Source organism: Saccostrea echinata, unplaced genomic scaffold, assembly GCF_033153115.1.
Source record: "Saccostrea echinata isolate AGI-Se365-2 ecotype Australia unplaced genomic scaffold, CSIRO_AGI_Sech_v1 ptg000044l, whole genome shotgun sequence".
Lineage (NCBI taxonomy): Eukaryota > Metazoa > Mollusca > Bivalvia > Ostreida > Ostreidae > Saccostrea > Saccostrea echinata.
This window is the reverse complement of record NW_026889793.1, coordinates 1,249,580-1,321,668: the sequence shown is the minus strand read 5'-3', so window position 1 is coordinate 1,321,668 and position 72,089 is coordinate 1,249,580. Positions and strand designations below refer to the sequence as shown.

Sequence of the window (72,089 nt, the reverse complement as noted above, 5' to 3'; positions counted from 1 at the left end):
TTTATAAAAGAAAGACGACTTTTTAGTATGCGACTGCAGTTATTACAAATCAGCTATGAACAGAGTCGTCGCCAAGTTTCTGGAAATAGGAGAGGGGATTCCCTCTTCTTGGCCATTTTTACCGGTTCTGGTGCTTTTTCAAGTCATTTTTGGACAATTAAACAAAATGTAGTGGTGTGACCTCAGTCAGAAGAGTAATGAATATATTTATTTTATTTATTTTTATTTCAGATATACATGTAATCAGTATTTTCAAGTTTTTTTGTTTTTTTAAAAATAAGAGGTGTGATGCAATCGCACCCAATGACGTTGAATTAAATAAGATATAACTTACAGCCTATTCAGATATAGAACAATAGTTTTTTTGTTGTAAAAATCTAGACAAAATTTTCTTTTGAATAGAGTATCAAGGAACCTCTAAACAATGCACACTAAAGATCGACTTTTAAATCAGTGATAAATTTATCCGTGATCAGCCCTAGGATCTTCAATAAAATACATGTAAAGTCATTCTCAGTTTTTTATTTATGCTAAGCGCCTTGGTTTATGACATCCCAGATCAGAAAAGAAATTAGTGATCCAACAATTTCTTTTGTTCGGTAGAAACGTTTTACAATTTGTCAATTTCTCTCTACATATCTTAGTTGAAAAATCATTCAAATTAGTTTTATTTGACTTCTACTACTTTAGTTCTGTAAAGAAATATATCTTTCTATAAATGAAAGTAAAATATGAAACCATGCTGCTCCGCTGAATGAGATGTTTATGATTATAAAGTGTGTGTTTTATTTTTTGGACTGTGTGCTTTGTTTTTGTTTGTTTGATTTGTTTTGTTTACTTTTTAAAAAAGATAAATTTTAACAGTGGTCTACTTCTCACACACATCAATATACCATTTGGGGCATTAGTATACCGTAGCTGCTGGTGAGTGACTTTTTTCTTCAGCTTAAACCGTGATGGAACGATGAATCTTTTAGGATTCCAATCATGATGCTGAAGATCAGGACTGCAAGCAATCTTTGGAAGAAACATTTTTATTTTGTTGAATTGAGTGAAACAATGCGCCAGAAATATGATTTTGCATTTACCCAACATCTTGATCATCTTCATTGCAATGCGATGACAGCAGAAGATATGTATGTAATAGAGAATAGCAATTTCAGTTGGGGGGGGGGGCAAACATTTTCAGTTGGGAGGGGGCACTACCAAACATACAATCCTTGACAAGCCAGAGAGAGAGAGAGAGAGAGAGAGAGAGAGAGAGAGTCATTAGACGTAATTATTGAAGGCACATCCATAAAAAGCTTTGTTTTCTGTAGTACTGTATACTATATATTGGGAGCCCCCTCCTCCCCCCCCCCCTCCTTGTACACACCCCGGTTCCTTCGGGTATGTAAAAACAGAAACAAGTGACAACAGTCCACACTTAATGCGGAGTTCGAAAGTAGATTCATACAACAACCAGTTGACTGAAAAACTTATTAATAAGGAGAAAAGGTCATACTGTTAATAAGATTATTCAAATGCAGACAATACAATTGTCTACATAATCATACATTGTTTTGTTTTTCTCTCATTACCAAAAGAAAAAACAAAACAAAACAAAAAAAAAAAAAAAAAAAAAAAAAAAAAAAAAAAAGAAACCACCACCATAAAAAATTTATAGCGATACCGTTTTCATCAGTTCATCAATCAAAGAGGAACAACTCTAAAATCTCTAAAAATGTAGAAGATGCATGTATGTTTCTCTCCCCTTTGTTGAGTTATTCCTCCTGTTTTTCGAACAATTACTAGTAGTGCCTACATTTTTTTCACGAATACACAGATATACATTTACTGTGAGTTATATAGTTATTTGTTAAAAATCAAAAGGACCGTTGCAAAATAAAAGAAATTAACTACATGTACACGTTTAATTTGCTAGTGTTTTCTATAATAAATAATGTCATACGTTTTCCTCTTTATCAGAAACGACACCATACTTCAGTTAATTATCTACATTGTATCAAAAGTAAAGGAGAAAATATGCCATGAGAATGTAAATTCTGCATCTAAATTGTCTTTTATTTATATCAGCATAAAGAATATTCTTGAATTCATTTGCATTTGCGTGATCAATCGATTGTTTGTATCTTTTGTGTCCCTTGCAAGATTAGACATATTTCACTCATAAAACACCATACTATGTATTTCATATTTAACAGTATTATATAATGTGGTAATTAAATGCATTGGCGTATCGAACAGTATGGAGAGCCCGGGGTTTTTAACCCCTACCATTTTTTTCTCAGGGACATTTTTGTATAGATTTCGAATATTAGATGTTTTATATTCCATTTAGTATTTGATTAGAAAAACAAGTATTCTATTTAACAGAAAACCTAACAACACACACATACAAACAAAACGCATATCATTTTGATTATAGGATACAATCTACTATGGATCGTAGACACCCCCCTCCCCCCTTTTTTTTTACTTTGCTTGATCTGGTTCTGTAATACAGATTTTTTTGTGTTTGGAAAACACAAAGGAGTAGAAAGTATATGTCATTTGTTAACATCGATAGCCACTATTTAAAACGAGTCACAAACTATACTCGGGTATTTGGATCTCTCACTCTTAACTTTAATTTAACTTTAATTGAAAAGAAAAATATTTTGTAACCCCCTCCCCAATGTGTATAATATCCTACAATGTAAAGCTAGGACTTTCATTGAAGATTTTTAAACTGATAATACATGATAACATGAAAAAGGCATCAGTAATTTCAAAAAGCATGTTTCATATAATTATGCTGCAAAGGATAAGTAAATGTTTAAAGCAATATTCGCTACAACTTTGATATTGGAAACTTTTGTTGCAAAATTGTAATTAATTATTTCAATGACAGAAAAAATTTTTATAATAAGATTCTGTTGTTCATATTTGCAATGGAAGAACTATTTATAAACTTTGATTGAAGCAAAATTACATTATTGACGTCCTGTACAATATTGATTTCTATTATAATACTATACATTCCATTGTACAGAAATGTTTCTTCTGAAACAATTTAATACTTTATTGTAGTCTTATTGATCATAAAGGTTTAAATTACATACAAATTTATCATAATAACACATTTTAAGAGCAAAATAAAATTCTCAAAAATTCAGCTCATAACGCTTTAAATTCAAGTTTTTGGTCTTAGTCGTAAGTTCTTTTGTAAAACGGGCCCCTGGCTTTCAAGAAATTTCAACAAATAAGTGGTACAATTAAGGACAAAGTATAGTGAAACTTAGTGTACCTCCAGATCGATCATAAATATCACACTATTCAATGTACATTATTTCAGAACCTATCAGAAGCAAATGTTGATTTTCCTTTTGATCTAGATAAAGCAGCTGTAAGGAACTCTTATGCAGATTTTATTAAAGAATATATCTCTGAACTACTTTCATATCTCACTTTAAATGGCACTCTGCAGCTGGATACAATTTACAGCAAAATTAAAGAAAACTTAGGTACTGTAGACACAATTAAATGTCTGATTTGTGGCAAATTATGGGAAAAAAGTAAAGTGTGATCTTTGTAAAATTAATATGTGTGCATCTGAGAAATACATGTACAATTATATATACATGTATATATATAAAGAATTTATAAAATATCAGGGTTACATAACTCCCAATTTAAAATACAGCAGTTTATGAAAAGTTGTGCTAACCATCACCTTTCATTTGACCATCTCGAGAAATTCAGAGAAGCTCTTTGGTTGGAATTTTTAAGACCGTTTGTTTCACAATTAGAAACGAAAAATCCCTCGTTCATTATGAAAATTTCACTAAATGGATTGAGTCTCAAAATGATAAATTTCTGTCCTTTATGGTAAACACAATTATGTCCTACATCGATGCTGATTTTATGTTTCGCCAAGGTGTTAGGTTTAATAATTTAAATCTTATTCAAACAGCACGATCCATCTTTTCAGAGGTTTGGATTGCCAGAAGATACACTAAACATCACATTATCATTTTGTTTGAACAAATTCAAAGAATAGTATTGCCATCAGCCCTTACATTTTTTTTTTACAAAAACATGGATCGTTTTCGAAAATCTGCAGGAGAGATGCCCACCAAGGGTTAGATTTTGTATTGGAGGAGTATAACAAATCGGTGATTTCGGGCGCTGCTTCATTTGACAAATGGGAGAAGGTTATCATCAATGTTGATCACTTGTCGGAATCAAAGTCTGTATTATTCTTTTAGTAACTTAAAAAGCTAATTCCTGTCCTAAAATGCTAACCTCTTTCCATCAAGAGCGAGATGCTTTTCGGTTAATTATCAGATCCCGAAATTTTTTTTATTTGGAAATAATAATAATACAATTTGTTTTCAGATAGATCTTCATCTAACATGCAACTTGCACAATCATTTTATGACATCAGTATTCCTTCCATCGTACACAGGAAAAACTTAACTGAAACCGTAAAAAGATCGGTTATCCACATTATAGGAAATATGAATCTGTTACAAAACTTCAAAAGACAGAAAACGAATCAGGTTATTTGAATTTTGATAAAATGAAAACTAAAACTGAAATTTGAAACGAAATTGAATCTCTGTATTTAATCCGATTATTTTAGAAAGTGAAAGGTCTTCTTTTCAACTCCAATACTCAAAAATAAAAATAATGGTACGAAAGAACTTTTACATCTCCTTCTTCATTCAATTCGTATCGAATATGCATCATTTGAAGTCGAGGCAATGGAGGATAAACAACTACCTTGATATACTGTTTGTCATGCACTTAGATTTAAAAACACTCTAATCGATGGAATAATTTGATTCATTTTTTATGTGTGGATTCAATTTTTTTTTTTTTTTTTTCATTTTTTTTTTTTTTTTTTTTTTTTTTTTTTTTTTTTTTTTTTTTACAAAAAATGAAAATCCACGTATTCGTAAATGTGTCAAAATTCTGTTTTCTTCTGATTGGACAGAAAAACTTCTCATGTGTTTAGGAAATACATTGATGACAACTTGCAGTTACCGTTCTTGACTTCCATATTTTGAAATCGTCCAGATCTGTAAAAACAATTCTATTTTGGGCAATTCAGAATAAGTATATTTTGACTTGGACAGTAGATAACTTGTTGCTTTATTTCTGGAAATGCTTTGAACTTTTGATAAACCTGGTACACGTTGGAGAATGTCCAAACGTTTTTATTCCACAGAACATGTTTCGACTGAAAGCCATCGGGTTTGTCCAAACTTCATTGTTCAGTAAGTTGTATGATCTGTATGGTAAGGGGATATCCTGTTTGATATTAAGTCAAACCTTGAGGATTTACCTCAGTAAAGCCATATTAAACAGAGAATTGACAGTCCGTACAGAGGAAATCAGTATCATATCTAGCACTGCGTTAGATTATAGCTTTTTTTTACAGAATTTACATTTGAAGATTATGTTTTTAGTATGAAGGAGTTCTATTTTTTCATGAAACAAATTGAGAGGGTTAAAAGAGGAAGACTGACACAATATAAGATAGCCATATTACAAGTTATGGCATCAATGGTGTTACGGCACACTTCCATCTTGATAGAGGACAGTATATGTCCGAATAGAAATCGTAATAAGTTGTATTACAAAGAGGCTACTAAAATATATACATTTCTAAAACTGTCATGTTCATTTGGTTACGTGTCAGACATTCTGTATTTTGCTATGTATTTGTACAGAACATTTAGATATGAACATTCGCTCAATTGTTTACATACAGCACAGAACAGAATGTCATTGCCATATTTTATATACATGTATCATGCTGAAGTAAATGGAGATGTGTAAAGACAGCACATGTTTGGGGTATCTTTGGGTCACAAATTAAGAAACACAAAAGTGGCAATTGTTGTGTTAAAGAGCGAGTACACTAACATTGATGAACTTGTATTAGAGCAGAGGATGGGTGAGAAGATTTTGATACTCTTTATTATATATCCCACCTCTAGTAATGTTACACATGTTGTTAATACTGAGTTATCACAGACAAGGTGACACAGTCAGATCTCGGCAATATCTACGGGATCTACACACTCTGATATATGGTGGTATATTTCTGCTCCCTACATGCAAGATAAAGGAGGGGTTCTTGTCTGGTTTCTGACTAGATGAAATATTCAAAGTATATTTGCTTATATGTTTTATATATTTAGATGTAAGAGATTTAAAAGATCATATCCCCCCCCCCCATCACTATTGTACAACTTTAAATAGAAATGGTAAACTGCGTTTGAAATCTAGCAGGGACTATATTTTTGGCGGAATGGCGGCGTATGAAAATATCTTCTTTTCTGCCTCTCAAAATAATTATAGAACAATGAATTTAGTTATAATTTTTACACAATCAAAGACTTGGAGAAAATTTTTAAATGTAAGTTATATTAATAATAAGGGACTAAAGTTTTAAAATATATCAAATAAATATGATTTTCCAAACAAACTACAATTATGTTAGCTTTTAAAAGCGTCCAATCTAAGTTCAGATTTGAGCCAAAAATCCGTAAAAAGTGTTTTTTCTCTCTTAGTAAACGGTCAAAACTTTTTGCTTTTATATCATTTTGTATCTTTATGTGACAACTTTACCATATGTGAAAATAAGAAAAATTTAAATATAGGAAGCATATAAAAATAACTTAAATATCTTAAAATTTTAAGAAAAATAGAGAAAATTCGGATTTGCCAATATCCATTTTAGTTAAATTATTAATGTCAATTTGATAATATCATCTTATAGACCCTATATGGTAATATCTCTTTATGCAAAAAGAAAAACATTTAATTTATTGAAATAGAAGTAGGCAACAGTAATTTTTTATTCTTAATGTCCAGGGAAAAGGTACTGACCTTGACCTGACCTTGCCTCTAATATAAAACGGTCAAATTTAATCTTACTGATACCATCACTTAGTGATATTGTCTTCTTGATTCTGTGAAAATTTCATTGATTTTTAAATATAAGAAATAAGTGTTCTTTTGAGAAGAATCCCTCCTTAACATGCAACATAATTATGTAGACATGCGACTTATTTATGTCAACATGCAAAATATTCATATTGACATGCAAGATACCAATCTCTTTAGAGAATCTAATTTAAATGTTGGTAAATTTACTTACTCAGTTACTGACGCCATTATATGACATGATACAAGCAAGATGTAACAGAATTCTTTTGACATGTGACTTATTTATGTTAACATGCGAGATAACTACGTAGACATGTGACTTATTTATGTCAACATGCAAGATAATTCTGTAGGCATGCAACTTACTTATGCCAACATGCAAAATAACTATGTTAACATGCGAATTAATTACTTATTATGTCAACATGCAATATATATTGTCGAGATATATATGTTGACATGCAACTTATTAATCTTGCATGTTGACATGAATATCTTGCATGATAAAATATAACTTGCATGTTGACATAAATAAGTTGCATGTTGACATAAATAAGTCGCATGTTGACATAAATTAATTGCATACTAACATAATCATCTTGCATGTTAAAATACAATGTATACTCGCATGTTGACATAATAAGTCGCATGTTGACATAAATAAGTCGCATGATAACATAATTATCTTGCACGTTGACATAAATAAATTGCATGTCTACATAATTATGTTGCATGTTGACATAAATAAGTTGCATGTTAACATAATTATCTTGCATGTTGACATAAATAAGTCGCATGTCAACATAATTATGTTGCATCTTGCTTGTATTTTGTCGTATACCAGCGTTAGTAAGTACTTCAGCATTATTAAAATTAGATTCTCTAAAAAGATTGGTAACTTGCATGTCAACATAGTTATTATGCATGTAGACATAATTATCTTGCATGTTGACACACTTTTCTCGCATTTTAACATAATTTATCTTGCATGTAAGGGGCAGAAATATGCCACCATACTGATGTTCTATGATAAAGGGATTTATATATCCACTGAGTTAAGAGACATTTCTTGGCAAATATTTGGATTTGCCAACAAATCTGTGGAGATGAATTTGGGTTTCTAGAGGCTTATCAACTTTCGTTACAGCAAGAACCATATCACAAGATTCAGGAAGCGACAATTTTAAGAATGAACACACCTCAACATGAGGTGATATAATCTATTTCTATGTCAGTGTAACTGTTTATATATCATATTTAATTTTTCAGAAAAACACTGTGTAATTTTCCATTTATATACATTATTTCTATCTTCTGTTGCTTACATTGTTAAAGGTGCTTGGACACAGATTTGAAGTAAATATTTTCTCAAAGTTTCGGTATAATATCATGACTTATATGTTGCAATAGCATTTCACATAGAAATAAAATAAAAAACTTATTTTACCTGGAAATTATTGAAACTACAAATTTCGGGACGCGTTTGATTGACACATCTATGCACTTTCACAAAGTAAACTTTATCCTTAATACTTAAGAAAAGTAGAAATTTTGTTGTGCATTAATTATATAATAGTGTTGTACTTTGCATGCATTATGCCTCAATAGTAGTCAGGGTTTGACACATGGTGCACGAGCCGGAGGCGAGTGCACTATGTGTCAAACCCTGACTACTATTGAGGCATAGTGCATGCAAAGTACAACACTATTGTTATTATTATGCTGACTGTTGTATAAAAACGACAATATTTTCTCCATTTCCAATGTTTCATCACCTCTTACATTCATGTTAGTACACCCCTATTATGACGTCACGTTGTGCTACATGTACGTCATAATCTTTTTTCTTTAATTTTGAATGTTCCATGTACAGATAGTTTCAGAGAATTTTAGCTGAGTGAAGGGTAAAAAATTGCAAGATACTATTTTATAAAAATTATTTTCTTTATTTTTTTTTCTTTTAGTGTAAAATATATGAAACTAAGTTTATATATATTATAATACAGTGCTATAGATAACGGCATCTGTGGCGTTATCGGTAGCGCGTCGGACTGACAATCTCGGGGTCGTGAGTTCGATCCCCGGTGTGGGAAGCATAATAATGAAAAAAATATTAAACTATAATCCAGAAAATAAAGAGTACAAAAAGTGAGAAAGCAAAACCAACTCACCAGTATGAAAGTAGGTAACAATGATAGCATAGTGGTGTATGCTACCTGTCCATGACGACGAGGAGTCGATGTTTTCGTTCGATCTTCGCTGGCACGTTTAGTATTATTTTCAAACAAACAATCTAGTCATTTATCAGTTTGATTTAATTTAATACTGATTATGTTAGAATCATAAAATAAAGGTAAATTTTGATTCGGATGCAATCAAAAGCATTTACCTGCGTACCTAAACTTATATACATTTCTTGTTCCCCTATAATTTGAATGCTGGTTATCAATCATATGGTATGTTACATATTTTATTGTAAGTTTTAGGACGTTAATGGTAGCTTAACAACAAAACTTTTTGATAAACGTGATGACTTCAACTTTTCTATCGTCAACTTTCTTTATCTATGTAGCAAAATACCCTTATTACCTTCATATGTAGTTTATATCTCCCAGTTCATTGATACACAAGAGCATGCTCTACGTACGAACAATTTCTAATTAAGAGGCAAGCTATTGACAAACAAGTTGTTGAAACAAGGATATCAACAGTCTCGTCTGAAGTCAACATTCCACAAATTCTATTTTCGATACAATGATCTTGTCAGCAAATACAATCTATCATTATGTCTCATGCTGACCGAAGTTTTTCATACTAATTGTTAGACTATTATCTTTACACTGAATTATATACGGATTTCTCCATTTGCCCGATTATGACAAGAAGCACGCGACATGCGTACTCCTCCCTTGCACCTGATCCCATCTCTGATGCTTTTAGAGGTCTGTGTTTGCTCCGCCTCCAATTTGTACTGATTTAATAAACTTTTGAGCTTGATTAGTGTCGCTATCTCCATATTTCATCCACTAATGTCCCTATGGCTTATTAATATTCTTTATCCATATGACATCTAGTTTAATATAATAATGAATACATAAATGTCCCTACAGTTTTGCAAATGTACAAATGTAATGATTTATACACATATTTCCTTATTGTATTGTGATAATTTATACAGGCAATGTTCCCTGTATTGTGTAGTGATAATTCAAACGCACATGTCCTAGATTGATAAACGTTCCACTCTTATGTAAGATATGTATATACTTTAAATTATAAAACATTTAAGTGCCTATAGAGACAGCGACCCTAATCACTGATGAGAACGGTTGTATTTAGTGAAAAAAAGCACAGAAGAGATTATTTAGTATTCTTTTTCTTTTTAAAATCCCCGCTTAGATTCAATAAATCAAGTACTGGTGTGTGAATTTTATTCATGTCCCCGTTTGTGCTGTAAAAAGTACTTGGCTTAAAACGTAAGATATCAATATATTTTCATTATATTTGTCATTAGGGTTATATGATAACTAGTATTTTTGGTCAAAAGTCAATGAAGTAATGAAAATAAAGAAGTTCCCACGTGCACCTTAGCACATTCTTAAACCCCTGTACCCGTTTGGCACGCTTCACATGTGTGTGTGGTGGTGGCCGTAGTGGTGATGGGTTTGTAAGACGACTTGGTACATCATAGCAAGACGATACATCAGCGATGTCTCAATTGTTCATATCTATACAGTACTTAATAAAAGAATACAAATGATTGCCTCACGCCATTTCAGGGTTTTTGCCTATTAGGTTATCCCATGTAAGTTCGTTTTAATTTGTACGATACATTTTGAGTATGATAATCCATCAAAGTGTGATGTGAATAGGACCTAAACCTTATTTACAAATCTTCTACCATAATAAGGAAATTGAATGGTCCTTCAAGTGGAAATGTATAATTGCTTATTTACAAATCTTAAGTCACACGGAATGGGAATTTCCATCAGAGACAGATATTTCATCATACAGGTTTGTCTATTTTATTACCAAATACACTTTTCATATTAAATTTTTGATTAACATACGTGTAATGGTTGACTTTTCTAGCATTCATAGCATTTAACATGTTTAATCCCCCCACCCCCCACACAAAATGATCTTTTGGGAGATTTATTTTTTTTATTATTAACAGTACAATGTTTCCTAAATCATTTCGACGTCCAGACACTTCTAGAGCCGCAAAGCCGTAACGTTCTATAAACGTATTAAAACGTATATAAAATTTCGGGTTCATATATAGCCAAGGGTGTTTTCCTGGAGGACAACCGCAACGTAATAAACCGGATTCTAAAAAGAATTTTTTTTCCCACATCAACAGCGTAAAACATGTAATTTATTTCATTTCACTATATATTCCATATAAACTTTTCATAATTATACGCATTAGTACGGATATTCTAGAGTCGATACCCGATAGGTATTTTTTATAAATGATAACGTTTAAAGTGACACTGTGACGGACAAACGGGAAAATTGACAACAGTAGAATTTTTGCATGACACATGCAAATTTTGTTCAGTTCTTGAAGATATTAGGTTTCAGAAAATTACAGATTTTAGAACCTAAAAAATCTAATTTAATGGAGAAAAATAAAAGTAAAAATAATCTTTGTATAACCCATCACAAAAATATTGCTTCACTTCTTCCTCTTTAATGTACGCATGCGCTGAAAAGTTGAAGAATTTACCATGGTTTCAATTCCATAGATATAAATGTCGGATGACTGATAATTTTGATACAATCTTCAAAAAAGATGATCATAACTTATTCCTTACTTCTGCTTGCCCCAATTCAATGTTGTTTACAAGTTGCACGCTAAAAATAAAGGACGCGTGACCTTGACATTGTTGACATTGACGATAAAAACAAAGCAATAGATACAACATTTTTTTTCCGGCACTTATATTATGCAGTTTTTTATGCCCCGCCATGAATATGGCCGGGGCATATAGTGTTTGTCATGTCCGTCTTCCGTCCTTCCGTCCTTCTGTCCTTCCGTCCTTCCGTCCTTCCGTCTGTCCTTCCGTCACACTTTGCGTTTAGCTCTGTTCAAAGCTCAGTTTCAAAGAAACTATCCAAGATATTTTTATCAAACTTCATATGCTGATAGATATTGATGAGGGCTATGCAACTGCATCAACATTTTTTGACCTTGACCTTTCCTTTGACCTTGACCTCACTTTTCTTAAATTAGTGTTTAGCTCAGTTTTAAAGATACCATTCAAGATAGTGTAATGAAACTTCATATGTTGATACCTACTGACGTAAGCTATTCAACTGCATCAACATTTTTTGACCTTGACCTTTCTTTTGACCTTGACCTCACTTTTCTTAAATTAGTGTTTAGCTCAGTTTTAAAGATACCATTCAAGAAAGTGTAATCAAACTTCATATGTTGATACATACTGATGTAAGCTATTCAACTGCATCAACATTTTTTGACCTTGACCTTACTTTTGACCTTGACCTCACTTTTCTTAAATTGGTGTTTAGCTCAGTTTTAAAGATACCATTCAAGATAGTGTAATCAAACTTCATATGTTGATACATACTGATGTATGCTATTCAATTGCATCAACATTTTTTTGACCTTGACCTTTCTTTTGACCTTGACCTCACTTTCCTTAAATTAGTGTTAAGCTCAGGTTTAATGAAACCATTCAAGATATTTTAACAAACTTCATATCCTGATACATACTGATGTAACCTTTTCAACTGCATCAACATTTTTTGACCTTGACCTTTCCTCTGACCTTGACCTCACTTTTCTTAAATTAGTGTCAAACTTCATATGGTGATACATACCGATAAGAGCTATTCAACTGCAACAATATATTTTGACCTTGACCTTTTCTTTGACCTTGACCTCACTTTTCTTAAATTAGTGTTTAGCTCATTTTTAAAGAAACCATTCATAATATTTTCATCAAACTTCATATGCTTATACATACTGATGTAACCTTTTCAACTGCATCAACATTTTTTGACCTTGACCTTTCCTCTGACCTTGACCTCACTTTTCTTAAATTAGTGTCAAACTTCATATGCTGATACATACCGATGAGAGCTATTCAACTGCATCAATGTTTTTTGACCTTTACCTTTCCTTTGACCTTGACCTCACTTTTCTCAATTTGTGTTAAAATGTTGCATTACTAATATACCCTCGGCGGGGCATTCATGTCCTATGGACATATTTCTAGTTTTTCTTGCTTTACAGTGCAGTTGAGTTGTCAAAACTTCGCTATATTCATATTTCACAGAAACCTTTTGTTTTGTGATACACTTTTCTTAAAAGAAACACATGGTTTTGACTCATTATGCAACTTTAAGTACACTACGGTGTAGAAATGAAAAGTCATGAAAAACGGCTCTAACGTATTTCTTACGTAATAATCACATTTCAATTATTGTTTAAATTACGTTTCAGTACGCTTATGAAAAGTTGTAAAAAACAGCTCTAAGGTATTTAAGCGCAGTATTCTTGCGTAATATTCTCTCTTGATAAAGTGTACGTAATACATCCATGGAACATTATGTTTGAATAGATTGAAGTTGTTTAGCATAGCTTAGTGTGTTACATGAGGGATCGAGATTCAAAGAAAAAAAAAAAAAAAAAAAAAAAAGAAAATAAAGAAAAAAAAAAAAGAAAAAAAAGATAAACATACTTGTTATCAAAAAGGTTTTTTTTGATTTTGCAATATGCTGTTTTTCTAATTATTTGCAAAATATCGATTATGCAATTTTCAATGTACGAGGGTTTTCCATAAAGTTTGTGGACAAATGCTAAAATTGTCTTAATAAATACCGCACTGCCAAACGTGTACGTATTTTAAAAAGAAATTTAAACCATGTAAATCTGTACTTTTTTAAATAAGCATGGCGTCCATATAAATTTGCGAGAAAAATCAATTGATTTTTCAATTATTATTTTTTTTTTATAATTATTAAAACGTTATTGAATAGTAAGATTTTGTGCAAAATCTCTGGCCAGTCTACGGTAAAACACCTTTGGCTGTATAACAGTGGAATTTTATATACGTTTTATTACGTTGAAGATGTCTTCCAGGAAATCACCCTTGGCTATTTGAACCCGGTTTTTATATACGATTTATTACGTAACTGCCGTCAAAAGGATATTACTCTTGAACAAGAGCAAGAGCTACAAAATTTATTTATAGAAAAAGATTTTAATAATGTTTGGGAAGAAGAATAAGCATATAATGTGTACGTTTATCATAAGAAGTCCTTCTCAGATTGACATTTATTACTTATGGCGGCCTCAATTAATGAAAAAAAAGCCCTTTAAAAATATTCAGTTAACATTGATATTTTATTTAATACGTATTAACAAGTAAACAAAAGATAAAAGAATGTTTGCGTTTCAGATTTCTGCTATTAAACAAATTTATGATAAATCGGAATGCATCATATACCTCGACTCTCAGAAGCGATTTACGTAGGACTGTGTCGTAAAGTAGGGAGCCCTACAGAAGTGATATTCAGGAGGGAAAAGATGGACACTGAGGAAATGGTGAGTAAACCTGTGTACATCATGCGGGGATTTGACAGAATGACGAGTGGGAGTAGACGTGAGGGATTCAGACTACCTACTTCTGATATAGATTTCATGCATTGGTATACAGACCACAAGGTTATATGCGATCTCTCACAGATCAGTTTCTACCATATCCCACAGCACAGCGTGATTCTGATGGAGTGTGAGGGTTTACCACCAGGATTTACCAGACTCAATCTAATGACTCAATCAACTAGTCCAGAAATCAGATCCTCCTGTATAATGAGCAATAACGAAGTTTATATATCTAGTACATTGTTTCGCGAGAACCATTTGCATTTAATCTGGTCCCAATGTCACGGCTGGGCCTCTCCTTTCCTCCATGGACCTTGTTCTACGATTGTCGTACAACAAGAAAACGAAGTAGACAATGCATACTGTTTGCAGTCACAGCACTGGCCGATAGGAGCTCTACCATGGATACAAAGATGTCGACAACAAGGTTGGCCATCCGAAAATGTTGTATCGGATATATTAAACGGAGGATTCCATGTTGTTCCCATCGGTAGCACACCTGAAAATGGAGATGAATGGAGAATCTCATTCTCGCTAGCAGAACAAAAACTTGTTTATTCAATGAATCATTGTCAGTTTTTGTGCTATGGTCTCTTTAAAATTTTCCTTAAAGAGGTAATTAATTTTCAGAACGTTACACCAGTACTTTCTTCATATTTCATAAAAACATGTCTATTTTGGGCAATTCAGAATAAGAATGTTTTGACTTGGACACCAGCAAACTTGTTGTCTTGTTTCTGGGAATGCTTTAAACTTTTGATATACTGGGTACATATTGGAGAGTGTCCAAACTTTTTTATTCCTCAGAACAATATGTTTCGACTGAAAGTCATTGGTTTTGTCCAATCTTCATTGTTCAATAACTTATATGATTTGTATTGTAAGGGGATATCCTGTCTGCTATTAAGTCAAACCTTGAGACCTTACCTTTGTAACGCCCTATTAAACAGAGAATTGACAGTCCGTACAGAGGAAAGCAGTATTATATCAAGCACTGAGTTAGATAGTAGCTTTTTTAACGACTTTGACTTGAACGGGTGTATTTTTTGTATTGAGGAGTTCTACGTTTACATGAAACAGATAGAGAGTTTTATGAGCGGAACGTTGACAAAATATAAGGTTGCTGTATTACAAAATATGACATCAGTGGTGTTACGGGCCACTACCAACTTGATACAGAGATTTACATATCCGAATAAACATTGTAATAAGATGTATTACAGAGCATCTGCTAAAGCAAATGTATTGCTGAAGCTGTCATGTTCATTAGGTTTCGTGTCAGACATTCTGTATTTTGCTATGTACTTGTACAGAACATGTAGATATGAACATTCACTCAATTGTTTATATACAGCACAGAGTAGCATACAATTGGCTTATAATATACATACTGCTGCAGTTAATGAAGATGTGTACAGACACTACATGTTTGGAATATCATTGCATAACAAATTAAAAATTCAAGTAGTATGTACAAGGTTACTCTGTGTGTACACTTACATTGATGAACTTGTATTAGAGCAGAATATAAGTAAAAGGAATACCAAATTTTATTTAGATATCCCACCCCTAGTAATGTTTCACATGTTGTTAATACTGAGTTACCACAAACTTGGTGACACAGTCAGATCTCGGCAATATCTACGGGAGCTACAGACTCTGATGTTCTATGATGATGGGGCTTATATACCCATTTGTCTAAGAGATATATCATGGCAAATAATTGGAATTTGCCAACAAATCTGTGGGGATGTCTTTGGGTCTATAGAGGCTTATCAGAATTCGTTACAGCAAAAACCATATCACAAGATTCAGGAAGCGACAATGTTAAGAATGAACACACTTTTACATGAGGTGATGTAATTTATTTCTATGTCAGCTTAATAGTTTTTAGATCATATATTTAAGAAAGACACTATAATTTTCAATTTATATTCTTTTTTTTTGTTCTGTCTTCAGTTGCTTACATTGTTAATATTTGCATGCTCTTATATATATATATATAGACTGTTTAACTTGTCTCATGATGATATACAAGATGTAAAATGAAAAGACGCTTCAGCGTCAAGACTCCAAAGTGGGGATAAGTAAAACGGTTTATAAATATGTATAGCGCTAACAACAGATGTGACCGGTCGACAGGGAATGTTAACTCCTCCTATAGGCGCCTAATCCCACATTTGTTTTCAGGGTCCGTGATTTATGAATCTGTACTGTTTGTTTGTTTGTTTGTGTGTTGTTTAACGTTCCTCTCTAGAATTTTTCACTCATATGGAGTCGCCACCAGTTGTCGGTGGAGAGATGCAAATTTTGATCTATACTCATCACTCAGGGCCATTGAGCAGTGAGGGATCGTTTTCGTGCTAACACCTACTGCGACACGGGACCTCTGTTTATACGGTCTCATTTGAAGGACCGGTCTCCACGTCCCACAGTGTATTGTTTGTAGATTTTGTTGATATTGATCACTGCACATGTTCCTCATCTTCACCGTTTTAATTTTTAAGAAACCTTCTTCTTTACGTATGTTTATCTAGCATTCAAACTGATTGCATGATTGTTATGAGCACTCAACCTTGTATCTACATCGTAAAAAAATCATGATCATCGTATTATTCATTTGTTAAGGACTTTTACTTAGAAAACAGAATTGTGATGAGTATAAGTGGATATTTTTTATCAAAATGAATTGACTTTGTATCAATAACGTACATGTACATGTAATTAGAGGCCCATTTTTAAGAGGTATACTAATATCTAATATCAACAGTTACATTTTTAAGAACAGCGCTGCCGAAATATGACCTAAAAATTGCCGACTCGGTGCTAAACAATAAACAATCAATCAATATTAGTAGATATATTTATTTTTGAAGCAATTAACTGTGAATCAGTGGGTCGTCTGACTTTTAAGTGTCATAAAAATTTGTACATACACCGGAGGTGGGTAGGAGGGCTTTTCTTGAAAATAGAGCTTTGCTGAAAATGTAGTATGCACTTGTCCCTTGTGACGGTTCAGATTGTCATTCTGTACATATTGCCGTTGGTGACAACTTGCATCTTCCCTCACTGCATATATTGTTGTTCATTGACGCATATTCTCTACAGCTGAAAAACAAATGTGTACATTTTTACATCGGCAGCAATATGTTCCTACCCTCACTGCACATATTGTCGTCCAACAGTTATGGCTTACCTAAGGAATGTTTACTTTTTGTTTTTTAAATGTTATTGATGTGTAAATAATACAAAATTGTTTAGTATTCATGAAACGCACAAGTGAAATAATGTATTCAACACAATTTAAATTCAGTCGTTCAGTAAAACAAGAAGGAAATGTGAATAAAACAATATGGATGATTGAAATGACGATTTTATGAAATTGCATGTTCACTAAAATATAGATTAATCGATTTGAACGCATAATTGTCCTTTTCAAGCTTCAATAAAGCAGTTTCAATAAAATGCTTAATTTTAAAATTCATCAGTAAGACTGTGAAGATGGAGAATTGTGGAATTAAGTACAAAAAATAACGAGACCTATGAGAAAAATTGCTATAATTGCTCTCTCTCTCCCGAGTAAAACATAATAAAAAATGTTCTGAGGACAAAGGGTGTAAACATTCGCAGCACATAGTGTCAATGTACATAAAATAGCGCATTCAAAATTTTGCGCAATCTTCCTCCTTAACTGTAAAGAGCAAATACAATGAACGAGGGCGCTTTTGATTAGGATTTGGCAGGATTCTGGGCGCGCTTATTAAGTGAACGTATCATAGATGTAACACATGATATTTTAGCATTCTGGTGATAATTTGGTTTCTTGTGATATACGAGGGGCGTTCAATAAATAATGACATCAATGTTACATCACATCAGCGGTGAAGAGCTTCAAATTTAGACCTTTACTCAGCACTCAGGGCCATTCAGCAGTGAGGATCTTTGTCGTACGAACGGCTACCGTGACAGGGAGCTTCGGTTTTTAAGGTGGCATCCAAAGAACCCTCAACTCTCACTTCAAAGAATCGAGCACTTAGGGAAAGAACAGTTGTACCTATTTTTTATCGACTTGGGTCAGTCGCGGCCGTGTTTCGAACACACGACCTTCCGATCACGGAGTTAGCGCTCTTCCGAGTGAGCTACCCTGATGGTTTGAAAAGATTTCCTTCGAAATGCTCTCCTCTGACAGACACACATAATGTCAATCGTTTTATCTATGCTTTGAATGCATTCATTTAATGTTTTCTGGGCATGGAATTCATGAACTGATATATGGCAGAACCCAAAGCACTCCTTAAATCATATCTTCTTCCCGGCAAGTTTTTTTTTTTAATTGGGGAAAAGATAACAAGACATAGGGAGACAATTCTGGTAAGAAGGGAGATAACGGTAAAACGTGAAACTTCTTTTTTCCAGAAATGATCTTACGACCTAGGATTCATGTGCTGGGGAGTTGTCATGAAGAAGTCGAATGTAACGGATTCCAGACTTCGGTCTTTCTTTTCGTAATGTTTCTTAACTTTCTTCGGCACATAATATTTATATACGTGTCCAGTAATTGATCAGCCTATTGGAATAGCAACCTGAACTACAGGACCTTCTTTGTTAAAGAAAATTGCGTATAAAACTCTTTTTTGTACTTTCATATCTTTTTGCGATAACAGGGCGTTTTGCCTTTTTAGTTAACCATATCATACAAGTATTATCCATTTTTCTCTGAGGTTTAAGATGATGTATCTATATTTCATCATTTAAAGAAATTCCGTAGACATTTCAAGACGCAAGCATTTTTATTTTTCTGTTAAAAGATGCCGTATCCAGAGCTCACTAACCTTTAGGAGGCCAAGTATTTCTTTAAAATTGTAAAAAAAAAAAAAAAACTGTCCCCGATGAAATATTTTCTAAATTTGCTAACTGTTTAATAGTCAATCGACCATCAATATGGACGATTTTGGTTTCCTTTGCAAGTATTGCATCAGTCGAAGCCGTTCCAGGTCGTAGCTTATCATCAACGTCTGTTTGTTAATTTTTGAATCGGCTCAAATATCTGTAAACTTGTCTTAATGACGTGCACATGTTACCATGCACATCACATAATTTTTTGAAAATGTCGAGTCTTTTTCCAGTCTGACACATGCTTTGATGTAGCTTCTAATTTTAGTCTTATTGGAAGATGACTTACCATTCATGTTTTCATAAAGTGTCTCGAATAGGGGTTATATGCCAGCTTCTCAATGGAGTATTCGATGATGAAACCTGGTAAGGTAAACGGCCATTAATAGATTTTGAACTAAATCATGAGCGAAAAAATCTTCAATTGAACCCAGTTTTTATGGAATCTGATTGAGGCATTATTTATTGAGTGCCCCTCGTAGGAAAAGAATTTTTTTCCGATATTTGTCTTGATATTTTAAAATATGCTTAAAATACGCTTAGATGAGTTATTTAGTACAAAATTCTATATTTTTTGACTCAAATTTAGAAAAAAAAAATGCTATCCCTGGGCTATCGCTCCACTATTTTAAAACGTTATTTGTCAGGAATTTCACTCTAAGAAACGAACGAACATTTGTAAAAAATGGAGAGAAGACTCAGACCATAAAAACTTAATCCCCCCCCCTCCAAAAAAAAAATCAAATTGTGTAATTGCTTTGCTTCATTGTCGTTTCAAAACCCAGTAACAGTATAAAGCGGTGATAGCACAGTGTTGTACGGTACCTGTCAATGACAACGAGGAGTCGATATGTTTTGGTGCGATCATCGGGGACGTGTATTATTATTTTCAAACAAACAATCTACTCATTTGTCAGCTTGATTTTATTTGACACTTATTATTTTTTAGAATTTTAAAATAAAGTAAAATTTTGATTCGGTGGCAATGAAAAGTAATTACATGTTTTCCGATCCACTAGGAATATACACATTTGCTTTTAGCCTATTACTTGAATGTTTTTCATTAATTAAGTGATATATTAATATGTTACTGTAAGTGTTAAGACTATTACACATAATATTTCACTTTTGACAATGTACTAGTATTTCAACGTAAGGTAACATTTCCCTTTCTTCTTAGCTGTCGTATAGTCTCCCAACCAAGTCGTCTTCTTAACTTGGACATTTATACTATGAATGATTCGTACATTTGGTTCCTGCAGATTACAAGGCAAATGTGTCCATCTTTTTAGCATATAATTTTTAAAAAGAACATGAAGAAGTCAATTATCATGTATTAACGTGTACATGTTTGGCAGACAAGAAGCACCGTAGAGGGTGCTTAATATAATTACTGATAAATAAGTACGTATTTTCGCCGATGACAGTATGCACCGATATGTAAGGTATATTTTGTCGTTATTCTGCTGTGAAAGAGAAAAGCTCGCCTGGGCACATATTGACGCCGGTATCAATAAATGCGTACCTGTGGACGACAATATGTTCAGGGAGGGTAGGTCCATATAAAGATGAAATGAACAGATGCACAGGATTGATTAAAACAAGCGTGAGATAGAGTGAAATAAAATAATATGAAAGGTTTGAAATGATTTCAAACCCAATTTTCCATTAATCGCTGAGTACACAATGCGTTTTAACACCGATATGACCGCGGCTCGCTGATCTTCGCGGCCAAGTGTGAACGTGGATTGGGTTACACAATTTTAAGCACAAAGGGACAGAGCTGAATGTAAACTGTGTGCTGTAAGAAGGCGTGCATTATTGTATGCTGAAAAGTATTATTTTATGTATATTGTTTATTTAATATTAAATAGAACAATAAATGAAGAAACAAGAGAATGATAGTAAAATTAAATGTATATCACTTTACAGAAGTATTAAGACTTCCATCACTAATTGCAATTATTTGCCGTAGCACCTTTTTCAATCACAAAAAAAGAAAACAATAACATGGGATAGAGAAATTTTTTTTTTTAAATTGTATGGTTGCGTCGACAATACACAGGCCAATGAAAGCGATTAAAATTCGAAATGATTTTATGTACTTGAGTTTGGAATTAAGATTTAATCAAAGATGAAATGAAGTAATCTTAAAGATTCGATATAAATAAAAAGCATGATTCTCCATTTATCGTTGTTTATACACAATGGATTTAAATCGTGATCTCAGATGTTTGTTCTGTTTATGACCGCAGGTGGCTGGTACACTGGTGACCTCGGCAACGTTGGTTCACGGGTTGGGTTACATAACTGTAAACATCGAGGTGAACACGGAAAACGTACATTGCGTACAGTTAATGATCGTTAATTATTCGATGCTTAAAGTTTAAAGGTACTTATAGTTTGTTGTAATAATAAACGAAGGAAGATACATTTAACGTTTATTTTTTTTTGAAGACCTGTTAACTTTAAAACTTAAATTAAAAAAGAAAAGAAAAAAGAAACACTATTGTTTTAAATAATTTATTAGTGAACCACAAAGCACGTTTGAAACCTTACTAAGAGGAAAATTAGCATTAAATACAACCCAGTCCCCGTCATTGAAGGAAAATGGACTTGTTTGAAGAGCCGCTAGATTTTCTTTGTTTTAAAAGTTCTATAGATATTTTGGACGTCATATCGCTTACAAGTGGAGATTGAAAAAAAAATTATGAAGTCAAGATTTAATTATCTTCTCTCAATTATTTTTTTGAAATAAAATTACCAACACTAATCAGTGTCTTGATTTTTTAAATAGAGGTATGCAAAGCGACTATTTACGCGGTACATGAAAGCGTTTGACGCGTGACCAGGCAATTGTTTTCAAAACATGCAAACTCAGATTATCAGGTAGCACAGGTAGCTGGCCTGTCAATCAAATCAGAAGCTATTGTTTTTTTTAATGATTGACAGGCGGTATATAATTGATCTTGAATCAGGTAGATTTTAGAGGCGTTAACATAAAATTGGGTGTTTAAATGAATAAAATGTTTTAGGGATGGGTATCGCCAAAAATTTCGTATCGCGATATATCATGATTTTTTCCCAGAATATCAAGATAATATTATGATATTTTTACAAGCAATTTTTAAAATGATTTTAAATGAATATCCTTAATTTTTTCTCTAAATATGCGTAAAAAACTTCCTTTTTTCATTTTTATTTACATAATATAAAACATGTTTGTATGCTAGGATGCTTTTCTTTTACCGTTTTCAACATTTTGTAATTGTAATTTGTAATTGTAATTTGAAAGTTTAAACAAGTAAATGAATAATTTTCTGGACTTAATAATTGTGTACCTAAATACAGGTATTTTAATTTCCGTATCACGCAATCAAAAATCACGATATACCGGTATACCAATAAAATCGCACATCCCTACAATGTTTTCCTTAAGAGCCGAGAATGTCAATCGGATTGTTTGTTTAGGTGCGTATACATGTAGGTGAGGGCTTGTATAGAATTCCAAGGGAAATCCACAACCTATTTTGATTTAAACCAATAATCATACGTGACATTTTTTATTCGCGAATCGTTAAATAAATGAAAAACAAGGTCTGCAACGATTAATATCCGTGACAAAGCTTTCCTATTTATAAAATTTTTAAGGTCTTTCATTTTATCTCTAAAACTCCAAAAAAATGTAACGATTCCATGTGTTCATTGGAGTGATCAATTGAGCGTCGAAGTGTGTACTGTTAGTTTCTTTGGGTGGCTGGGGGGGGGGGGGGGTACCAGTTTTCGCTTCATTTGATTTCCGGAATTTTATATTGCATTTGCAATTAATAATTTCATTTCTAACATTTTTTTTTTCATTCCGGATTTTTTTGGACTATATTTCCAGCAATTTAATGTTAACAAAAAAGATGGAATTAAAATTTTAATGGGATATAAATGGTGAAGGACTGAAAATTTATACATGTACAATGTACAACGTACATGGTACTTACGACCTTTGGACAGTAAGGGATGAAATTGTAAATACGGAGAAAATGATCAATATTCAAGCTCAAAAGACCATTCATACAACACAAATCAGGATCAGTGCAAACACGGACCTTTTAAAATCAGAGGTGGAATCAGGTGCCACGGATCCTTTTCATGCCAGTACCTACCCCGACACGAGACCTAATTTAATTTAATATGTCTTTCAAAGACATAATAAAAAATAATTTTTGATACCACTGCTTCTTTTATAGATGCAAATTATTAAATTTTAGGGGCCGGCCCCTTTTGAATGATATCAAATGAAAGATCTTGCAATTATGCACAACTTTTATTCTACATGTTTTAACAAAATATTAGTTATATAAGATATAAAGGAAAATATGTTTGCATTTAAATTTTGACCCCTCTCTAGCACCATTTTGAATGCAAAAATCAGAAAAAAAAAAACAATGTGCACAATTACAATGTTTCTACTTTTCAAATTCAATAGTATTTGAGCTCCAGCTTTTACAGTCTCGGAGCCTTTGTCTGAAACCAAAGCCACTAAAATTTGAATAAAAGGGGAATAACTCGTAAGCAGATGAGAATGTTTGAAATGTGTTGAATAACTTTGAAAGAGCTTGGAAACTACACAATCTCTGTAAATTTGAACAAATTCCGTTCTGAAATGTGGAAGATATGAAGCTTCAAAGTTATCGTCTAGGAAAAAAAGAATAATAAGAATAATCTTAATCATCAGAATCAGTAGAAGGTCTTCCGTTGGAAACGGAAGACCTTAATAATCTTAATCAGAAACAGTAGAAGGTCTTCCGTTGGAAACGGAGGACCTTAAATACTGTCTGAAAATTTCAGCTTATTGTGCCCATTATTTTTCGAGAAAAACGCTTTGTCCACGATTTTACCGGACAACCATCGTAAAACAACCAGTTTCGGAATTTTCTCAACATAGTCAACCTTAACTGTTTTGCAATTTGAGATTCATTATATTTATATATTTATATGTATGGTAGGTCAAAAGTGTTCGAGTAATGATTGTACGGTGTCCCATTTGTGTCTGTTAGTATGTCCTCTGTTCTGTAATATTTGTAATAAAGTGTAAAGTAAAGGTATAGTATATTGTAGTAAAGCATCTTTATGCTATTTGTACACCATATGTACATGTGTATGCACTGTATAACTTAAAATGTGTAAAGTGTATGTCTATCTTGACATTATATAGTGCATGGGTAAGGTCCTACCCAGTGCAGGTCCTAATCCTGTGTGTTAGATGTCCCGACACAAGACACGGTCACATCCAGAGTCTTGGGCGCAAGACGTATACCTTTTGTGTGTAGGTAGGCTTCCACGGCAGTAGGACAGGAGGATATATTTCAATACCAGTCCTGAGACCAATCGTATCGTAATAAAGGACAGCCGTCATTGACGAGTTGAACATCTTGGGCGCATGCGTGGATAAGTAATGTCGGACCTCAAATTTGGCTCCATAATTTTGATAAATATTCAGTAATTATGGGTGGAACATGATTAGAATGATGAGTAAAGACGAATTAAAGAATGCCGAAAGCCAAGAAGAAGAAAGAAACAAAGAAACGGAAGAATTCAGATGGTAACATTACTGGTGAAAGCGAGGAAAAGATTCATGTAAGTCACTCATCCGTGATTATACCAAGAAAAACAAATAGTGTACCAGCAATAGCTCCCACAATGGAATATAGTGTTTGTAATAACTTAATGTCGATTCAACAGTCCACACCAAGCTATCAGGGCTATCAAGGAACCCCAATTTATTACGTATTCTCCTCATGGGCCACAGGGACACCACGGGCAATTTGTCGGTTGTATCTCCCCAACTACAAATAAAATGGGAAATGTAGGTCACAACTCGGCTAGTGTGCGGGGACCAGCATAGGGTAATATGCAAGACGGTATGAAAACCCTTATGGAGAAATTAGAGACAATGGACCAAAAGTTAGATAAGCTTAGTATAATTGAGAACAGGCTAGATGATCTAGAAAAAATGTGCAAACTATTAACGTTGAGATAGACTGTGTGAAAGAAATGAAAGTCAAGGTCAACGATCTAGAAAACAGACTGACCTTCATAGGTAAACTACACGAGGAATGTCAACAAGAGGTAAATGTTATCAAAAAGTCAGTTAAATAGATTCCAGCGTTGAAAACAGAAGTCAATGAATTAAGAGAACTTAACTTAGATTTACAAATGAGGTCTATGAGGGACAACTTGGTTTTTGACGGAATAAAAGAAGAAGCTGAAGAAAACACAGAAGAAGTAATTGAAGCCTTCATAAAAATGAACTAGAAATTATGTCAGACATTGGTTTCCACCGTGTCCATAGAATTGGTAAAAAATCATTATTAAACAACGACCAATTGTTGCGAAATTTCTTCTTTTCAAAGATCTAGAATGCGTCAGAAACGCCGCTCCAAACAAGCTACGAAATAAACCATATGGAGTAAATGAGCAATTCCCCAGAGAAATTACAAAAAGAATGAAGCAACTGTACCCATATTACAAGGAAGCCAAAAAAAAAAATTAAAAAAAAAATAAATAAATAAATAAAATAAAAAAAAAATGAAGAAAGGCCAAACTTGTGATGGATGAATTAATTATAGACGGGAAAAGAGTGGAAATTGATTAAATACCAGCCAAAGTTATGGTAGATGGGAAACGAGTAGAAGCAGAAGAAATTACAGCCTTTATCAGGAAAGTGGGCAATAATACAGAATTTCAAATGGAAGGTAAAAAACAGAATGTCAACCTATGGAAGAACACCACGATACAGAACTCAATCAAATTTTAATGTTGTGTCATCGCCACCACAGCCAATGGAGGGGTTAACCAGAGAAAACGGGCAAGCAAACTTTAACGTTTTTCCACTGGTACGTTCGGCAACGGAAAGTCTTATTGAAGGAAACGGCTATTAGGATTACCATGGAGAGCAGTCTTCAATCCATCCGGGAACCATAGCAAGCAAGAATATCTCTCTCGAAGGAAAAGAAACTTAAAATAATAAGTCTAAGTGTGTGTGCGCTTACTTCAAAATTACAGGAAGAAGAATTTACAAATTTTATCAATGAAAATGATATCATATTTCTGTCTGAAACAAAAACAGATAGTGCAGATTTAATTAATTTAGAAAATTATACAGCTTTTAGTAGACACAGACCTCTGTTATCATTTCGACAATCAAGCGGATTAGTTATGTCCAAAATAATTATGTACCTAATATATCTATTATTGAAAATGAATGTGACCAAATCTTATGGCTGAAAATTAATGGAAATTTATTGGGAATGGATAAACATGTTGTAATTGGAAATGTTTATGTATCCCCCTGTAATTCACGTTTTTCATCAATTACAATTTTTGAGGAAATTGAAAAAGAAGCGAAAATGAATGTAACTGTGTATGCATATTAGGTGATTTTAATAGTAGACTTTCCAACGAGAAGGACTCTATTTCTTTCACTGAAAATGATTTAGCTGTATTAGAGAGAGACATAATACTTGAAGAAAGTCAAGATGTGTTTATTTTAGAAAAGTATGGTTTTTTCAATAGAAAGGAAATCAAAAGATAAAACAATTAATCAATATGAAAGAAAGCTTATTGATGTATGTAAAAACTGTAATTGTTATATCTTGAATGGTAGAACAAAAGGACATATTAATGGAGAATTAACTTGCAAGCAGACCAGTGTTGTAGATTATTGTATAGTCAGCACAAATTTCTTAAAGTATGTACAAGATATGCAGGTATTACCATTTTCATCTTTTTTTTTTTTATCTGATATTCATAGCCCTATTTTCTTATGTCTATCATTCGGAAATAATTTTTGTTCAAGCAATAGTTCACCATATGAAGAACAAGATTTTGAAATCGTAAGAAAAGGAACAATGAAGGCTTATCTTATAAAAATTCCGTAGATTTAAAGCCAGATAAAATTTTAAAATTAGAATGTGAACTAGAAAATTGTAAAACAGAAAATAAAACACAGGAATTTATCGATTTAATAGTTAGTCAAGCCTGTGAAATCTTAGTGGAAAGTGCTAGAAAAACCTTTGGTACACAAAGAGTTGTGAAAGAAAGAAACACTGTATTTTTAAGAAACCATGGTTTACAGCTGAATATAATATTGCAAGGCAAAACTATAGAAGAGCAAAAGGATGTATAAAAATATTGAAGTTGTATATTTGAAAGTAATTTATATGAACTTGAAAAAAAGTACAAACGTAAACTTAAGTGTGCAAGGAATAAACACAGATTGGAAATGACAAAGAAATTGAATTTTTTACGCACAAGAAATCCTAAAAACATTGGAAAATTCTGAATACTAATAAGAGTAAACCAAAATGTAATGCTGATATTCAGGATCTATTAAATTTTTACAAGTAATGTGGTAATTGAACTTCAGATAATGAAAATCATTATGTATTAACAGAGGAAGAACTTCAAATGCTCTCAAATGTAGAATTAAATCATGTTATAAATCAACCTTTTACATATGAAGAGGTATCTAAATGTATACGTATGCTTAAATATAATTTTTTGCGAAGATCGAGTATTTAATGAATATATTAAAAATACCACAGAAAACTTAACTATATGTATTATTATTTAACCAAATCTTTGAGTCAGGTATATTCCCATCACAATGGTTGGTTGGTAATATGATACCCATATATAAAAATAAGGGTGGTAGTACGGATCCAAAGAATTATAGACCAATTACCTTAATTAGTTGTCTGGGTAAATTGTTTACTTCTGCTTTGAATGAAAGATAAAGTACATATACAGAAAAAATTCTCTTATACTGAAAAATCAAGCTGGCTTCTGCAAATATTTTTCCGCTCAGAATCATATATATTCTTTGTATTCTATAACAGAAATTTACAAATCATTGAAGAAGAAATTAAATTGTGCATTTATTGACTTTGAAAAAGCTTTTGATTCTGTCTGGCATATAGACTTATGGAACAAGATCTTGATGAATAATATAGATGGAAAGTGTTTTAGAATAAATATGTACAAAAATATCAAGTCCAAAGTATTTTGTAATAGACAAAGTTCTGATTTTTTTCCCTTGTAAGACAGGTTGAAAACTTGTCATCTATTCTGTTTTCACTGTATGTCAATGATTAAGAAGAATTTCCTGTTGCAAATGATGTCAATGGTTTAACAACATTGTCAGAGAAAATGGATAAGATATTAGCTTATATGTGAAACTGTATGTCTTGTTATATGCAGATGATACAATTTTGCTCTCGGGAGACCAATATGATTTTCAACATCGATTAGATATTTTTTCAAAATATTGTGAAAATGGCATTTAAAGGTGAATATTAACAAAACTAAAATTGTTATTTTTGGTAGAGGTAAAATGAATCACAATATAGTTTTTAGATATAATGAAGTACCATTGGAAATTGTTAGTGAATACAGATATCTTGGTGTTACATTATGTAAAAGTGCGTCAGTAAATATTAATACAAAAGAGTTGTATGACAAAGCAACAAGAGCAATGTATGGAGCAATTAGTAAATGTAGAAGATACAATTTATATAAGAAATGTAAGCTTGACCTCTTCGATAAAGTTGTTAAACCAATTTTGTTATACACTTGTGAAATATGGGGTTTTAATAATTCTTTGTTAATTGAAAAACTACGTCTTAAATTTTGTACACATATCTTAAATGTGAAGTCATCTACCCCAAATATAATGGTATATGGTGCACTGGTAAGATAGCCATTGTTTATTAATATTAAGGTTAGAATGATTACTTTTTGGGCTAAGTTGATTGCATCAAACAATTCAAAGGTATCTTCAAAACTTCAAAACTTCTGACACTAAATATGAACAAAAACGAAACACCATGGTGCAAATTTGTACAACAAATTTTAAATGAATGTGGTTTATCATATCATATATTTGGAAATGTAATACGGTTAATGTCAAACGGTTAAAAAATAAAGTATATCATACTTTTATAAATCAATTTAAACAATCATGGTATAGTGAAATGTCCAATTCACCAAAAGGACTTTTAAAATAACATGTTATTTAAGAGTACATTATCCTTTGAGAAATGTTTTGATATTTTACCATTGACATTTTTGAGAATTTTTTGTAAATTTAGAACTGGTAACGCTAGGCTCCCTATTGAAACAGGGAGATAGCACGGTATTCCTAGAGAATCAAGACTCTGTAATCTATGTAATTGTAAAGAAATTGGTGTTGAGTTTCATTATTTGTTCAATTGTACTGATGACATGTTAAAACAAGCAAGGTCATTATATTTATATTTTTATTATACTGTGAAACCGAATGTATATAAATTTGAGAATTTGTTTAAAATCACAAAAAAGAAATAGTTGATAAAAGTTTGTAAATTTATACAAAAGATTATCGAGAGAGTTCGCTCTCCTGGTTAAATTTTTTTCCCCACGCAATATGCATTGTCATCTGTATTTGTATTAATTTTTGTTCTCTACAACTGTACCAAGTTTTATGAGAATAAAGGTATTGTCATTGTCACTGTCATTGATATTTACCCAAATTAATCCAGTTTATGTTGTATATTTTTGTTTATTAAATGTAAATGATTTAAATTTTGAAAGATGTTCTGTTGTAAATAACCAATTAAAAGGGAATTTGGATCAACATCCTGCACGCTTGGTCATTAACATGATACGTTTTAAACATCCGAGACAGAGACGAAATGGATGTAGATTATTTCATTTTCTGTGGTATGACCCATACTAATTAAAAAAAAATTAACTTGTTTTTATTTACCTGGCATGTGAAAAAATTCGACGCGCTGGAATGTACAAGGAACTCAGATGTTTTACCTGTGTAATGAACATTATTTAAGAATTCCAACCTGGGCAGATTTAAGTAGACCGTAAAACAATTTGAAAAAGCAATTTGAAATGTCAACAATGTCATCAATTTTCATGTTGAAACACTCCTACTTTTTTCGCAGTACAAACTGTCGTCATAGTATTCTTGATAAATTATTCATGTAAACGATCACATATATAGAAGAAAACGTCATCTTTAGTTTACATACATGTAGTTACATTCTATTGATAACATCTTATATATACAAAGGATGCCATTCGTCTGACGCTTTCTATTTCTTCAATTGTAGAATCTATCTGTCTCATTGATGTTTTTAAATATAACCACTGATTGAGATTTAAATGAATTCCTTCTACTGTTGCATTACGTCCTTTAAAACGTTGAATATCTATAGACAATTGTTTTTTTTTATCACAAATAAGCACAAACATGTCCTCGCTCAGTGGCAATTTATTGTTGTAGGGACGCGATAGTAGTACTGCTGTTAAATTTTCGCTCTTCCATTGATTGCAATTACGGATTTCCAGTACCTTTGCTATATTTCTTCCCTCTCGTTTCTCCTCCAGAATAACACTGTTAACGGATAAGAGTGTCATCATAGCAATTATCGTACTATAAATAATCACCGCTTCGATGAACTCTGTCAGACTGATTTAATTCCTTTTCACATTCCGTAACCATCAGATTGCTAATCGCTGAACTAGATTCCATGTTCTTCATTCAAAACAATACAAGAATAAAAAAGGCGTTTTTCTGTATACTTCTCCTTCTATAGTTAACAGATGTTAACCCCCCTTTCTTATTGGTTATCTTCATTTTTATACATACACTTTTTTATTTATTTCTTCCAATATAAGTTATAAATTTATTTGTACATGTTTTTTTAACTACTAAAAAATCCTCAAAAATCCATCATAGCTTCTTTCATATCATCTCCTGAATGTAAAACTATTGAAAACAGGAAAGTGTTTTACATAAAAACAATGGAGTTAACAAGACGAAATCCATAAATAGCAACATGTACGTTTGTAAAACCACGAAATGAATTTAAAATTGTAAAGGTGAATTTTAAAAAATGCAGGAATTAACAAGAAGATCTTACTACGTATAATACCAATCATTGAGGTCAACAGCCATTTAAAAGTATGAGAATTGTTATTTTTAATGACAGTTATGATTTAAGAACCCTCTCTACACTGCACAGTGAAGAGTTCTGATTCTTTAGTATTTTTCTGCAGTTAGAGTGATCTGCCCTTAGATCTAAATTCCAATAAATTGAAATTTACAGTATATTACTCAATTTGTAATCAGTTCAAGCATTCGTAACATTTCAGATAGCCAAGATAAATTACTTGAACACTTTATTCGCATGTATTTTCTCCACGGAAGTAAACAATAGTGATTTCTGTTCATTGAAACTTGATTGTCTTTGAACATTTTTCCTGGGGGTAAATGCCACGCACCATATATTGAAAATTAAATTGATAAGCTCAATATTTACAACTTTATTCAATATAATTTACTCAATGTCCAAAAAATATTTTGCACAGGTGTATAGAGGGTCCTTAAAATTTAGTTCTATGCATTTTTCTTTAAGGTCCTCTTACAAAATGTTTAACTTTTTAGATAAAAGTTCTATTTCTTTAGTTATATCATCAAACTGTTTCTTAAAAGTTCGTTGAAAACTTTTTTAAAATAAGTTCTCTTGTCAACTGGTCTTGCTCTTTCTGCATATTATACAGAATCAAATTATCAGGACCTAGATTTCCATCATCAGTGCCCATCTTTTCCCATTTTTTAAGCTTTCCCCACTTTTTAATGATTTCCATTTCAAATGGGACAGAGGAAAGGTGTGGGTAATTTGTATTGTATCTCCCACAAATACCACTTACATGTACATTAAGTGTAGAATCCCGGAATTATGCTTTCTGGAATATGTCGGTTTTGTTTTCTACTGTATTCCGGATGTGTTTTAAGGCACCAGCAGACGATCAGTGTCAACGTCATGGGTGCCAAAACTTTACCCATTTTCTGTGTATAAGACCATCTATGAAGTAAGTCCTGTGTTATTTCTTTTACAAGGATGTCAGTGCAGCGTATAGTGCTTGATATCACACGAATTTTTTAGCTGTTACCTTGAGTGAAAGCGCATTTGGCGCGCTTAAGTCTGTCTGTGTGTCACTCGTTAATTTTGAATTTTTGATTCACACCCATCATTATTGCATTATTGATATTCTGTAAACATACTAGGAAATAACTATATTTATTGTCTGATTATTATTTTATTGAAGTGATTCCGATACATATGTATATTCAAATGTAATACCCTGTACTTCATTCGATTTTTTGCCAGAAATGTGGAGGGTCGATGGAAAAACAGATCCATGCTGGAGCTAATGAGGTGGCTTCGCTGAAAAAGAGCAGAAACTTCAAAGTGCACGTAGATAGACATCAAAGACATAAGGATCGGAGGAATGAGAAGAGGGGAAAATCTACAGGAGCCATAGGAGGGACAGACAGAGCTTAGGATGCAAGAACTAACAATTATGCCAAGTATTATACTTGTGCATGAGTTTGGATATTTGCAGTGAAACATGAAAAATCCTGAAAAGTGAACTTTCTTGATACTAGGAATTTGCAGTGTGTATCTTCTTACAGAATATTTTGTCAACTGAAAAGGATATGTTTAATAAATTGCAGTTAAATATTTTGAACATTCTTTTATCCAGTTTGAATTACGTTGGTACAATGTATCTTTGAGGTTTATGTAGTAACAATGGCCCAACAGGTTTCCACTAGTGGGCCAACAAAATAACTACCTAAGTCCAATGTGAGTCCAATATTGGGCCAACATCTCTGCATGTTGGGCCAATGCAATGCCAATATAACTACCTTAAGTCCAATGTAAGTCCGATATTGGGCCAACGTCCATTTAATCACAATGCAATGTTGGGCCAATGCAATGCCAATATCTTGGCTCAACAAATGCCCACTTTGCACTTGCTGGCCAACATTGACATTCATCATTGGGCCCACAAAATGAGCTTTGTTGGCCTAACGTTGGGCCAACATATTGATGCTGACTGGGGACGTTGAAGGAGAAGACCTGAACACTTTGTCAGAAATGATGATGTCGTGATAGAGAGCTAAAAGGCAATATGACAACCATCTATCCTTCCGTTTTCACCAAATCGGATGTGATAAAAGAATTAGACTACATGAACAATATGTTATTGTTTCAGCATACAAGGCTTGTAATAATTAATGTCGTCTTAGGTTGTAAGGCGCGTCATTATAACTCTATGTTACAAGAACTTGGTTTTCATTCTACCTCTGGAAATCCAACATATACTCATAATTAACATTCTAAGGATGAAATTCTTCAAAATCACATTTCATTGTTTAATACTTTTAAAATTCAGCTCGACCATGTAGACTTGTTCTACACTGGATTCCTAAAAAATCTTTACAACTTTACAAAAATATACTGCCTGGTCCAGTATATGCTCTACCAAGCCCCTATCTTTACTCCTAACCAAAATATTAACATCTGTAAAGGAGAAACTTCAGACAAATTCTGGAAGTGGTGTGAATCAGATGAGGAGTATCAAAAACTCCAAACCTTAAGAAAATTTAAAATCACCATATGAGTGTTTTTGTATTTTAAAGTCAATAACATCAAAACGTACCACATTTTTACACTGTATCGTGTTTATAAAACCGTTCTTCATAATAAATTAACTAGGTTTTTTGATATCATAGACAATGCTTCTTCCAAAAAAATGGGACTCGGAAATTTTCATGGCTTGTGATCGGCCATCAATAAAATTTCCCTGTTAAGTATGTAATGAGTCGAAATCATGTGTTTCTTTTACGATAATTGTATCACAAAACAAAAGATTTATGTGAAATATGAATATAGCAAATGGAATTGACACCATGGTAAATTCTTCAACATTTCAGCGCATTCGTGCAATAAAGAGGAAGAAGTGAAGCAATATTTTCTTGTTGGGTTATATACAATTTTTTTTACTTTTATTTTTCTCCATAAAAGTAGATTTCTTAGGTTCTGAAGCCTGTAATTTTCTGAAACCTTTTTTCTTCAAGAACTGAACAAAATGTTCATGTGTCATGCAAAAATTCTACTTTTGTCAATTTTCCCGTTCTTCCGTCATGGTGTCTCTTTAAAAATCATTCTAATTCTATACACTAGTACTCTTAAGTTGATATTAAAAAGATGCCGGAATTCCTCATTGACAATTTTTTAGTAGTTTGTTGGAAATGTCAAAGGGCACTTAATGTGTTTCTTTATTAGCTGACCTATTTTTTTTCCTATGAAGCAGAATTTGTTAAAAAAAATTATTTCTACATAAGAAGAAAATACTTCATGTTTTCAACTCGACATCCAGATTTATCAATTAAAAATAGTTATTTTCATTCATCATGTTCATATGTCGATTCAACATATGCTAGTGAACTCTAAATAAATGATACCACAAGAGTCTGACATATCTGTTTCATGTTTGGATGTTTGACTGATTATAGGCAATAAGGGCCAAATAAGAAGTGAATCACAAACGAGACAACTTCGCCTTTTCCATCGTCAACATTCCTTATTATGCCCCCCTTCGAAGAAGGGAGGGCATAATTTGCCTTGCTGCTGTCTCTCAGTCGGTCGGTCGGTCTGTCAGTCCACCTACAGTTTCCGTTCATTTTCTTCGCAGAGGTTGCACATGCTGAAATCAAATTTGGTATACAAATTTATCATAAAAATATCTAGTTCAAGTTCTGTTTTGGGTACGATCGAGCAATTTTGGGCAGAGTTATGCCCATTGAACTTAGAAAAATTCCAATTATTTGCAGTTTTTATTCATTTTCTTTGCATAGGTTGCACATACTGAAACGGAATTTGGTGTACAGATTTATCATAAGAATATCTAGGTCAGGTTTTGTTCTGGGTACGATCGAGCAATTTTGAACAGAGTAATGCCCCTTGGACTTAGAAAAATTTCAATTATTTGGGGGGGGGGGGGCATAAGTGTTTCACAAACATCTCTTGTTTATGTAGTAATGTACTGCTGTCATGCATATACATATGATGTTTATTTCTCCCACCTTTTTCGATACTCAGGGAGCATACTGAGAATACGATCAATTTTTAATTGGACAGGTAAGTTGATGTTACATGGATTTAAAGGTAGAATTTCGAGAATACTACAGTCGATATTATGACCTTGTTAGGAAACACAATTCTATCGTTGGGTCGTATTTTGATATCAATTATTATATTTTTGTTTTTTTTACTTCCAGAGGTACATGTTTTATGCCTTGTTCACAGATTTGTTTTGTCTGAAGATTTTTTTGTGAGATCGATCACTGTTCGGTATCTTCGTCTCTTTCATTAGGGATAACAACAATGTCACCTTTAGAGTACTTAAGTTCAAATCTGCGAAAAATTAGTCTTTAGTCAAAGGGACAAACTATCACTATGTTAAAGGTTCTTGTTCTTAGGAAATTTTGAACTCTAAATGATGCATCTACAACCATGGAACTTGTCAAATGAACATTGCATTATCGATCTAATGGATAGAATAAAAAATATTTTTTTTCTAATTTCATTTTTAAAATATAGCACTCTAAAACACATCTAAAACCGCATGGTTTTAGTTACATAATTAGGTATTGTGCCGTCCGTCCACTTTAAAAATGTTTAACAACTTAATAGTTTTTGTGTATTTTTTAGTCATAGTTTAGAATTTGAAATTTTACAAATAAGTGTGCCTTTTTTCTTGATGCATTAGTATGGTTGAAGAAAAGTTTAAATGTCAAAGTATATTTTTGCATTTTTGACCTCTTGTCATTGACCTTGGAGTTTGATTCACTTTTGCAAAATTTATTCATCTTTAACCTTGGCCATAACTTTTGAACGAATGATGTTAGGGCTTTTAGACTTCACATATGTATTCCATGTGAAAAGACCTTCCCTTGGGTACCAACAATTTTGACCCTTTGACCATGACCTTTGAGGTTGAACTACTTTAAAAATTTTATAACCTTCGCCAAAACTTTAAACTGTTTAAACATGGGTTATCATATTTCATAAAAGTTTTCTTTGTGACATGACCTTCCTTTTGGACCCAACAATTTCGACTCTTTAACTTTGACCTTTGATTTTGACCTTCTATGAAAAACTTTAACTTTGGCCATAACTTTTGAATGGTTGGTGCTATGGCTTTCATATTTCACCTGTGTAGTTCTTGTAACAAGACCTCTTTTTTGGCACCACTAATTTTGATCCTTTGACCTTGACCTTGGAGTTTGACCTACTTTTGAAATTCTTTAACATATGCCATAAGTGCTATCGTATTTCACAAGTGTATTCCTTGTGACATTGACTTTCTTTCCTTTGATCTTGGAGTTTGACTTGCATATGAGAAACTTTAACTTCCGCTATAAGCTGCCATACGGGGGCATCAGTGTTTATCTGAACCACCAACACGGGGGCATCAATGTTTATCTGAACCACCAACACATCTTGTTTTTACACCTGTAAGTGAAGCGGTCACCCATCCAAAGTTTATTCAGGCTTGTCGTTGCTTCCCTAACAAAAATTTACTGTAATAGACAACTATAGTTTACTATAGTTAACTCAGTAAAAAAATTGATATTTTGATTTACTACCGTAACGAAATTTTCACAATACAACTTTTTTTTTTGAGATTTCAAAGCTTAAAATCTCGAAAATTCGATTACAGTGGAAATAATATGTGAATATACAAGTAATAGCATGTACCAGAGTCATTCATATCTTGTCAGTGAAAAATCAATCAAGCTTACTTATGCTCTATGTTAACTGCGTTAACTAAGTACATTTACATCTAAATTTAAACTGTGTATAGGACAGAAATTGTTAATCTGCTTTTGGACCAAAATGAATAAATTTGTTATATAATTGACTAATTCTTATCTCTCTAATTGGCTGAGATCCAACAATTAGAAAAAATACTATGTTTTGTCACCTTCCAGGTAAACATAAGGATTTATTTCTCCATATTGGTCGAAAAATAGATCGGGAATTTCTAAATTGATAATAGTTTTGGAAAGCTATTTCACTTGCTACTGACATCCACTAAGGTGAATATAACATTAGGGAATAACGAATTTTGGGTTGTGGGGGATGTAGCCCCCCCCCCCCCCCCCCAAACGATTTTTCTGAACGTAAATTTTTACTTGTAATATTTTAATTTAAACTAAAAATATTCATTGAAAGGCTGGTCCCCCACTAATGGACCCTAATCCTCTATCCCAAAACAAAATAAGAAGTTAAGAGAGTTCTCATAGTCAAAGATTTTTTTCAGCTGTCTTTTTTCCTGATAATGCCCCCTTTCACAATCCATTCTGTAAAAGAGCCTGATATTATTTATCTTTTTTTTTTCATAGCAACTAAAGTAATAAAACTGGTAATGTTTATTTAATCCTGCTTTTCTCATTGCATGTGGCTAGGATTTCAGCAAATGTAAACAAGTAAGATGGCATGAACCGCTTAATGAATTTCTATCCTTTAATCATTGAATCATATAAAAAGCAATTATATAATTATTACTGTTTCTTTCAGTCAATACGATGATTAAGCCACCTTCGAAGTACAAAATTTATTACAATATTATACTCCTCAGGTGGCTAAATCATCATACTGACCCTAAAAGCAGCAATAATTGTTTTTATTATTTTATGATTGAATAATTCCTATCTCTCTGATTGGCTGAGGTCCAACAATGTAGAAAATATACTATGTAATATTCACCTGTACTTGACCTTCCAGGTGAACATAAGGATTTATTTCTCCACATTGGTCTAAAAATAGATCGGGAAATTCTAAATTGATACAAATAGTTTTGGAAAGCTATTCCACTCAGGTATACAAAACATTAGGGAATATATACTTTAGGGTGGTGGTGGTGGTGTGACCCACCCAACCACCCACCCAAAAACGATTTTTCTGAACGTAAATTTTTACTTGTAATATTTTGATTTAGACTAAAAATATTCATTGAAAGCATGGTCTCCCACTAATGGACCCTAATCCCCTATCCCAATACAAAATATGAAGTTAAGAGAGTTTTCATTTCGTTGGGGCTAATCAATTTTTTTTTTTCAGCTGTCATTTTTTCCCTGATAATGCTCCTCCTTTTACAATTAATCCTATAAAAGAGCTTAACATTAACTTTTTTTTCATAGCAACAAATGTAATATGACAGTTATGTTTATTCAACCCTGCTTTTCAGTCTCATTGCATTTGGCTAGGACTTCAGCAAATGTAAACAAATAAGATGACATGAACTGCTTACTGAGTTTCTATCATTTAATCATTGAATCATATAATAAAACAATTATTGCAGCTGTTTCTTTCAGTCAATACGATAATTTAGCCACCTTCGAAGTACAATATTCACCTCGCCCTTCGGGCTCGGTAAATATTATACTCCTCAGATGGCTAAATCATCGTATTGGCATCAAAAACAGCAATAATTGTATAATATTAACTGCAGCTGTGTATTTCTTCCGTTTGGGAATCTTTCAGTCTAGAAAACTATATTTACAGGGAATGGAAGAAGTTTGAAGAATGTATCTCACACTTTTCTGACGCATGCCCCGAGAATCCAACTTATGTCGGCATTTACAACAATATGAAAATATAATATATAATCAAATTGCCGGGGTAAGCGCATTGTTTTAAGAATATGACACCAATAACAAAACCATATTTTAGGAAGTACTAAACACTGATCATTGAAGAGTTCTAATTCCATGGTAGTTTATGCAGTTAGAATTGATCTACTTTTGATGTAAAAAGGAATAAAATGACACAATTCGAAATAGTGTTTAGTATTTTAGCATTATGAATAAATACATTTAAACACAAAAGTGCATTTTAAGTATGATTATAGGGATATTTTTGGAAAAATCTTTATTCTCTAAGAAAGATTTTCCAGGGCTGGTGATTAGCTGTTTTTATCAATAATTATTTCACTGATGTAAGATACCAAGCATATTCATGCTTAAAATAAATACCATAAGGGTTCTTTTTTTTCTTTTCTTTTTTTTTTTTATTTTTGGCAATTCCTTGTGCTTGAGCATATTTCTATTTTATTTTTTAATAGTGCATAATATAGAATAAGGCAGTATGGAAACTTGGTCCTACTGTTTCATAGAAGACAAATCAATATCAGTTTATATATTTAAGAAATAAACAACAATCTTAAAAAGTTCTCTGGGAAATGAACTTGGTTGGTCACGTGATCAAATTTTGTGAAGCCCGAAGGGCTTCTCAGAAGATTTGATCACGTACCAACCAAGTTCATTTCCCAGTGAACTTTTTAACATTGTTGTTTATTACTTTTATTTACATTTGAGACGAATATTCTGAATAGAACTGCATTTATTACACGAACGGTCCGCCGTATTGCTATGTTGTGACGCGCAATGACCTAGAAGCTGTTTGGTCTTGAGAGTTCGCCTCGCTCCAACATTTGAATACTTACATTGATGTTCAGCAGTCCAGTTCAGGAAATATCTGTTCATAATGAAAAAACAGTGATCGCTACTGGGAATAATCTTACTATTATTGTATGAGTTCTTTATATATGAAGTCAAAAGAGGTGCTATCGTCTTCAGTTTACATACCTTCAAAGGAATTTCGGGTTAAAAAGGTAAGCGTGATTTTAGGCTATAGTAATTGGAAACATTCTTCATACCGAAGAAAGATCTAATGATCATTTTTGAACGAAAAAAAATATATGTTTCAATAATTTTATTTTTTTTCTTCGCTTTAACGGCTTAGAAGTTCCGAAACCAGTGTCACTGTGACAGAAATATGTAGGCTAGACAAGATATTGTCTCGCTCTGTGATTCGGTCACACCATGACCTCTGACCCCCTGATAAGTTCATACAGAAATGAACATATTTTCTCTTCAATAGGTTCATCTAAGAAAAATATTTGCAAATGTAAATAAATTTATATATATATATATATATATATATATATATATATATATATATATATATATATATATATATATATATATATATATATATATATATATATATATATATATATATATGTATATCTATATGTATATCTTCTAATTATTAATTAGAAAATGTTTTCCTTGAAATTACATAAGTATATGCAGAAGATAATTCCTGTTTATCTATGTTTCATTATACAGGTTATTCTTGTGACGTCATGGGACTTTTTATGTTAAGCACACACAACGGATTCGAACCTGCAGCGTAAGGATCAACTCCTTACTCTGCGACACCGCAGCAAACGCTCCAACCAATGCGTCATGCGGGCAACGCATATTGGAATGATCAGTGAGCAAGCAAAATCTAAGTTCAAGAGCATGTACCATCAGACACCACATGTCCAAAGCGATGCTGCAATTGATACATGTAAATAACGTTTACATCGCGAGGTCTCTTTCTGCAAAACATGTATACATATAATACTTATAATGATAACAAATAAATGGCTGTACTTGGCAAGGGCTAATCACAGATAATCTATACAATATGCCGCATAGCAGATCTGAAATACGCAGCACACTGTACCACTTTCTTTCTGAAATTCATTTTGTACTATATGTTCTCTTTATAACAAAATACAATATTTTTATCAACATAATATGCTGCCCTAGACCTGTTTCATTTTCCTTTCAAAAAATAACTTATTTAGTCAAGACAACGATATAAAAAGAAGCTAAACAATTAAGTACTCAAAGATTTTTGAGTGGGAAAGTAAAAATTAAGGAAGTGTAAATGTGAGGACGACACTAGAAACACCCTGTTGTAACTCTTGGCATCTCAAGATTTTAACTTGGTTTCCGTCTGATGTTTAATTTGTAGTAGTCATAAATAATCGTGAATAAATGACTAATCGTAACAACGGAAATTCCATTTTTTTGTTAAGATACTAAATTTCATAAATTTTCTCAATCTGATACATCGAAAACAAATTTAAAAATTCAATTCAAAATACGTTGTGTGTGTGTGATAGGGTGTATGTGAGAGGGTGTGTGTGTGTGTGTGGGGGGGGGGGGATAGTGAAGGAGGGTGTGTGTGTTTTATCGGACTTTAACTATAGTTTACTTACATTTATTTTAAAACATCGATCAATCACAATTCACATTATTACATTATTGACCGAGTGTGAATTTTTCAAATCATGCTACCCAGGGGTTGGTTGGAGCCATAATAAGGGATCAATTTTTTACATTGAAATATATAGGAAAAGTCTTCTCAAAATAACTAAACCAGAAAGTACATGTATGAAACTTATGTAGTGAAGATTCTAAATTGTTCAACTCATGCCCCCAGGAGTAACGCGGGGCCACAATAGGGGATCAAAGTCTTGCATGAAACTATTTAAGATTAAAAAAAAATTGTAAGAAATTCAATAAATCATCAAAAAGCATACATTCCAAAGTTACGTGGATTTTCGTTTAATTAATTTCGTTTAATTAATTAATAGTATATCTTATTTGAAGCATTCTCTCTTGAATAATGACAGTAGCTCCGCCTTCTCTGGGTCAACGTTTGAAGAGGTTGGCATTAACCATCGAAATGCTAGCTTTCCCCATAGGAAACCCTGCAGACGGCATTCAAGAGAGTGTATATGTGTGCGTTTAAAAAAATAGGGCAAAAAAAAAAATCCAAAGGATATTTGATAGCCTCTTTGACCCATTGCAAGAAAAGACAATATGAATTCTAGATCTCTAATTATAATCGGAATTACTTGTATTTCCATGTGCTTCTCAGGTGAGATAAAATCGATAGTCTAGTATCAGTAGATATTTATTACATACATGCATTCAAACTGAGACGAGACGTTCCTTGTTTTGGGAGGGTGGGGGTGTTATCGCGGGATGTTGAATTATTTAAAGGGTGAGAAGTCTGTGAGTATGAGCGTAAAGTAACATAAAGTCTAGCCTATCTTATTGATCCGAATTTTCCTGGCGGCGAGTGATCGGTCATCGACAACGGATTAAAACGCCGCGAACAGAGAACACGTGTTGACGCATAAAAAGAACTTACATAAAAAAGACGTTCTGTATAAGGATTTATTAGAAGATTCAAAGATGAACAGAACTTATAAAATTGTAAAACAAGTTGTATAAGAAAAGAACGAAATAAACTGTCTTTAAAAACAAGCGTGAAAAAGTTGAATGACATTGTACGTTACAATAATTAACCTCTTTTCGTATTTGTGGTAATTTATTTGACCTCCATCTATCTGACGGAGCGATTCTTTTTCACAACCCGTCCCCTGTAAAGAAATGTTTAATTTACGGTTTAATTATTGGATAATCGGGTTGGTCATCATAATTCTCCTCTGTTAAACGACAGCCTTCCTGGTATAAAAAAAATCTTCTAACATCAGGAAAAGAAAACTTAAGCTCTTTCAACTGCAGTATCCAATTAACAATTTTATTTTAGCACATACAGTATAAAACGATATTTTTACGCTTCTTGGTGAGGCCAGAAGCTCCTACAAATGCACAAGTGCAAAAAAAAATTCTGTTTTTTTTTTTTCATGACACAGAGCATCTGGGTTTACCATTTTTTTTACGTATACATCAAAACATTCGTCATGATAATTAAATAATTAATTAATAGTATATCTTATTTGAAGCATTCTCTCTTGAATAATGACAGTAGCTCCGCCTTCTCTGGGTCAACGTTTGTAGAGGTTGGCATTAACCATCGTAATACTAGCTTTCCCCTTAGGAAACCCTGCAACGGCATTCAAGAGAGTGTATGTGTGTGCGTTTAAAAAAAAAAATAGGGCAAAAAAAAATCCAAAGGATATTTGACAGCCTCTTTGACCCATTGCAAGAAAAGACAATATGAATTCTAGATCTCTAATTATAATCGGAATTACTTGTATTTCCATGTGCTTCTCAGGTGAGATAAAATCGATAGTCTAATATCAGTAGATATTTATTAAGGCCCTTTCTCAATTGGCGCATGAGCACTTTACAACACTTTGCGATCGGAATATTTTAGCTTTGCACGAGCTCTCGCATATGTTGCACGATGTCTCGCATTTGTCGCATGCGTTTTAGTGGTCGCTTCAAGTCTCCTCAAAATAGTGGACATGCACACTATTCAGACACGACCAAATGCGATCCAAATTATCGCAATGTAGCGCACGAACATTAGTACGAACGTCTTACAACGTTTTGTGTACTCGTAAGAGTGATACACGATTTTTAAAGGTCGTAAGATGAATCGCAGCTGTCCATGCGTGTATTTTGCGACCACGAAACTGTTTCTCAACGTGGCTCATGTAATCTTGCAACGTTTTACTATCATTGCACGATTTATCAGCTTCAATTTCCATGCAAAAATTATATATATACACCATATATATTATATATCTACACCAATACGATATCAAACCGCCGAAACACGTTGCTGTCATAACAATACAGTCATTAATTAATTACGCACATTCTAAACCATAACAATATTAGAAGAAATAAGAAAAATCGCAGCACTGTGTCGGGTTCTCTCAATTTAGAATTGCGTGGCTGATGGGTGTTTCCTAAACGCACTCGAACGAGTATTCGTACCATGGAACGCCTGATCGCACGAGCGCCGTACGTCCAATCGCATTGGCACACGTTCAATCATCCGATCACCTGATCACTCGCGCGATCCTATCGCATTATCTTACAACACTCGCTTTCATTGTATATCAGTCGCATATAGATGCAAGATATATCGCAAGATTTAATGCGTTTGCATCGTACAACGGTCGCTTTAGATCTTCCGAATTTCGTACGATCACATTTTCATATGCGATTATATCGGCAACAGTTTACGATCCAAATCAAATTTTTTCGGTCACACGAATATTTTGTCGCGTCTGCTCGTGCGCCAATTGTGAAAGGGCCTTTACATAATAATTACGTGCATTCAAACTGAGATGAGACGTTCCTTGTTTTGGAAGGGTCGGGGTGTTATCGAGGGATGTTGAATTATTTAAAGGGTGAGAAGTCTGTGAGTATGAGCGTAAAGTAACATAAAGTCTTATTGAGCCGAATTTTCCTGGCGGCGAGTGATCGGTCATCGACAACGGATTAAAACGCCGCGAACAGAGAACACGTGTTGTCGCATAAAAAGAACTTACATAAAAAAAGACGTTCTGTATAAGGATTTATTAGAAGATTCAAAGATGAACAGAACTTATAAAAATTGTAAAACAAGTTGTATAGAAAAGAACGAAATAAACTGTCTTTAAAAACAAGCGTGAAAAAGTTGAATGACATTGTACGTTACAATAACCTCTTTTCGTATTTGTGGTAATTTATTTGACCTCCATCTATCTGACGGAGCGATTCTTTTTCACAACCCCTCCACTGTAAATGAATTTAGAACGAAATGGAAAGAAAAGTTGGGTTAAATAACAATGCAATTTTCTAATTTATTTTTCTAGTTTCTAAAGCTAATTTCTTTTATATTCGATTCTTACTACAACTTTGCATTGTCAGTAGTCATACTCCTTATATACAGTGTTTGTAAAGCACAAATCGTGCTTTGTCATAAACATTGATAAACATGATAAAGTCACAAAAAATTACAGACACAAAGTATCAAGGAGGAGGAAATGGACTATCCCCTTTTATTCCGAGAAAAACTACATGTAGTTTCATTTAAATTTAGATGGAAATTTTCATTTTATGCATGGCCGTTCCCAACCCATGCACATTTTTTTTGGTTTTGATTTGTTTTGTTTTGTTTTTGTTTGTTTGTTTGATTGTTTTGTTGTTGTTGTTGAAAGAACGTGTCCACATGTACATGTACATCATTAGGGTATAAAGAGTACCATTAATTTGATTGTCGGTTGCGTATTTAAATTCCTGTAACCATTTTCAAGGCAAGTTGTTTATTGAATAGCTCCTGAAAGCGTGCCCAGTTCAGTAGTGTGAACGTCATTATAGATCGCTAACCTTTGTTCAGTTCTCTACAAACTCACTTGTATGGGGCCACAATGGGGAATCCAAGTTTGACGTAGCAATCTATAGGAAAAATCTTTTAAAAATCTTCTTCTTGAGAACCACTGGGCTAGAAAAGCTGAAAGTTTTATGGAAGCATTCTGGGGTAGAGTAGATTCTAAATTGTTCAAATCATAACCCCCGGGGATAGAGTGTAGCTACAATGGGGAATCCAAGTTTTACATTGAAATATATAGGAATTTTTAAAAAAAAATCTCTTCTTCTCGAGAACCACTGGGCCAGAAAAGCTGAAAATTTTATGGAAGCATCCTGGGGTAGTGTAGATACTAAATTGTTCAAATCATGTCCCCCTGGAGTAGGGTGGGGGCCACAATTGGGAATCCATGTTTTACATTGCAATATATAAGAATAATCTTTAAAAATCTTCTCAATAATCACTAGGCCAGAAAAGGTGAAAATTTTATGGAAGCATCCTTTTGTAGTGTATATTCTAAATTGTACAAATCATGACCCCCAGGGATAGGGTGAGACCACAATTGGGAATCCAAGTTTTACATTGAAATACATAGGAACAATCTTAAACAATCTTCCTCTCAAGAACCACTGGCCCAGAAAAGCTGAAACTTATATGGAAGCATCCTGGTGTAGTGTAGATTCTAAATTGTTCAAATTATGACCCCGGGGTAGGATGGGGCCACAATACGTATTACAAGGGGGACATCTGGTGAAGAAAAGCAGGGCCAAAGTTACTCAGGTGAGCGTTGTGGCCCATTGACCTCTTGTTTTTCTTTCAAATCCATGAACTATTATGCTCGTAGTAAATTAATAACTGACCACTCTTTATTTACATCTTTAGTGAGATTAAAAAGCAGGCTGTCCCCGCGTTCCTTGTAACACTGTAGTCTTAATTGTGAAATGTTCTTATTATTTTATAATTTAATGTTTGAATACAATATTTAGACAATGACTTTGATTATCCATGATCATGATACATAATTTAACCATTTTGCCCCATTTTTAGGTCACCTAAGTCAATCAGATGACCTATTGCTATTTTGTTTTTGTTGGTCATCATCTTTCATTCGTTTTTCTTCTCTTAAGAAAGGACTATATTCTGTAGTGGCCAGTATCTGCCCCCAAAATAAAACTTTGATGGAGAAATCTTTAATTATGTTCTAAACCAGGTGGATATTTGCAGACTTCAAAGCATTAAATATTTTTATCAACTATGACATCATTAGTTAGATATGACGTCAATAAAATGACGTAAATTCCAAATTGCAATGATTTTGAGAGAAAATAGTGTATTTTACGTCGGTATTTTGATTGGAAATTATCGAGCGCAGGTCTGCTCAGGCTAAATCTTTTGATATAATGTGTAGAATGATAATATCAATGAAATATGTGAATATGGTACCTGAGCAAGCTTGCGCTCTATAAATACTATAGTCAAAATTGAACAAACTCTGTGCATTTTGGCCTCTATTTTAAAAATAACGGAAATCCAAATACTTTGTGACGTCACAGAGACAAGAAAAGCCAACTAGTTTTTCCAATTTCATAATATATTGTCTTAATTTGGATTATTTTATACAATATATGCACTTTTGCTCATTTCGAGAGATTTTCAAAATTTGATTATTATGGGGGCAGGAAAACGCCCTTACCGTATATAGTTCTTTTAATCAATTTACGCATATAGAATTAATGGTTGAAGAAGTACAACTTTTGTTAATTATCATCGTCCCTTCTCCCCCTGGATCCCGAGGAAAGGGGCTAAAACCATCAAAATAATTTGTGCTGTCTTTAAAAATTTTTACTCGTGGACATCAAGCAAGCAAACTGTTGGCATGATTGTAATAAGAATTGAGCCCCTTCCAAAGTTTTAAATTCTTGACCCCAGTATCAGGGGATCTGGAGTTTGGGTGGGACTGGAATGATCATGATGGTCATAAATTATACTAGTAGTGAATATGCATTACTTCTTTGAAATCTTCTCTCGCCCTGTATAATTAGCAGATAAACTAGGTTCATGGCTATGCTGAGCAAGGATGCCGTTTCCAAATTTGTTAAATTTGAGGTCCAAAAAGTCAGGGGTTCTGTTATGGGAGGAGGACTCATTTGAACATTTAGTAAAAGTGCATTTTTATGCCCCAGTAATCGAAGATATATAGTTTTTTTTCTTCATATCCGTCAGTCTGTCTGTCTAGGTTTCTGTTTGTCCGCAAAATCTTTAACATTGCCCATAACTTTTGATTGGTTGGAGCTATGGCTCTCTTTTTTTTAATGCTTTATTTTGAAGCCTTTTTTCATATGTATAAATACAAACACATACCACACAATTTACACCCACTTACCATCACACTTACACACACTCGGACAGTGCACTTTCTAAAATAAAATACTATACACAAATGTAGACATATGACAGTTAATCATGCAATTTATCAAAAAAAAAAAAAAAAAAAAAAAAAAAAAAAAAAAAAAAGGATATACCAAAGGGAGAAGATATAAAAACCAAAAAAAAAAAAAACCAAAAAAAACAAAAAAAAAAAAACAAACAAAAAAACAAAATAAAAAAACCAAAAAAAAAAAAACAAAAAAAACAAAAAAACAAAAACAAAACAACAACAACAAAAAAAAAAACACAAACAAACAAACAAAAAAAACAAAACAAAACAAAACAAAAAAAAAAAAAAAAAACAAAAACAAAACAAAACAAAAACATTTTCATCACTTGTTGTATACATTATCATACAGGGCCCATTTACTAATTATTTTGTCCTTACATTGAAATATTTTTTCACAATAATTTTCTATGTTTCTGTAATATTTAAATAACCTTACAGCATCAATAAATATTGGCGTAAAACCTTGTGATCTTGAATAATAAATAATTTTTTTTGCAACTAACAGAAGAAAATTTTCTAAACAACTTCCCTTTACCAAGTAAAACAATCCTTGTGGATATTTTATAATCATTTTCAATGACATTAAACCATTGTACAAATTCATTCCAAAATTCAGTCACATATACATGTACACAATCATAAAATAAGTGAATTATTGTCTCTGTTTCACTATTACAGAATGTACATAAACTATTTTCTGACAGCTTAACTTTATAAAGAAAGGAGTTAGTAACAATATAATTCATCAGTACTCGATATTGAAAATAAATTATTTTCGTCTCTTTTGTGCATAATGATGCATTTACAAAGTAGAATTTCCTGTTTTTTTTTTCTGAGATTGACTCATCTAGTAAAGTTTCCCACTTATCTTTTTTTGAAGTTGGGGCTATAAACTCCTTTTCTTTCATGATATGATACAAAAAATTAACATTATTTGTTGATAACAATTTTTGTACAAGACATATTTCTGGTTCAGTATTTTCAGGAATTCTATTTTCTTTAAAAGGAATGAGTTTTCTTTTAATTTTTGAGGGTATATTTAAAATCAGATGAAAATAGTTTAAAAAATTATTAGTACCAAGTACATCTTTTATTTCATTGAAACATTTTATTTTCCCATTTTCCGACACTAGGTCGTTCAGGTTCTTAACACCTTTTTCAACCCATTTTGTATAAAATTCCAACTTTTTGACATCCACAAAATTTCCAATATTTAAGTACAAATAATCTAATACATGTTCAGGACTTCAATGCTTTAATTACATGTACATCTTTCCAAAAATTATTATCAATGATTTTAACAAATTCTTGAAGATTCCCTTTAGATAAATAAAAAATGAAATCAACACTTTTAAGTTTGAAAATACAATGTAGCAAATGTTGCCATGCACCTTCAGTTTTGGTCAGATACCTCTTTACCCATTTTAACTTGATATATGAAATGAAAGATGATAAGTGTAGCATATTTAAACCACCATCCTCATATCTCCCGATAAATGTATTTCTTTTAACCTTTTCTGACTTGTATCCCCAAATGAATTTGAAAAATGTTTTGTTTATTTCATCCAAAAGATCTTTTGGGGAGTCCGGCAGTGCAGAAAATAAGTATATAAGCTTAAAGAGAGTTAAAGTTTTGATAATTGTGATTTTCCCTAGTGGTGTTAAATCTCTTTTTGTCCATGATCCTAACAATCTCTTAATAGAGGTAATTTTTGTTTGAAAATTACTTGTAATCATATCCTCAAGGTTATTAGTGAAAAGTTATTCCAAGAAGTTTAAAACTATCTTTTCCCCAACCAATTTCCAAATCTGTACACAAAGTTTCTGCTGAATCTGTTTTACTTCCTAACACACTGCCTGTGATTTAGATATATTAAGTTTCAATCCCGATACACTACCAAATTTATCAATAACACTCATTGATTCTCTTAGAGACGATTCACTTCCATCCAGTAGTAAATATGAATCATCTGCATATTGCCCCAATTTGTTTTCTTTCCCCCTCAATAATAATACCTTTAATGTTTACATTTTTCTTGAGTGAAATTGCTAGTAATTCAAGCGTGATGATAAACAAATATGGAGCTAAAGGATCTCCTTGTCTGCAACCCCTCTGAAGACTAAAAAAAATCTGATAAATGGGCATTATTTATTACACAACTAGTACTAGAGGAATAAAATGTAAGAAACCACTTAATCAAGAAGTCACCAAAATTGAATAATTGTAGTGCTTTGACAATGAAGTCCCACTCTAGAGAATCAAACGTTTTCTCAAAGTCTAATAAAGGTAGAAGTCCAGACTGTTTTTTCTCTCTCAAATAGTCAATAAGGTCATTCAGAAATCGAGTATTTTCACCAATAAATCGTCCCTTTATAAATCCCTTCTGTGTATCACTGATAATATCATTCAGAACCTTTTTGATACGGTTTGATATGGCACTTGAACCGATCTTATAGTCTACATATAGTAATGAGATAGGTCGCCAGTTTTTCATATATCGCCTATCTTTATCCTCTTTTGGAATACAAGTTATTATACCCTGAGATTGGAATGAAGACATTTCCCTGTATAATATCCTTCATTTAAAGATCGAATAACAAGCACTCCTAAATCCCTCCAAAAAAATTTATAAAATTCTACAGTGAAGCCATCAGAACCTGGTGATTTTTTATTTTTCATTTTCTTCAATACTTCCGTACACTCTGCAAGCTTTAAGATTCCTTCACAATTCTCCTTTTGCATATCTGATTACCTAACATTATGATTTAGGAAAGCACTTTCATTTAGTGATGTTTGACTACAGTACTGTTTTTTACTTTTGTATAAATTTGAGAAAAAAACTTTTGTTCAACTAATACAAGATCTTGTTTCATTATATGATTCCCATCTGCATCAAAAAGTTCTGATATAGTTTTATTAACAAAATTTCTTTTTTCCAACCTACAAAAATAGTCTGTATTTCTTTCTCCCTTTTCATACCATGTAGCTTTGGACCTTAGCATTAAACCCTCAATATATTTTTCTCTTGAATTCTGTAAGGATTTTTTTCTTTTTTTCAAGAAGTTTTACATCTTTTGTCTGTCCTTCAACGTTTACCTTATATTCTAAATTTAAAATTTCTTTTTCCAGCATTTTGCTCTCAGACTTTTTTTAGTCCTTGCTGATGTATACTCTATAGACAATGATCTTATTTTCATTTTCAAGATTTCCCAAAACAGTTGATCAGTAATATGAAATGTAATTGTCTCTGTTTTGGATATTTCTCCTGAAACCATGTATTCTTCTATAGTTTCATTTATGACTTTCCTTACCCTATCTGTAAAATCATTTTCAAACAGAAGTTGAGAATTAAATTTCCAGTACCCTTTTCCTCTAGTGCTATCATTTGTTTTAAATTTCAGAATAATTGCTGAGTGATCAGTTCTATAACCAGGAATTATTTTAGTATCAAGTACTCTACTAAATATACAGTGGGATACAAGGAAATAATCAATTCTACTTTGAATTATAGGGTTTGACCTTCTCCATGTATACTGACCTCCTTCTTCATTCCAAATTCTCCAAGGATCAACAACCTCCAATTCCATCTTAAAACTTAAGAGGCAGTCCACCGAAAAACCAGGCAGTATTGTATTAATAGGCGGCACATCGAATGTGAGGAATATTTGATATTTTATTAAAAACAATATCAATGTAGCCCAAAAGGAATAATGTAATTGAAGATTTGTTTGATAATTGCTTATTTAGTAAAATATCCTTGTGTTTTGTGTTTTTGAATGCCCCTATATAAACCATTGAATGTAGGTCAGAAGCAAAGAACTGTAATTTCCAATACATTTTTAACAGGACTATAATTCACACTTAACTAAATCTAGAAATATTTCAACTTTTTGTTTAAAAAATAAAATCGGTGGGAAAAACACTTTTGATAGTAGTTTTCTGGCAAAATATAAGGACGTTTTAATGAAATTTTGCGATGCAAGAGTTATCTCCCGTGGCATCGATAAATCTGCTCAACACCTTTTTATCGGAATCCTAGTGAAATATTTAGAATCGATACACTAAAGAAAATAATTAAACAAAAAACTAAATAATTTATTTTCAAAATGTAATTCATTTTCGCCTCCAGACGTTATATTTAGATTAAAATTGGCTCTATTATTCAGGTTGAATCCACGTTTCCATTGATGTATCAGTGACGTCATATACCTGACTAATATTGCGTCACAATGAAATAGTTACAAGTTTCCAGAGAAGTTTGTAAATTCTTTGCGTAAAAGTGTAAAGAAAAAGATTTTAAAAAAAAAAATGATTTTTCTTTTTCTGTTTAATTACTCTTCAGAGTGCATTATTCTAAATGTTAAATAATATTTTAATATCAAAATGTATTTTATACACGGGCGGCGTCTCAGCTAGATGACGTTTTGATAAGTAATTTTATACATGTCTGGGAACTATTTTTTTTAAACTGATTTACTAGGATATGCGTAAAAATAATTAATGAAGTGTTTATCATGAACATTTCTTATAAAATTGGGAATCAATGATGAATGTTTTAGATTTACGCAACACTTAATTTAACGAAGTTGAGATGTTTACTTCATGATATTTGTAAAACTTAAATATATTTATCTATGCAGTCAAATCAAAATAAACAATCCGAAGTACGATTAAAAATGAAAAAAAAAACCTGAAAAATAAGTTATAAAAATATATTTATTGAGTTAAACTACTGCTGAACTCCCCACTATAATTCGGCACTAAAACGGAAGATGGTTTAGTGAAACATTGCGTTTTTTTTATTTTACTTATTTTTTTTTTTTTAATTTGGCGATTGAAACAATTACACACTCACATTTAATATGGAGTTTAAACATGTGACTATGTTGGCCAATTCTAAAATGTTTTCACGTTCATGAAACCAATTTTTAAAAATAATGATGTCATGACCCCCCCCCCCCCCCCGCTTTTTGCTTGCGATTTATCGGCTCTTCAATAATGATACTATATATGAAAGAACTTATTTTCTTATTTATATAAAATCAAATTTTGTAAAAGAGGAAAAGGCTTTACAGATGACAGATAAGAAAAAATTGGATAAAGTCGAGACTGTACACATAAAAATATTTCCTGTATTTAGGCAAGTTTAATTTCACCACTGATAGAATTTACTCTTTAATTCCTGAGGAAATAAAAAAGAAATTTTACTTGGAAATAAGATAAATAATAAAACTAGAAAGCTGTCTGCTCTCATTTGTTGCATAATGCATGTACAAATACTTTTTTTTAAATACCGAGTATCTATTAAGAATTCAATCAGATGTTTTACATGTAATCTTCATGTACGTAAAAGACATTAGTAATTTGAATAATATAAATTTGAATCTATGGTTACACTCATTTAAAAACAGTTAACTGACTGAAAAGAAATAAAAGACAAGCATATTTTTCTGATGAATTAAAATGAAGAGCCAAATTTTGGAAATGTCTCTAAATTTACAGTAAAAACCGATCCCGATCCGATCGAAAATAATGCAAAATTAACAAATTTATCAAACTAAAGGCACCTGCCACCTATATAACATGTTAAAAAAATAAATCAAGTAAGTTTTTACTCATATTACAACAAAAGAGCCAGATTTAACATTACAATTATAGTATTTTTTATATAATTCCGGTCGGGATCGGTTTCATTTGGGAAAATTATAAAAAAAAAAAAAATTAGGTAAATTTGACTCCTTTTATTTCTTTCAATATACCTGTTCCCACTGATTTTATTGAGTGATTCAAAAGTTTGTACTTTGTATTCATAATAACATAAGAAAAAAAATCTGTCCTTGTAATGTATTGGGTTTTATAACGTAATGAAAACTGGATACTGAATTCAAAAAGTTACTTGCTTAACTCAAATTTGGACCATATAATTTTTTCTAAAGAAGTATAAATTGGAGTCTTATTCATTAATAAAATAAAAGATAAGAGTCTATGCTATAAATAATATTCATCGACACATCCAGCTTTTGAGTTTCTGTTACATATAAAACAAAATAAAAACGTAGTAATTTTTTTTACCCTTATGTTGACCTTTTTGCACTTAAAATTAAGCATTTACCAAAAATAGGACTAGAGGAGCACTAAATTTTTTTTAATGTTGTCATGTGTAAACACTTGCTTTAATAAGTCTACATGCAAAAAATAATTAAAATCCATGACATGCGATGTGCCACCCATTGCCTGGTTTTTCGGTGGACTGCCTCTTAATATTTTTCTTTGTGCATGTGGATTATTTGAATTTTTAACGTTAAATGTGTCCTTTTATGATCCTGAACTACATTCCAGTCCCCACACATTACTATAGACATATTTTCTAATTTATTGACTTCAGTGTGTATATTCTGGAAAAATTCTGGACTATCTTTATTTCGGCCTTACAAATTAACCAAAGTAAATCTGATATTATTTGCAGTAATATCTAATATAATATATCTACCTGAGAGGTCCTCTTGTACAGAATGGATTTGAAATTCACAGTTGTTCTTAAACAGCTACTCCGGCTGAGCTACTAGTATAACTACTAAATACAGATTTATAACCCCATTCGGATTCCCATAACTTCTCTACCTCTTCTGTAGTATGAATTTCTTGAAAATATATAATAGAAACATTCTTATTTCTTACCCAGTTGAATACGTCCCTGCGTTTTTGACAATTTGATGAAAAACCTCTAACATTCATACTTAAATTATTTAAGCTTTCAACCTTTGACATGTTAAGTTAATTCTTTACATTCTAATTCCAATGAAAAAACTGATAAATTTTTAAGGCTTTGAGAAAAGCAGATAAACTGTTGGCACTATTATTATGATAAATTACATATAATTGAAAGTGCACACATAAACTTACACTTACACTCAAACATGGAAAACCACAGAAAGTTATTGACTCTTTACATTTTTTAGGCATACCTCGCCTTTAGGCAAACGTCACCCTTGTCCTTTAAGCTCCTCCTGTTTGTGGACATTTTCGAAGTACATGCTTATATCGCAAGTTTTTTGTCAATATCATCCCTTACATCCATCTTGTGTCTTTTCCAATTTGTATCCAACACAAAGATGTGTCCATTGTAGTACCACGCACTATCTACAATATGTTGTCTCTCCTCGGCCCTCAGTTTTCTCAGCAGCTGCGCATTCATGTTGGTTATCTGATCAAACATTAAAAAAGTCCTCTTTTAATTGTTCTCTCTTTATAATCACCGACCTCCTCACATCACTACTAACAAATTTGACAATCACAGGTTTTGGGTGATTTTTGTCATTTGATGGAATTATGTGAATTGCCAGAATGTCCTTTGGGTCCAAAGTGACCCCTGCTTTTTCAGCCACCCGAGCACATAACTCCTCTTTTAAATTCTGACCCTGTTGTTCTGGCCAATTCAGAATTTTGATATTGTTTTTCTGGGAGTATTGTTGATTCATATTTGCCATGCTAATTGCTGTACTGGCAATTCCATTTGTTTCTTTCAACTGTTTTTCCAATACACTGATCCTTTTTTTCAGCTGTGATACATTCCCCATATTGGTGTCATTGTCCATCATTAAACTATCCACCTTGTCTGAGAGTTGCTGTCTCATCGTGGAAAGTTCTTGACCATGTTGACTCTTATTCTCATCCAAGTCTTGGTGCATCTCTGTTTTTAGTTCCTGCAACATCTCTGCCTTAATTTCCTCTTTGATCTCCTCCTTAACCTCCTCTTTCATTTCCTTCTTTAAATCCTCCTTTACCTCCACAATAACACTTTTGACTAGATCTTTTATGTCATCTTTGGTCACCAGTTTTTTAAGGGTCTCTTGTACGGAGGAAAGAGTAACTTTGATGTTGTCCATTTCTGAATTGTCATCTTGATCTCCTGCAGATGAATTTCTCCTCTGTTTGCTTGCTGGTTTTATAGATACAACTTGGCCTTTAACCTCAGCTGAGACTGATGACAGTGACAATGAAGGTCTTCCTTTGTCCATTGTCTGTTTGGTGTTTGATCTTCCAGCTTTCGTGTCCTTTATTTCCTTTGTTGACATTGTAATGCTCCACAACACTACACAGTTATACAGGTAAACACAAGATGAACACAAGGTGAACCCAAGTAGTAGCACTTAGGTGAATACTAGTCAAACACTACTCAAGACTTCTCTTTCAATTTTTGAAGAAGGTAAAGCAAAATCCAAAACCACTATTTTTTACATGAAACTATCCTCTGATGGAAAAAAAAAACAGTTCAGAAACATCTGTGACAATTTTCACTTCATTAAAAACCACTATGAGTATCTTAATTCCACAAAAACAAGAGAGCCCTGAAAACACCTCCTCACTCAACAAGCATGACCTTGACCTATGGCTCTCATGTTTCAAACGTGTCTTCCTTGTGACATGGCCTTTCTTTAGGTATCATTACATTTGACCTCTTTACCTTGACCTTGGAGTTCGACCAAATTTTGCTAGAATTTACCTAATTTTACCCTTGGACATAACTTTTGAACGGTTGGTGCTAAGGTCTTCATACTTTACATTTATATTTATTTTGACAAGACCATTCTAGGGATTAAATATTTTTGATTTTTTTGGCCTTGACCTTTGAGTTTGACCAGCTTTCCAAAAAATTAACTTTGGGCGTAACTTTTGAAGATTTAGTACTAGGGCCTTCATATTTCACAGATGTATTCCTTGTGTCAAGGCCTTCCTTTGGATACTAACAATTTTGATCTTTTGACCTTGGCCTTGGAGTTTGACCTACTTTCGAAAAATTTTAACCTTGGCCATAACTTTTGAACAGTTGAGGCTAGGGATTTAATTTTTCACATGTATATTTCTTTTGACAAGGCCTTCCCCTGTGTACCTTTAATTTGACACTTTGACCTTGACCTTGGAGTTTGACTTGCATTTGAGAAACTGCAAACTTCGCCAAAAGCTGTCATACAGGGCATCAATTATTATTGATTGCTCTATTGATTATATAGTGAACATGCATTGACTCTTTGAAAATCTTTTCATCTGCTCCTGGATATTAAGCAATCATAGTATATTACATATGATGAGAAAGAGTGTCTCTTCTAAAAAATTGATAATATCATGACCCCTGGATCAGGTTCTGGTTTATGACAGGGCTATGCCTTTATTGATTATATAGTGAACATGCATTAGTTATTTGAAAATCTTTATCTCTACTTCTGGATATTTAGCAGATATTAAGAATTCATGTTTATGAAGAGCAAGTTTGCCTCTTCTATAATTTTGAATTTCATGGCCCTGTGTCAGAGGTTCTGGTGTTAGGACAGAGCTATATAGATGAAAATGTATACATTCTTTAAATGACTTCTCTGTCCCTGTGTATTTAGTGGACAAATTGTATGGATATGTTAAGCAAGGATTTCTTACACTTATATATTTTTTATGAGGTATTTGGCTCTAGTCTTTGGCACCTTTTTTCAGCTCTTCCAAGTCTTTTTTATTTAAATATTTTGGATTTCCAACGTTTCGGCTCGAGCATCACTGAAGAGACATAATTTTTCGAAATGCGCATCTGGTGCATCAGAATTAGTACCGTATAAGATTGACATTATACTGAAACTATGAAATTCGTACCCTCTGGACCAGTGGTTTTGGTGATAGGGCGGGGCTCTTAAACATATATTTTAAAAATGTACAATTTCTTTGAAAATCTTATTTTCTGTCCCTAGGTGCTTTTTCTTTTCATAAATTGTGGATTTCTTTGTGCTAGGGCCACTGGTACTGGAGGGAGATGGGGGAAAGGGGGCTCTATTGATTATAAAGTGAAAAAAACATTTTTTTTCTTTGAAAATGGTATTAATGAGCATGGTTATGGTTATCAAGTGTGCGTCTTCCAAAATTGTGAATTTCGTGGATCCTGGGTGTTAAGGGTTTCTGGTATTAGGGTGGGGATGTGTTGAACCTTTAGTGGAAATGCAATTATTTATTCTTTGCTCCTTGGCAAACAGAGTACAGTGTTGTAATAAAAAGAAAAAAAATTGTTTAAAATCTTGGCTTGGAACTATTTTTTGATGTGGGTTAAAATCTTGTTACACTTGTACTTCAAAATGATTTGCATAATAAGTACTACAGAATTAGAATTATTGACTAATAATCACGAATACTTATTATTAGTCATCTTTTATAAATGAAACATATACACTGTATGCGAGAGTCCACTTTGACACATAGTCTACTTAGACACATAGTTAAAAATGAGAAATATTTTTTTAATAAAATGATTCAGGGCAGAACCCTGTAACATTAGACATGTTAGGTAAATAGAAGTAATCATAGCACGTGATTGCTTAAACAACAAAATGCTTTATTCGTTTGTTTATTGAGAAATTAATGGTTTCAGCCATTGCAGAGAAAATAGAGTTGGTTATGTAATTTCTGCAATGGTTTGAATCAAACATTGAACATTCTACAACAAAAACTGTGGGAGAAGCAGTCTGCCTTTCAATAGGCTTATTATTCATTCCCCTCTCCTTCACTGCTAGCGTTTTCATCCGTTATCATGCATTGTCCATCAGTGATTCAGTCGTAAGCTATTGAACTTTTCATCTTCTTCTCTTGAACTACTGTTACAACTTTTGCATATAACATTAATGGGTGTAAGGGTAGAAAAAAAATGTAAAATTTCATGACCTTAGGGATGGGGCTAAAATCATCAAAACAAGAGCTTTCTTTAAAAATCGTATTCTTTTATTCGTGGACATGAAGAAGTCAAACTGTTGGCAGATTTATAATAAGCATTGAATACTCTGCCAAAATGTGAAATTCATAGCCCTTTGGCAGATGTTCTGGAGTTAGGCTGGGGATCTAATATTCATATGGTGAAAATGCGTAAATTATTTAGTCGTCTTTTTTAGCAGATAAACTAGGTGCTTTTTTATGAATCTTGAAAAAAATTGTTCTGCAAGGTAATAAGCAAAAATACTAAATGCAGGGTTATCATCACATGATGTGAACTTAGGATGCATCATCAAAAATTGTGAATTTTATGATCCATGGGTCAGGGGTTCTTCGTGGTGGGGTGAAAGTGCATTATTTCTGTGATAACCTTCTATGCTCCAGGGTATTTAAAAGATGAACTAAATGCATGGTTATGACCAGGAAGTGTACTTCTTCCTTAAAATTGTCCTGGCCCATTAGTGAGGGGTTCTAGTATTACTTCATATTATACGCCTTTTGTAAGGGCTTTGGGTGTTAGGGCGGGGCTCTGTTGGATACATAGTAAAAATGTATTATTTCTTTGAAAAAGTTCTTTGAGCGTGGGTATATAGCAAACATACTTTGGACACCTAGGACAGGGCTTAATTGATTAAATAGTAAATTGCATAATTTTTAAATCCCCATGTGCCAATATTTTTCCTCAAACCATGAAAATCTGACCCGACGAAGATATGTGATTTTACAGTATATAAATTTAAATATAATGGGGACATTTCTTTCATTATACAGAAAAAAATTACTTTTTTCAGGAGTGTCTTCAGAATGTAACATGGGAGAGATGTCCAAATGTTTTGAGGGGTTTGTAATGCCAAATATGGAGTCATTGTCAATGCAAGATTTACAGACCATGTGCGCGTGAGTAGTTTTGTATTTTGACTTATATTTCTTACCACTCAGACTCAGAAGAGACAATTTAAAAAAACCCTGTGATTTTAATAACTCATTCATTACTTCGGTAACTTGACTGTCATTAAATATTGTCAATTCAACATGGCCGTAGGAACCGGGGGGTACGGGGGGGGGGGGGCTGTCCCTATAATTATGCCGATATATAGAATATTATAAAACTTAGCTACTATGTGCTTGTACCCTCAATAAAACCGTCTGATGACCTTTTTTTTTTCTTTTTTTGGGCTTGTCAAGGAAATTTGGTAGTTGATAGTGCCCCCAAATGAAAATGTTTGCCCCCTCCCCCAACTGAAATTGCTTCCTATAGGCCTGTACAATAAAAGCCAAGAATTACAAAATTATGTCAGGGTTTGACATTAACCTGTAAAAGTACTAGACCAGTCGGGCTACGTTCCATAATTTTTACTAGCCCTGGCCATAAAATCACTAGTCCTTACTTAACCTGAAAATTTACTCTTTATATTTGAGAATTTTAAAAATTAATTACTATTGAAACCATTTTCAGCTCTTTTGAGCAAAGGCTCAAAGAGCGTATGCTATGGCCATTTAAGTGGTGTGCTGTGTGCTTCAACATTTTGGAATATGGGCCATAACTCAAGAACCCCTGGATCAATTTTTGACAAATTTGTCACAGAATATTTTGGTCTAAGTGCTCTCATTTATACTAGAAACAGGGATATGACCTTAAAAAATGGAGATAATTAGGGAAATAAAAACAAAAGTAGTGTTTGCTAAAAACCTTCTCCTCAAGAACCACTGGGCAGATTATCACTAAACTTACATATAAGGATGAGGATATGTTACAAATTTGAAATTGTTCAAGGCATCACCCTGGAGTAAAAGGTATGGTCTTAAGGTCACTTCAAAGTTGACAAAAAATTATGTTTTCTCAAAACTTTGATATTTTGATTACTTATAAGGCCTAGGATAATTAAAACTTTTAAGTTGATGCATCTTAGACCTCGTATCATGACTCAAAAAAGGTTACGGTGACCTACTTTATGAATTTTGCATGTATTAATTTTCAATTTGATTTTTTGCATATTTTGGACATTTTGAAGTCTATGATCATCAAAACTTATCATTTTTTGCATTATGGAGCCTTGAAGTGTGTCAATTAAAAAGTAAGTCACTGTGACCTAATTTCTGAGTTTTATGGTTAATCTTTTTTTAAAAAACATTTAAGGTTATTATTCCAGATACTAAGAGGTTTAGAATCATCAAACCTTGTACATGTAAGTTGATGCATCTTGGGACTTTAAAACATATTAATTAAAAAGTAGGTCATAGTGACCTACTTTTAGAATTTTGCAGACATTCATTTTCAAATTGTTTTAAAATATATTTTGGACACTTTGATCATCAAACCTTGTTTGATGCATCTGAAGGCCTCAAGTAATTTCAATCAAAAAACTTTTGGAATTTTATGGCTATGTTTAAATATTTTTAGATGCTAATTATCGTAAAATCATCAAACTTAGTCAGTTGATGCATCTTGGGTTCTTGAAGTGTTTCACCTGAAAAACAGGTCACTGTTACCTTTTTTGAACTTTTATGACTATATTTAGATACTTATTGGCTTGATGCATCTTGGATCCTCGAAGGGTGTCAACTGAAAAGAAGGTGTCTGTAACCGACTTTGGAATCTTATGACTGTAATTAAATATTTCAGATACTAATTGACTTAAAATCATCAAAGTTTGTCACTTGACTTATCTTGTGTCCTCAGAGTGTGTCAACTAAAAAAGGTCACTTTGACCTACATTTGGAATTTCGTGGTTATATTTAAATATGTCAGATATTTATTTTCATAGAGTCATCGAACTTTGTCAGTTGCTGCATTTTTGATCTTTGGAGTATTTCAGTCAAAAAGTTGATAACCTCTATTTTGAATAATATGGCTATAATTTTATATTTGAGATACTAAATAGCTAAGACGAACTTTATCAGTTGATGCACCTCTAGTCCTCAAAGTGTGTCAACTGAAAAAGTAGGTCACCATGACCTCCATTTGGGGAATTAGCTTAGAATAATCAAATTTTGTCACTTTATGTATCTTTTGGTCCTCAAAGTGTGTCAACTAAAAAGTAGGTCACCTTGACCTACTTTTGGAATTTTATGGCTATATTGAATATTTCAGATACTAATTGGCTTAGAATCAGCAAACTCTGTCACTTTATGCATCCTGGATCCTCGGAGAGTGTCAAATGAAAATTAGGTCACTGTGACCTACTTTTAGAATTTTATGGCTATATTTAAGTCACCTGTGTCACTCAGCTGACCTATTGCTATCCGTTTTTGTCGTTGCGTTGTGCGTTAAGATTGAACATTTTCAGCTTCTTCTCTGAATCCGCTCAACCAATTTCAACCAATCATGGTATATAGCATCTATTTGTGAAGGGGAACAAAAATTGTGAACTTCACGGTCCCTACACCATGGGGTCTGAGGGGTGGGGCTAAAACCACCAAAATTAATGAAATCTTAAAAAATCTTCTTCTTTACTCCTGGACATCAAGCAGTCAAACTGTTGACATGATTGTAATAAGTATTAGTTCTCTACCAAAATTGTGAAATTCATAACCCCAGGTCAGGGGTTCTGGTGCTAGGTTGGGGCTATATAGTTCAAATAATGGAAGTGCATTATTTATTTGAAAATCTTCTCCTCTGCACTAACTTAGTATATAGGTATGATGAGCAAGAGTGCTTCTCCCCAAATTTTGAATTTCATGGCCCAATGGTCAGGGATTCTGGTGTAAGGACGGAACTCTATTGACTATAAAGTAAAAATACATTAATTCTTTGAAAATTTTCTCTTCTAGTGAGTTTTAAATAAACTATCCAAGTACATAGTTATGAAGAGCAAGTGTGCTTCTTCAGAAATTATGGATTTCATAGCCCCAGGGTCAGGGGTTCTGGTGTTAGGGCAAATGGGCTCTATTGATTTTATATATAGTGAAAATGCATTAATTCTTTGAAAATCTTCTTCTCTGCTCCTGAGTATTAAATAAACTAATTTAGTACATAGTTATGTTGAACAAGGCTGTCTCTTAAAAAATTGTGAATTTCATGGCCCCTTGATCAGGGCGTCTTGTGTAAGGGCGGGGCTCTATTGATTATATAGTAAATGCATTAATTCTTTGAAAATCTTCTTCTCTGTTCCTGGGTAATGAATAAACTAACAATGTACATGAGCATGGCTGCCTCCTCAGAAATTCTGAATTATATTGCCCCAGAGTCAGGGGTTCTGGTGTTAGGGCAAATGGGCTCTATTGATTATATATAGTGAAAATGCATTAATTCTTTGAAAATCTTTTTCTCTGCTCCTGAGTATTATTTGAGTATTATTTAAACAAAATCCATGGTTATGATAAGTAAGGATGCCTCCTCCAAAATTGTGAAATTCATGGCCCCAGGATTGGGGGTTCTCGTGAACCGGGGCTCTTTTGATTATATAGTAAAAATGCGTAATTTCTTTCGAAATATTTTTTCTACTCCTGATTATAAAACAAAGAAAGGTATTAAACAAACTAACTTAGTATATAGTTATGATGAGCAAGGATAGGATGCTTCTTCCAGAATGGTGAGTCTCATGGCCCTTGGGTCAGATGCTCTGGTTTAAGGGTGGGGCGTTATTAATAATATCGTGAAAATGCATTAATTGTATTTAATAATCCTGTCTGCTACTGGGTATTTAGCAGACAAACAAAGTGCATGCTTATGACGAGCAAAGGGGGGGGGGGTCATATATATTGGATAGATGTAATGATGAGGATACCTTGTAAATTTCATGACCCTGGGTCATGGGTTCTGATGTTAGGATAGGAATGTGTTAATTCTTTTAGTGAAAATGCATTATTTCTTTGAAAATCCTCTGTGCTCCTAGGCATATTGGAGGCAAGCAGAGTAGTTTTAATAAGCAAAGGTATTTTTGCCAGAATTTTGAACATCTGCACCATTTGGTTAAGTATTCTGGTCTTTGTCAGGACTCTGTTAATTTGTATTCTATTGAGAAAAGTTATTCCCCTTTGCCATTCACTTTTGATAATTAATCACTGTAAATAATATAATTGAAAGGTTTATAGAAAAGAGAATTATGCAAGAATTTTTATTGTATAATACAAAAAGTACTTTCGTAGTTTTGATGATCAGGTAGACCTGGAAATGAATAAAAATGAGACAAAAATAACTTATCTTTTTAAATGTTCTTCAAAGGCCAAGAAAGGCCAATGTGAGAGGTAATATGGGGTTAAAGGTAGATATTTTGTCAATAGTCTGCGTGGTAATAGTGCTAAATGGGGGACTGATAAATACTACACCAATTATTTTGTTGATTCTTATCATACTATTTTTCTTGCTTTTGGGCAACAAAGCTTTATTTAGCAGTTAATGGATCCTCTAAACTGTTGTATTATACTCAGGTGACTGTTAAGGCCCATGGGCCTCTTGTTAAATATTTCAGATACTCATTGACTTCGAATCATCGAACTGTGTCACTTGATATATCTTGGGACCTCGGAGTGTGTCAACTAAAAAGTAGGTCACTGTGACCTACTTTTTGAACTTTGTGGCTGTAATTAAATATTTTCAGATACTAATTATCATAGAATCAGCAAATTTTGTCAGTTGATGCATCTTGGGTCCTCAAAGTGTGTCAGTTGAAAAGTAGGTCAACACAACCTACTTTTAGAATTTTATGGCTATATCTAAATATTTCAGATTTCAGGCATCCCAGGTTTAAGTTTTCAAGGTAGATTTCTTTCCAAGAAATTCCAAATCACGCATTGATCAGCCTTGCCGACCGACTGAGAATTAGACCAGCTTGTCAGTGAAAAATTTTCCATTAAATTATCTGCAGAGCATTATATTTGGGAATAAAGTGGAGAATCAGCCCCTTCCCCTCCTTTTCCCCCAATGCCTTTCGAAGATTGCAGATACTACATTTTTGGCCAAAACATTTGAGAAGAATGGCCAGGTTCATATTGTAGAGTATATTTATGTTTTTTGAGAAGGTTTAAGCTAAAATAGGATTATGTCTATTTCTTAAGTGAGCATAAGCTCTATGTTACTAAACATAACTGGATGGATGATGCATCTCGTATTAAACTTGTTAGGATGCTTGATCTGTCCAACTTTTCTGCATAAGTGGCCAAGGTTAAATATTTCAAAAGAAGGTCAATCTCCAAGGTCAAAGTAATAAGGAAAAAAAAGTTGGTTCCCCAAGAAGAAATGTACAATATGAATTCCCCAGCACCAAATTTTTAGAAGATTTAGTGGAGGTTAAATTCATAAGTAGGACAAAATCCATGGACAAGGTCATAGGATCAAAAATGATGATATCAAGAGAAAGAGCTTATCATAAGGAATGTACTCATGAAATATGAATGCTCTGACCTTATTAGTAAAATGTTCTTGTCAAAGTTAATGTTTGTTGCTGACAAACAAACAAACCAAAAAATCTGTTTTTCCTAGATCTTCATTTAAGAGGTATAAAAATGGTACGAATGAAAAATCATAACCCTATCAATTAACATCCTAAATTTTGTTTCAAATTTTATTTCGTTTTTTTTGGTCATGTTTGTCAATATTGAAAGCATAATTTCAGCAAGTTAAACATTATGATATCGGCCATGTTTGTTGCAATGCTTTTGTAAAATACGTATAGCATGTCTTCATGAAAAAAAAAACCCACAGAGAAACAATAATGCATTCGTCCACATTGCCAGAAAATAGTTTCTTACCAGTTTAATGACAGATATTAAAATGCCATAAATATTATATTTTACAGATCGGTTAGAGGTGTGAAAAGCTGTATTGAGCCATACAAAAGTGCTTGTGCAGCAGATTCAACCTTTCAGTCGATGATGAGCGGTATGACTCTGGCTGCTGGGTATTGCGGTAACTACTAATTAGTCATTTATTTGACCTTCGAGTGAAATACAAGCAAATTCAAAGAATAGTCACTAACACAAGTTACCCTTGTCGTCATGTTGATTGGGATGCAATAATTAATGGAACATTTTTACTGTCTTGTCTGCGTGCCCTGATTTGTCTGTTCATTTAAAAAAAAGATGTAAATTTTTGAATTAATAAAAGTTAAGACCAAGATGATTTTTTTGGAAGATTGCATCAGATTTTAAGTCAGTTAATATATGTAATATAAAAATTAATATATAAATTTATATTAATATATAAATATGTTAAAATATATTAATCCCTCTGAAAGATCTTGTTATTAGTAATATACTTGTAAAAAATTGTAAAAGCCCTGTCTGTACTAGTCGAAAAATTTCGACCAAAGTTAAAGTTTGATTTAAGAAATTCAAAACATTTATTTCTGAAGAAAACAAGCCAATTCAGAGAATGTGTGTCCCCCGCTTAGGGGTAAAAAGAAGAGCATGCGCAGTTCGGGGGAGGGGGTCACACTCCCCCCCCCCCCTGGTTTTGTAGAATTATTAAATGTATACATGTATATTGAAGCAAATAAAAAAATGCCAACATGGATATAAAGATTTGATTGATTATTCTTTAATATGTGTATAGAAGATTCTTTTTAATTTATAGAATATATATCACATTATAATAATGATTTTATGAGTTTGTACACGCCAGACGTATAACTTTCTCATTTCACATGTTGGATAGTATGATATAGTAAATAAAAAAAAAAAAATAAATAAATAAATAAAAAAACCCCGGATCGTCCGGGATTTGAACCAGGGCCTCTCGCTTGCTAAGCAAGCATCATAACCCCTAGATCACGGAGACACTTGATTATAGAGCAAATTAAATCCAAACAGTAGGTCACATGTAATGTTTATACTCACGTTCGATATTGTCAAAATTTTACACAATGGTGTTTAATTTAGCCTTTACTAAACAGTTCTAATAGATGTAATTAGAATATAAAGTCCGCCGACAACCTGTATTATACGTAATAACTCTCCCATACCCCTGTGCTAAAAATAGTTCCAAGCGACTTTTAATATACAATAAATAAAAAAAAACGGGGCTTGACACTTTGAGAGGGGCAAGAGATGCCATAGGGAGGTATGGTATTAAATTTCATTGCAAAAGGTCAAAAGCTTTTTGAGATATCGCCCGGAAGCGAAAGTTTAACACACAGACGAAATTGGTGAATTGACGACCTTGAACTTTGACCTTTTGACCTCAAAATCAATAGAGGTCTTCCATAGGCCACAGGAAGTTGTTATGTAAAACTTCATTGCAAAAGCTTAAAGAATTCGCGAGATATCGGGGGAAACGAAAGTGTTAAAACAGAGAGAATTTATAATTTATGACCTTGACCTTTGACCTTTTGACCTTTTAACCTAAAAATTAGTAGGGTTCTTCTTTAGGCCATAGGCAGTTGCTATACAAAATTTCATTGCGAAAGCTCAAAGGGTTCTTGAGATATCGCGCGGAAACGAAAGTGTTACAGACAGACAGAAATACAGACGGACGGACGGACGGACAGACAGACAGACCCAAATTAATATCCCCCACTTTCAGTGAAAGCGGGGAACAAAAAATTGTCTCAAGTAATGCAGACATAATTTAATATGAACGCCTTATATTTTCTAATTCAAAAGTTATTGCCAATGTTGATTTTTTTCAAAGTAGGTAAGACTTGAATATCAAGGTCATGAGGTTGAAATTGTACTATATTTAAGAAAAAGTCTTGTCACATGCAGGTAATACTCATTTGAAATATAAAGGCCCTATCTTCTTTCATTCAACAAATATGATTATTGTAAATTTTTTTAAAAAAGTAAATCAAACTTAATATCAAGGGGTCAAATATCTTAGTGCATTTGGAAAGGTCTTATCACAGGTAATGTGCATGTAAAATATGAAAGCCATGTTTTTTTCTTTAAAAGTTATGACAATGGTTAAATAATTTTGTGAGAGACAGACAGATGAATGAGATTTAGTGTCCCCTTTCTTTCACAAAAGTGGGGAAAACAAAAATTTGCACATTGAAAGGGGAAAGAAATTTAATTTTTGTTTAAATTTCAGCAGATTTTCATCTTAAAAATAATTTACTTTTACCATCGCTGTAACATGCATTGATCGGCTTTAAGTCGATCCTAATCATAGTAGCTTTTTGTGCAAAGTTTTCTGAAATGAAATTTAAAAAATCAACTTCTGAAAAATAGTTGCATTCTTAGTTTCAATCTAGAGCTAATATTCACATCTTAGCACCATGAAATAAGGAAATCTCAAACAGAGATGAGTAACAAGTAAATTTCAATGCTTGATTTTGATTTTTGTAGGAGATTCTGGCTGCAATTTATTGAAATGCTTCTCTGATGCTGGGATTAATTTGGACAATACTGGGGGTAGCTCAAAAAAAATAAGTTGGTAAACTCCTGTTTATTATATACTTTGTATTTATTCAGGTAAAGTTTACAAATTATGTAATCCCTAACAAAAAAGTACTATAGTTAACTATAGTAAATCAAAGTTTTCACTATAGTAAATCAAAGTATTTTTACTATGAAATTCAGATCGAAATATTTTTTTTTTTAATTCCTACAAGTAATTTTATGAAGTTAATAAGAAATATTTGTTGTATATTTACGTTTTTTTTAATTACATAATCGGTATGTAATTTAAGAAATGTCAAGGCTCTAAATCTTCAAAAAGTTCTACAGTAAAGCTCCATTGTAAACCAAAATAAAAAAGTATTTACCATAGTTAACTATAGTAAACTATAGTTAACTATAGTAAGTTTTTGTTAGGGATGTAAAGTTTTCTTTTTTTTTTTTTTTTTTTTTTTTTTTTTTGCATTTGATGATTGTTACCATTTGTCTTATTAACTCACCTTAGCCGAAGGCTCAAGAGAGCTTTTCTGATTCAAGTTTCTCCTTTGTTGTTGTAATTTTTTTTTTACGTTTTCATATTCTTCTCCACATCCATTAGACCAGTTTTGAACAAACTTGCTGCAGAGCATCCTTGGGTAAAGGGGATTTAAGTTTGTTCAAATCAAGGACCACACCCTCTTTTAAGGGGGATAATTAAGAATTAGTGAAAATTAAAAGACATCTCTCAAAAATGTTCTTCTCATAAGCTAATTGTCCAGAAAAAGTTGAAACGTATGTAAAAGCTTCATTACATATCGTAGATTGAAGTTTGTTCAAATCATTACTCCCTGGATTATGGTGGGACATCAAAAGAAGATAAAAAAAAATAACAGGAACATAAAGGAAATATCTTTAAAAATCTTCTCAAGAACAACAAAGCCATGATTTTTAATATTAATACAGAAGTATACTCATGTAATGTAGATTCAAGTTTGTTCAAGTCATGGCCCCTGGGGGTAGGATGAGGCCACAACAAGGGATCAAAGTTGTTCATAAGAATTAATGTATATTGGATTTATCTAAAAAATAAATTAACTTCTTAAGAACAGCAAAGCCATTATGAGTCATATTATTGATATAGAAACATCCCTAAAGAATGTTGATTCAGATTTGTCTAATCATGACCCCTTCAGTTAGGACTGAGCCACATTAGGCAACTAAGGTTCATCGATACTCTGATAAGAGATATAACTCTTAATGCCATAAATTTCTATTATTCCTTTATAAATTTGCCAATTTGAAATGTCTCTTTTGTCTTATTTTGCCCCTCGCCGCAAGCTATGCTATAATTATTTTTATTGTATTTGTACAACACATTTCTTTTGGAAAATCATTAGAGTTAAAGCAGCGTTTTATATGAGTGAGCAGAGGGCTTATGAACCTTAAAGTTTTATTTATATTGAAGTGCATAGGAAAAAAAATCTTTGGGAATCATCTATTCAAGAACAGCAAAGCTCTGATAAGTCATTTTAATATGAAAGCAAGTTTGTTCAAACCTTCATTTAGGATTAGGGTGAAACCACTTAATACATATTTAAACTGAATGTTTTCATATTGAAATTCATTTCAGTGGGGGTTATATGCCATTGAAAAACTGTGTAGAAAGCCAGAAAAAGGCCTGTCAGCAGAACCCAGCTTACGCAGATGTTCAGGATTCTCTCAAGCAAGCGGAAAAAGCGTGTGGCTCTCCAGGTAAAATTTAAATAATGAATTAGGAAATTCCTCTTTAAGCTGCATGTTGTGTTAAGGCAGGTATTAGATTAATTTATTTATGTTGCAGTTTTGTTCTTTTCCTTTTAGCTCACCTGAGCTGAAAGCCCAAGTGAGCTTTTGTGATCACCTGTTGTCCTGCGTCTGTCTATCCGTCCATCTGTAAACTTTACACATTTATAACTTCTCAAGAACAACACGGCCAATTTTAACAAAAGTAGGTACAAAGCATCCTTGAGCAAAAGGGAGTTTAAATTCTTAAAATAAATGAGCAAGCCCATTTATAATTATAATATATAATATAATTAAGAAAAGACAATAATAGGGTTGGTTCATTAAAAAATCTTCTCAAGAGCCACTGGGCCAGAAAAGCTGTAAGTTACGCGGAAGCTTTCAGAGGTAGTCTAAATTCTAAATTTTTCAAATCATGATCCCCGGAGGTAGGGCGGGGCCACAATAGAGAATCAAGGTTTTACATTGAAATATATAGGAAAAATCTTTAAAAATATTTTTTTCAAGAACCGCTGGGCCAGAAAAAAAGTGAAACTTGTGTGAGAGCATCCTAGGGGTATTGTAGATTCTAAATTTTTTTCAAATATTGGCCCCTGGTTGTAGGGTTGGGCCATGACATGGAAATCAGTTTTACATTGAAATATATAGGAAAAATCTTTAAAATCTTCTCAGGAGCAGCTAGGTTAGAAAAGATGCGAAAAATTCGTAAGGCAGTTTAGATTATAAATTGACCAAACCATGTCCCCTGGGAGTATGGTGGGGCCAGAATAGGGAATCAAAATATCACACATTTTCTCTTGTAGGTGGCGGAATCTCAGCTACCCCGGCCTTGTGGATGGTTTTCTCAGCTGCCATGATGGTGTTAGCAGCCATGTTTCCATAAACCAACAAATTACCTACCACTTTTTTAGTGGACATCAGTCATTCCAGATGTGAATTATTGGAAAAAACTGAAAGGAAACAAGATCAAAATTATTATCTAGAGTTATGCGCCTTCATTGCTAAGTGATTTTTTTTCAGGGGTACTTGTGTGATTTTATTTTACTTGGAAGATTGAAGTATGTATAAGAATTTGTTCAAGTTAATTGGATACGATGTCTGTAATTAATAAATTTCGTTTAAAAAGTTTATAGAAATAAATGGATTTACAGTTCATTAAAAGATTTTGGTTTGAAGCAAAAGTGATTCATTGATGACGAGGGTATTTTTTTTGTAATATCGATGTAATTTTAAATAAAATAAAGTGATGTATATTTCAAGGATTGAAGTCATACATGAAAAATTGGTCCATTTTAAAGACGCAAGAATTCTTTGGAAAACGTGTATAACTGTTGTATGTATAATTTAAAGCGTCTCCGTACTTTTATAGTTATGTAGATTTCAATCAAAAGGTCTCTAAGTGTAAGATAGTTTGAATTGCCAAGGTACAACAGAAAGAAAATATCTGTCAAAAAGATTTTTTTATTGTCTTGAAAAATTATTTTAGAACGGTGAAAATTCCTTGATAGAAATTGTTTCTGATTGTGTAGTCTCTTGATTTGCTGTTCAGAATGAAGTATTTATAAACTATACTCAGTTTATTATTAATAATTTTCCAATCTTCATAAATCGAACATAACAATGACCTTCAGGTTTGCGAGATAAAAACTTAAGTGCACCTTTATGAACAGCTGTATACCATGATATTAAAAATAGTACATATTTAATAAATTTTAAATAGAATAGCCTTCACTAAATGCTTAAATTTCATTCAGGTAAATATTGTACAATTATGGACTCGTACGGAGGTGAATATGGCTTGTTATTCACCAAAAATATAGCAATATTGACCGAGGCGAAGCCGTGGTAAATATTGATATGTTTCTGGTGAATAACAAACCATATTTACCACCGAACAGCCCATAATTGTTTTATTATATAGTCAGGATTTGAATGAATAAGACATTGAAGGCTGCATGACGATTCCATTGTCATTAACGAACTTCTGTCGTAGAAAAATAGAAGATGTCCAAATTACAACTTATAACTTTATTTTGTTGTGTGTAAGATATCGAAATGTTTGATAAATAATCCTTTGATAGACTTGTGTAACAATTTTCCTGCTCAAATCTACACCTGGCTCCAGCCGTTGCAACCATTGTTTTCAACGTTGTTTGGGGTATTGATTGTGACGTCACAATGCCGCAGCACGCGCACTGACATTACGGTGAATACGGCTTCAAATCCAGTGAATATGTAGAATTATGAACTGTTTGCGTTGGTATAGATTATATAGGGACTATTTATAGACTATATAATAATGTGCTTTACTACCATTCATCTACATATGTACTCATCATTGTATTTAGCAGTGTATGCTGTGGTTTTTTAAGCTATATGTATGCATGCGTCATGTACTTAGTGTATATTGGTTTATATTAACTGTATGTGCTTTTATTGTCCCCCGCTTTCACTGAAAGTGGGGGATATTAATTTTGGGTCTGTCTGTCCGTTTGTCCGTCCGTCTGTATTTCTGTCTGTAACACTCGTTTC

At 32.8% G+C, this 72,089-nt stretch overlaps 2 protein-coding genes across 2 annotated transcripts; both read left to right on the top strand.

The window, feature by feature from the left end:
• Positions 1 to 14,413: 14,413 nt before the first annotated feature.
• On the top strand, positions 14,414 to 32,874 carry LOC133201425 (uncharacterized). Its single transcript, XM_061337228.1, has 2 exons — positions 14,414 to 15,199; positions 32,701 to 32,874. Exons 1-2 carry the CDS (start codon positions 14,414 to 14,416, stop codon positions 32,872 to 32,874), a joined length of 960 nt encoding a protein of 319 aa, XP_061193212.1.
• A 10,308-nt stretch (positions 32,875 to 43,182) lies between these two features.
• Positions 43,183 to 70,762, top strand: LOC133201403 (uncharacterized). Its single transcript, XM_061337214.1, has 6 exons — positions 43,183 to 43,314; positions 59,312 to 59,417; positions 65,258 to 65,367; positions 67,746 to 67,833; positions 69,406 to 69,527; positions 70,361 to 70,762. The coding sequence occupies exons 1-6, from the start codon at positions 43,257 to 43,259 to the stop codon at positions 70,438 to 70,440; spliced, it is 564 nt and encodes a 187-aa protein (XP_061193198.1). The 5' UTR covers positions 43,183 to 43,256; the 3' UTR covers positions 70,441 to 70,762.
• Positions 70,763 to 72,089: the final 1,327 nt, after the last annotated feature.

Bases quoted from the DNA above. Each gene is read 5' to 3' on its own strand.
- LOC133201425 (XM_061337228.1), top strand. From the start codon at position 14,414: ATGCATCATATACCTCGACTCTCAGAAGCGATTTACGTAGGACTGTGT. The intron at 15,200-32,700 runs GTAATTAATTTT...ATTTTTTGCCAG, and splicing joins TTAAAATTTTCCTTAAAGAG to AAATGTGGAGGGTCGATGGA.
- LOC133201403 (XM_061337214.1), top strand. From the start codon at position 43,257: ATGAATTCTAGATCTCTAATTATAATCGGAATTACTTGTATTTCCATG. The intron at 43,315-59,311 runs GTGAGATAAAAT...TACTTTTTTCAG, and splicing joins TATTTCCATGTGCTTCTCAG to GAGTGTCTTCAGAATGTAAC. The intron at 67,834-69,405 runs GTAAACTCCTGT...AATTCATTTCAG, and splicing joins AGCTCAAAAAAAATAAGTTG to TGGGGGTTATATGCCATTGA.